This window comes from Mya arenaria, chromosome 7, assembly GCF_026914265.1.
Source record: "Mya arenaria isolate MELC-2E11 chromosome 7, ASM2691426v1".
Taxonomy (NCBI): domain Eukaryota; kingdom Metazoa; phylum Mollusca; class Bivalvia; order Myida; family Myidae; genus Mya; species Mya arenaria.
Genome location: NC_069128.1, coordinates 11,419 through 83,507, shown reverse-complemented (window position 1 = coordinate 83,507; position 72,089 = coordinate 11,419). Strand labels below are relative to the sequence as shown.

Here is a 72,089-nt window from a genome sequence, read left to right as displayed (position 1 = left end):
CCAAAAACAGACTAAGGTAACTACAAAATGGTAACAAGATTGCTATACAGAGATCATCGCTGTCAACAAAAAGATCATGGCTGTCAATAAAAAGAGCCAAAAACAGACTAAGGTAACTTCAAAATGGTTACAAGATTGCTATACAGAGATCATCGCTGTCAACAAAAAGAGCCAAAAACAGACTAAGGTAACTACAAAATGGTAACAAGATTGCTATACAGAGATCATCGCTGTCAACAAAAAGATCATGGCTGTCAATAAAAAGAGCCAAAAACAGACTAAGGTAACTTCAAAATGGTTACAAGATTGCTATACAGAGATCATGGCTGTCAACAAAAAGAGCCAAAAACAGACTAAGGTAACTACAAAATGGTTACAAGATTGCTATACAGAGATCATGGCTGTCAACAAAAAGAGTCATAAACAGACAAAGGTAACTACAAAATGGTTACAAGATTACCAACAGAGATCATGGCTGTCAACAAAAAGAGCCAAAAACAGACTAAGGTAACTTCAAAATGGTTACAAGATTGCTATACAGAGATCATGGCTGTCAACAAAAAGAGCCAAAAACAAACTAAGGTAACTTCAAAATGGTTGCAAGATTGCTATACAGAGATCATGGCTGTCAACAAAAAGAGCCAAAAACAGACTAAGGTAACTTCAAAATGGTAACAAGATTGCTATACAGAGATCATGGCTGTCAACCAAAAAGAGCCAAAAACAAACTAAGGTAACTTCAAAATGGTAACAAGATTGCTATACAGAGATCATGGCTGTCAACAAAAGAGCCAAAAACAGACTCAGGTAACTTCAAAATGGTAACAAGATTGCTAAACAGAGATCATGGCTGTCACAAAAAGAGCCAAAACAAACTAAGGTAACTTCAAATGGTTACAAGATTGCTATACAGAGATCATGGCTGTCAACAAAAAGAGCCAAAAACAGACTAAGGTAACTTCAAAATGTTGCAAGATTGCTATACAGAGATCATGGCTGTCAACAAAAAGAGCCAAAAACAGACTAAGGTAACTTCAAAATGGTTACAAGATTGCTATACAGAGATCATGGCTGTCAACCAAAAGAGCAAAAAACAACTAAGGTAACTTCAAAATGGTAACAAGATTGCTATACAGAGATCATGGCTGTCAACAAAAAGAGCCAAAAACAAACTAAGGTAACTTCAAAATGGTAACAAGATTGCTATAGAGAGATCATGGCTGTCAACAAAAGAGCCAAAAACAGACTAAGGTAACTTCAAAATGGTTACAAGATTGCTATACAGAGATCATGGCTGTCACCAAAAAGAGCCAAAACAAAACTAAGGTAACTTCAAAATGGTAACAAGATTGCTATACAGAGATCATGGCTGTCAACCAAAAGAGCCAAAAACAGACTAAGGTAACTTCAAAATGGTTACAAGATTGCTATACAGAGATCATGGCTGTCACCAAAAGAGCCAAAAACAAACTAAGGTAACTTCAAAATGGTACAAGATTGCTATACAGCGATCATGACTATCAACAAAAAGAGCCAAAAAACAGACTAAGGTAACTTCAAAATGGTAACAAGATTGCTATACAGAGATCATGGCTGTCAACAAAAAGAGCCAAAAACAGACTAAGATAACTTCAAAATGGTTACAAGATTGCTAAACAGAGATCATGACTATCAACAAAAAGAGCCAAAAACAGACTAAGGTAACTTCAAAATGGTTGCAAGATTGCTATACAGAGATCATGGCTGTCAACAAAAAGAGCAAAAACAAACTAAGGTAATTCAAAATGGTTACAAGATTGCTATACAGAGATCATGACTATCAACAAAAAGAGCAAAAAACAGACTAAGGTAACTTCAAAATGGTAACAAGATTGCTATACAGAGATCATAGCGGTCAACAAAAAGAGCCAAAAACAAACTAAGGTAACTTCAAAATGGTAACAAGATTGCTATACAGAGATCATAGCGGTCAACAAAAAGAGCCAAAAACAGACTAAGGTAACTTCAAAATGGTTACAAGATTGCTATACAGAGATCAGGCTGTCAACAAAAAAGAGCCAAAAACAAACTAAGGTAACTTCAAAATGGTTACAAGATTGCTATACAGAGATCATAGCTGTCAACAAAAAGAGCCAAAAACAAACTAAGGTAACGTCAAAATGGTACAAGATTGCTATACAGAGATCATGGCGTGTCAACAAAAAGAGCCAAAAACAAACTAAGGTAACGTCAAAATGGTTACAAGATTGCTATAGAGAGATCATGGCTGTCAACAAAAAGAGCCAAAAACAGACTAAGGTAACATCAAAATGGTTACAAGATTACTTACAGAGATCATGGCTGTCAACCAAAAGAGCAAAAAACAGACTAAGGTAACATCAAAATGGTTACAAGATTACTATACAGAGATCATGGCTGTCAACAAAAAGAGCCAAAAACAGACTAAGGTAACGTCAAAATGGTTACAAAATTGCTATACAGAGATCATGGCTGTCAACAAAAAGAGCCAAAAACAAACTAAGGTAACTTCAAAATGGTTACGTTACAAGATTGCTATACAGAGATCATAGCTGTCAACAAAAAGAGCCAAAAAACAACTAAGGTAACGTCAAAATGGTTACAAGATTGCTATTCAGAGATCATGGCTGTCAACAAAAAGAGCCAAAACAAAAACTAAGGTAACGTCAAAATGGTTACAAGATTGCTATACAGAGATCATGGCTGTCAACAAAAAGAGCCAAAAACAGACTAAGGTAACATCAAAATGGTTACAAGATTACTATACAGAGATCATGGCTGTCAACCAAAAGAGCAAAAAACAGACTAAGGTAACATCAAAATGGTTACAAGATTATATACAGAGATCATGGCTGTCAACAAAAAGAGCCAAAAACAGACAAGGTAACGTCAAAATGGTTACAAAATTGCTATACAGAGATCATGGCTGTCAACAAAAAGAGCCAAAAACAAACTAAGGTAACTTCAAAATGGTTACAAGATTACTATACAGAGGATCATAGCTGTCAACAAAAAGAGCCAAAAACAAACTAAGGTAACGTCAAAATGGTTACAAGATTGCTATTCAGAGATCATGGCTGTCAACAAAAAAGAGCCAAAACAAACTAAGGTAACGTCAAAATGGTTACAAGATTGCTATAGAGAGATCATGGCTGTCAACAAAAAGAGCCAAAAACAGACTAAGGTAACATCAAAATGGTTACAAGATTACTATACAGAGATCATGGCTGTCAACAAAAGAGCAAAAAACAGACTAAGGTAACATCAAAATGGTTACAAGATTACTATACAGAGATCATGGCTGTCAACAAAAAGAGCCAAAAACAGACTAAGGTAACGTCAAAATGGTTACAAAATTGCTATACAGAGATCATGGCTGTCAACAAAAAGAGCCAAAAAAACAAACTAAGGTAACTTCAAAATGGTTACAAGATTACTATACAGAGATCAGGCTGTCAACAAAAAAGAGCCAAAAACAGACTAAGGTAACATCAAAATGGTTACAAGATTACTATACAGAGATCATGGCTGTCAACAAAAAGAGCCAAAAACAGACTAAGGTAACTTCAAAATGGTTACAAGATTGCTATACAGAGATCATGGCTGTCACAAAAAGAGCCAAAAACAGACTAAGGTAACATCAAAATGGTTACAAGATTACTATACAGAGATCATGGCTGTCAACAAAAAGAGCCAAAAAACAGACTAAGGTAACTTCAAAATGGTTACAAGATTACTATAAGAGATCATGGCTGTCAACAAAAAGAGCCAAAAACAGACTAAGGTAACTTCAAAATGGTTACAAGAACTATACAGAGGTCATGGGTTTCAACAAAAAGAGCCAAAAACAGACTAAGGTAACTTCAAAATGGTTACAAGATTGCTATACAGAGGTCATGGCTGTCAACAAAAAGAGCCAAAAACAGACTAAGGTAACATCAAAATGGTTACAAGATTACTATACAGAGATCATGGCTGTCAACAAAAAGAGCCAAAAACAGACTAAGGTAACTTCAAAATGGTTACAAGATTGCTATACAGAGATCATGGCTGTCAACAAAAGAGCCAAAAAACAGACTAAGGTAACTTCAAAATGGTTACAAGATTGCTATAGAGAGATCATGGCTGTCAACAAAAGAGCCAAAAACAAAAACTAAGGTAACTTCAAAATGGTTACAAGATTGCTATACAGAGATCATGGCTGTCAACAAAAAGAGCCAAAAACAGACTAAGGTAACATCAAAATGGTAACAAGATTACTATACAGAGATCATGGCTGTCAACAAAAAGAGCCAAAAACAGACTAAGGTAACTTCAAAATGGTTACAAGATTACTATACAGAGATCCATGGCTGTCAACAAAAAGAGCCAAAAACAGACTAAGGTAACTTCAAAATGGTTACAAGATTACTATACAGAGGTCATGGGTTTCAACAAAAAGAGCCAAAAAACAGACTAAGGTAACTTCAAAATGGTTACAAGATTGCTATACAGAGGTCATGGGTTTCAACAAAAAGAGCCAAAAACAAACTAAGGTAGATTCAAAATGGTTACAAGATTGCTATACAGAGATCATGACTATCAACAAAAAGAGCCAAAAACAGACTAAGGTAACTTCAAAATGGTTACAAGATTACTATACAGAGATCATGGCTGACAACAAAAAGAGCCAAAAACAGACTAAGGTAACTTCAAATGGTTACAAGATTGCTATACGAGATCATGGCTGTCAACAAAAAGAGCCAAAAACAGACTAAGGTAACTCAAAATGGTTACAAGATTGCTATACAGAGATCATGGCTGTCAACAAAAAGAGCCAAAAAACAGACTAAGGTAACTTCAAAATGGTTACAAGATTACTATACAGAGATCATCGCTGTCAACAAAAAGAGCCAAAAAACAGACTAAGGTAACATCAAAATGGTTACAAGATTGCTATACAGAGATCATGGCTGTCAACAAAAAGAGCCAAAAAACAGACTAAGGTAACTCAAAATGGTTACAAGATTACTATACAGAGTCATGGGTTTCAACAAAAAGAGCCAAAAACAGACTAAGGTAACTTCAAAATGGTTACAAGATTGCTATACAGAGGTCATGGGTTTCAACAAAAAGAGCCAAAAAAACAAACTAAGGTAGATTCAAAATGGTTACAAGATTGCTATACAGAGATCATGACTATCAACAAAAAGAGCCAAAAACAGACTAAGGTACTTCAAAATGGTTACAAGATTACTATACAGAGATCATGGCTGTCAACAAAAAGATCCAAAAACAGACTAAGGTAACTTCAAAATGGTTACAAGATTGCTATACAGAGATCATGGCTGTCAACAAAAAGAGCCAAAAACAGACTAAGGTAACTTCAAAATGGTTACAAGCTGCTATACAGAGATCATGGCTGTCAACAAAAAGAGCCAAAAACAGACTAAGGTAACTTCAAAATGGTTACAAGATTACTATACAGAGATCATCGCTGTCAACAAAAAGAGCCAAAAAAGACTAAGGTAACATCAAAATGGTTACAAGATTGCTCTATACAGAGATCATGGCTGTCAAACAAAAAGAGCCAAAAAACAGACTAAGGTAACTTCAAAATGGTTACAAGATTGCTATACAGAGATCATCGCTCTGTCAACAAAAAAGAGCCAAAAAACAGACTAAGGTAACTACAAAATGGTAACAAGATTGCTATACAGAGATCATCGCTGTCAACAAAAAGATCATGGCTGTCAATAAAAAGAGCCAAAAACAGACTAAGGTAACTTCAAAATGGTTACAAGATTGCTATACAGAGATCATCGCTGTCAACAAAAAGAGCCAAAAACAGACTAAGGTAACTACAAAATGGTAACAAGATTGCTATACAGAGATCATCGCTGTCAACAAAAAAGATCATCGCTGTCAACAAAAAGAGCCAAAAACAGACTAAGGTAACTTCAAAATGGTTACAAGATTGCTATACAGAGATCATGGTCTGTCAACAAAAAGAGCCAAAAACAGACTAAGGTAACTACAAAATGGTTACAAGATTGCTATACAGAGATCATGGCTGTCAACAAAAAGAGTCATAACAGACAAAGGTAACTACAAAAGGTTACAAGATTACAACAGAGATCATGGCTGTCAACAAAAAGAGCCAAAAACAGACTAAGGTAACTTCAAAATGGTTACAAGATTGCTATACAGAGATCATGGCTGTCAACAAAAAGAGCCAAAAACAAACTAAGGTAACTTCAAAATGGTTGCAAGATTGCTATACAGAGATCATGGCTGTCAACAAAAAGAGCCAAAAACAGACTAAGGTAACTTCAAAATGGTAACAAGATTGCTATACAGAGATCATGGCTGTCAAACCAAAAAGAGCCAAAAACAAACTAACGGTAACTTCAAAATGTAACAAGATTGCTATACAGAGATCATGGCTGTCAACAAAAAGAGCCAAAAACAGACTCAGGTAACTTCAAAATGGTAACAAGATTGCTAAACAGAGATCTGGCTGTCACCAAAAAGAGCCAAAAACAAACTAAGGTAACTTCAAAATGGTTACAAGATTGCTATACAGAGATCATGGCTGTCAACAAAAAGAGCCAAAAACAGACTAAGGTAACTTCAAAATGGTTACAAGATTGCTATACAGAGATCATGGCTGTCAACAAAAAGAGCCAAAAACAGACTAAGGTAACTTCAAATGTACAAGATTGCTATACAGAGATCATGGCTGTCAACCAAAAAGAGCAAAAACAAACTAAGGTAACTTCAAAATGGTAACAAGATGCTATACAGAATTTATTCTAGCACACCGGATAGGCATTTCCGGTGAATTCAGCCGTGCTGGAAAACTCCATCTGGCATCCCCCCATGCCAGATGAGTCACGCGCTGTGACGTAATAATTTCAATTTCTTTTATAATACACTTTATGTAATCATAATTATGAGATTTAAACAGATGAGTTCCATTAACATCACCTTTACAAAAATAAACTTTAAAATACAAATAAATAACCCTTAAAAGACGTGATGTCGAAGGAACTTATTGACGTATGCAGTGAATACAAATTACTGCGCGTCATGACGTCAGTAAACATCATCGCACACGCTTATTGGTGATACGTACAAAAATGTGTGTCCGTTCCGGATCGAAAAATCCGACCCTCGGGCACGCTGCGTAGCCGGTAACTCGGCAAACCTCGTTACCTGGCAACGCAGGTGCCCTCGGGTCGGATTTTTCGATCCGGAACGAAAACACATGACAGATATTATAACTCCAGAAAGGAAAGGACATATTGACTTTCATTTCATACAGCTGCGTTGTAGCTGATATTTGTTCAAATGCTAGAATATTGTTTTATCTTTATTTCTAGTAGAACTTAATATTACTGTTCTCTTCTTTCTTACAGAAGGAGTTGCAGCGAGCATATTAGCAGTTTTATTTCCAATTGAACATAATCTGGTTCATATGTTTACGAAATGATTTTAAAATATATCTGAAAGCATTGATATGTGGGTTATTTTGTCTTCATTGTATGGTACAACTAGATTTAATTTGTTTTATCTAAGTATGACTTATATTCAACCAATATTAGAAACGCGGCGTAACTCTATTTGCACTGTACGTGTACGGGTGGACTTTATGTGCATCAGTTATATGAGTAATATTATACATACTGATTACTTAACTGGCGCCGAGAAGATAATAACCGCAGAAAGAGATTTCAGTAAACTAATAACAGTACATATAGATTTCAACTATTTACAGCACACACAGATAAACATATTCTTACACAGGAACACTAGAAGTGCTCATCTATTTTAATCAACATTTCACTATTATTAATTTTTAATGAATTATTTCCTGGAATAGCTGAATTGAATAAGTGCCCTTTCTATATACATGCATCCGTCATGGTTTTCAATTTAATGCAAAATGTTGGTGAAGCCCCTGTCCCACCTAGCCGCATTGCCACTGCGATTGCACGGCGTTGCTAAATTTCACGCGCGTTCTCTGCACTCAAACTGCGCTGTCAGCGTGTTATTTTGCACTGCCTTCAAAAACTATATCTCCATCAGTTCCCCATTCTTCCATTTGCTCTCGAACAATTTGAGACCATGATGCAACCGTCTGGCTTCGTCCAACCATGGTCGAACCAAACGCCTCATACGCCTTGGGGTCCTTCTCCATCCTCGTCTTAGAATGTGAATCAAAGCGTCTGCGTCGTCCTGGATCTGCCGGACCTGCATATAGGCAAGCTCCTGCTTGCCGTTGCACATCAGCCATGGTGAAATGAATGCTTTGTTTTACATATAACCGTTGTATGAGCGTGGTAAGAAAAATAAAACTCATTGTAAGCGCCGTAGACGCGCCGTAAAAGCGTGATAGGGACGCAGTGTCATCTCTGAGAACGCCGAACGATCACCGCGTAAGCGCCACTGAAACCCATTACATTCGAACTGCGTCCTCTGTGCGCGCCTGCGACGATCCTGTGGCGTTGTAGGAGACCTAATTGCGCTGCTACGGCGACCTCACGGCGATCCCACTGCCCTCTTATCAGAACGCCGAGCGACGGCGTTTGTTTTGGGCATGCGCCTTAATTCACCTTGAATAAATTAAAAAACAGAGAGAAGAAAAAAATCAAAAAAAATATTTAAATATTATATAGCTAAAATTCAGCTTTTCCCACTCGTGGTGGCATAAATCAGGGGAGATCAATGCGAAGGATATTGGTTATTTGATGGAACTTTCATTCTACTGTATGGAATTATTGTCGTTATATGACGGGCCTTTCATTTTCATTCTACTTTCGAATTTACTCTTCAATGTTGCCACAGTGTTCTTGACGCGCTATGCCAGACGCATATATGAAGGCACACAACTCTTGCTAAAAGAAAAATCAGTGTATTATAATACAACGATTTTCATCAAATGTAAGGATATCGGTCCAAGATCGTTTTTCGATATCAATATGATGATTGAAAATATGCCAGTCGAATTTTGAACGCAAATATTTTCTGATCGGCTTTAAAGCACTCAAAAAGTATTCAATTTATATCAAGATTGTTCTAGTTGTTCACATATAATTTACAATTTAGCTACAGTGTACCAATACACATACGGGGATTATTACGTAAATATCGGACCGTTATCGGGTCATCATTGGGCTTATCTGCCGACATTCCGACCAGATGCGATAGCTATCCGACATGGCCACGCTCACTGGAAATTTGTATTATTCAGACTATTACAAAATATAAACCTAAATATATTACTCAATCTTAAGATAGAGAGGGCATCCTGGACGTCATCCGAGCACTTCGCATTAAATTATAATGTCTCTATAATAATTTGCAGTCACTAAATTCAGACGTAAAGGATCAGCCTTAAACGTAATGTGACATCGTTATATAAATATGTTTATCATGCACTAGTTCTTTGTTGTTGCTTTTTAGCTCGACTATTCGAAGAATAAGGAGAGCTATACTATTCACCCAAGCGTCGGCGTCGGCGTTTGCGTCACACCTTGGTTAAGGTTTTGCGTGCAAGCACACATAGGTTAATATCTCAGCAACTACTTGAGGTATTGCATTGAGACTTTATACAATGGTACTCAACCATTCAACCTACTTAATAACCCAATTTAGATAACTCTAGTTTGCATTTAATGCAAATAATAGGCCTTTATTATTTGACTTAGAAATTCTGGTTAAGGTTTGGCGTGCAAGAACACATAGGTTAATATCTCAGCAACTACCTGAGGCATTGCATTAAGACTTGATACAATGATACTCAACCATCCAACCTACTTAATTAACCAAGTTAGATAACTCTAGTTTGCAATTAATGCAAATAATTGCCCTTTATTTTTCGACTTAGAAATTCTGGTTAAGGTTTTGCGCGTAAGCACACATAGGGTAATATCTCAGCAACTAATTGAGGTGTTGCATTGAGACTTTAGACAATGGTACTCAACCATCCAACCTACTTAATTAACCAAGTAAGATGACTCTACTTTGCATTTAATGCAAATAATTCCCTTTATCATTCGACTTAGAAATTCTGGTTAAGGTTTTGCATGTAACCACATTTAAGTCAATGCCTCAGGGAATACATCATGTATTGCATTGAAACTTTAGATATGTATTCCCAACTATATAACCTACTAAATCAATGAAGTGGGATAACTCTTTTTTGAATATAATGCAAATAATGGGTGTTTATTATTTGACTTAGAAATTCTGGTTAAGGTTTTGCATGCAAGCACACATAGGTTAATATCTCAGCAATTACTTGATGTATTGCATTGAAACTTTATACAATGGCACTCAACCATCCAATCTACTTAAATAACCAAGTAAGATAACTCTAGTTTGCATTAAATTAAAAAATAGCCCCTTTTTTATTCGACATAGAAATTCTGGTTAAGGTTTTGCATGTAACCACTTTTAAGTCAATACCTCAGCGAATACATCATGTATTGCATTGAAACTTTACACACAGGCTCCAAACCATTTAACCGTCTTATTTAATCAAGTAAGATCACTCTCCCTTTCATATTATATATTTTTTGCCCCCTTATTATGCGACTTAGAAATTCTAGTTAAGGTCTTGCATTTAAGCACACATAGGATAATATCTCAGCAACTACTTGATGTATTGCATTGAGACTTTATACAATGGTATTCAACCACCCAACCTAATTGAATAACCAAGTTAGATGACTGTATTTTGCAAATAATGGCCCTTTATTATTAGACTTCAAAAATTCTGGTTAAAATTTTGCATGTAACGATATTTATGTTAATATCTCAGCACATCATGTATTGCATTGAAATATAATGTAACAGCGATCCATGCATGTTTCGCCAAAACTTTTTAATCCTTACACTGAACAGCGATGGAATAGTCGAGCGCGCTGTCTCTGTGACAGCTCTTGTTTATTTTGCAAAAAAACTAAAGATTCTGAACTCGAGCGGAACGCAGCGCTTATATTTATTAGGAAATAAATAATGCTTGGTACACATGATTTCCAAGATCAGAAAATACACTTTCTAAAGGGATAAAGGACTCTAAATATGATGTTTCATCGAATGGATTAAGTCAATTTCCAAGATTCCAATTACTGACGTTAGGAATTAAATGCGATTGTATGTATTTTTAATTTTCTTCGATTCAATTAAGGACTTAGGAAGTTGCAAACACAAACGTACAAAATCAAAGAATCTAGTTAGATTGGAAGTCTTTGTTTCAATATTTTAAATCAACGAAGTTCCATTCACTGATATTCGGTTATTAATTAAAGAATTGTATAGTAGTTTAAGGCGTCCATCAGGTTGACGCCCTGTGTTGTTATGGTGACGATGGCAGGGTCCAGGCCGCATTCCTGAACCGCAATCTAAACAATAGCAAATATATTTGACTTTCAAACACCAATGCTCTAAAACAGGTGATTTTGCAATAATCTTATCAGATGGAGAGAATTGTAATTATTGCGTTTATAATAAAAGTAAATTATCTCTTATTTGTTGTATTTCCTAAACTGTAAATTCTTCACGTACCTCATTTTAATCATTGACAGTCCAATTATTGAAACTCAATATGGTATGGGCTTTGTTGCATTTACTCACTCTTCCTTGATTTCCATTCCAAATATTGATGAACTAATTTAAATTATGTCGGTTTCAAATTTATTTTAGTATATCGAAATATAATCTGAATTTGAAATATAACGAATCTAAACTGAATACATTTATTTCGAAAGGGTCAACATTGTCAAACTTATCCCGCATAAGCGTACCTTAATTTCATTGGTCGTGCATTCCATGAGGATTCCAGAGAGCCCTCTTTGGGAAACATATTGATTATTGTCAAAAGCAGCTTCGGCTGTGAATAGTGGGAGATTGTGGCAACTCGACATCACTTAGCACGTTAGAACAAAATCAGAGTATGTAAAAGGCTTGACTCAAATGATGAAACTATAAAAAAACGGCAAACTGATAGGTTCAAAATTCATGATTTTACAAAATATCCGAATGGACTTAAGGACAAATAAGTATAGAATACCGTGTTTTCAGAAAAATCGACCCATATATAATCCAAAGTGAAACACTAATCCTAGCATGAGCCTGAATACCAATAACAGAAATACAGAAACTACCAAGTTAAGTAAATCATTAACCTCAATATATTACATACTTGATACTTGGCAATGAAAGTATGAAAACGCTCTTAGTAATGTGCGTTAATGGCTGTCTCAAAGTCCAAATACATACACTCGCTATTTATTCTATATAGTTTTCCTATGGAAAGTGATCGGGACACTTCGAAGGATTGTTAATGAAACCAGCGCATTTGTCAGCCTTATATGTATATGTTATAGGACTTAATGAATACATTTAATAGTGTTAAAGCAAATCATACTTACTGAATATGAAACACGATATATTTATTACATGTATATTTTAACGAGTAAAATATATGTTTCTATGTTATAAAGAGGAAACACTGATGATCTATGTGAAAATTAAAAGTCAAATTTGTTTCTTCAAAGTATGTCATTAACCTGTTTTCCAAACCTCCATGCTGTGGTATTATTATTGACGTGAAGAAAGTTACTCAGCACGAGAGCCTCGTGGGATGTACGATTGGTTGAGCCGGGACGCACGAATGCTCCCGGGTGTGAGCTTGATACTTTGTTGAGGAGTTGCATTGACAGTAACTTGTGTTGGCATTTGTGGGTATCTGTAAATGTAGATGCATACATATTGATACAGTATATCGGTTGAGGAGTTGCATTGACCATAACTGATGCTGGCATTGGTGGATATCTGTAAACGTACATACATACATATTGATACAGATTATCGGGTGAGGAGTTGCATTGACAGTAGCTGGTGTTGGCATTGGTGGGTATCTGTAAACGTACATACATACATATTGATACAGTATATCGGTTGAGGAGTTGCATTGACAGTAACTGATGCTGGCATTGGTGGGTATCTGTAAACGTACATGCATACATATTGATACAGTATATCGGGTGAGGAGTTGCATTGACAGTAACTAATGCTGGCATTGGTGGGTATCTGTAAACGTACATATATACATACTGATACAGTTTATCGGGTGAGGAGTTGCATTGACAGTAACTGATGCTGGCATTGGTGGGTTTCTGTAAACGTACATATATACATATTGATACAGTATACCGGTCGAGGAGTTGTCTTGACGGTAACTGATGCTGGCATTGGTGGGTATCTGTAAACGTACATGCATACATATTGATACAGTATATCGGTTGAGGAATTGTATTGACAGTAACTGATGCTGGCATTGGTGGGTATCTGTAAACGTACATACATACATATTGATACAGTATATCGGTTGAGGAGTTGCATTGACAGTAACTGATGCTGGCATTGGTGGGTATCTTTAAACGTACATACATACATACATATTGATACAGAATATCGGTTGAGGAGTTGCATTGACAGTAGCTGGTGCTGGCATTGGTGGGTATATGTAAACGTACATACATACATATTGATACAGTATATCGGTTGAGGAGTTGCATTGACAGTAACTGATGCTGGCATTGGTGGGTATCTGTAAACGTACATACATACATGCATATTGATACAGTTTATCGGGTAAGGAGTTGCATTGACAGTAGCTGGTGCTGGTATTGGTGGATATCTGTAAACGTACATGTATACAAATTGATACTGTATATCGGTTGAGGAGTTGCATTGACAGTAACTGATGCTGGCATTGGTGGGTAACTTTAAACGTACATACATACATACATATTGATACAGTATATCGGGTGAGGAGTTGCATTGACAGTAACTGATGCTGGCATTGGTGGGTATCTTTAAACGTACATACATACATACATATTGATACAGAATATCGGTTGAGGAGTTGCATTGACAGTAGCTGATGCTGGCATTGGTAGGTATCTGTAAACGTACATACATACATATTGATACAGTATATCGGTTGAGGAATTGTATTGACGGTAACTGATGCTGGCATTGGTGGGTATCTTTAAACGTACATACATACATATTGATACTGTATATCGGGTGAGGAGTTGCCTTGACAGTAACTGGTGCTGGTATTGGTGGATATCTGTAAACGTACATGCATACATATTGATACAGTATATCGGTTGAGGAGTTGCATTGACAGTAACTGATGCTGGCATTGGTGGATATCTGTAAACGTACATGCATACATATTGATACAGTATATCGGGTGAGGAGTTGCATTGACAGTAACTGAAGCTGGCATTGGTAGATATCTGTAAACGTACATGCATATATATTGATACAGTATATCGGTTGAGGAGTTGCATTGACAGTAACTGATGCTGGCATTGGTGGGTATCTTTAAGCGTACATACATACATATTGATACGGTATATCGGTTGAGGAGTTGCATTGACAGTAACTGGTGCTGACATTGGTGTGTATCTGTAAACGTTCATACATAAATGTTGGTATAGTATACCGTCAACCACATACAAAATTGATAAATATAAGATGCTTTTATTACTGAGTTAAAGATTGATACGTTATACAGAACCTACACGGACACTGACTGATGTTAACATTTGAACATGGACACTGACTGATGTTGGCATTTGAATACGGACACTGACTGATGCTGGCATTTGAACATGGACACTGACTGATGTTGGCATTGAAACACGGAGACTGACTGATGTTGGCATTTGAACACGAACACTGACTGATGCTGACATTTGAACACGGACACTGACTGATGTTGGCATTTAACACGGACACTGACTGATGTTAGAATTGAAACACGGACACTGATTGATGTTGGCATTGAAACACGGACACTGACTGATGTTGGCATTTGAACACGAACACTGACTGATGCTGACATTTGAACACGGACACTGACTGATGTTGGCATTTAACACGGACACTGACTGATGTTGGCATTGAAACATGGACACTGACTGATGTTGGCATTTGAACACGGACACTGACTGATATTGGCATTTAAACACGAACACTGACTGATGTTGGCATTTTAACACGGACACTGACTGATGTTGGCATTGAAACACGAGTACTGACTGATGTTGGCATTGAAACACGGAGACTGATTGATGTTGACATTGAAACACGGACACTGACTGATGTTGGCATTTCAACACGGACACTGACTGATGTCGGCATTTCAACACGGACACTGACTGATGTTGGCATTTGAGACTAAGTAAACACAGATATAAGTGAAACTAAAAAAAAATCGAAAAAGAGGCAGATTATTTGAAAAAAAAGAAAAGTGGACATACAATGGAAATGGTATTGTAATTGTTGATAGTTCTTCAGACTTAGGTACAGTTTTCAGTTATACAGGAAATTTAATTTAAATTAACACTATTCAACTGGAAAAGGACTGAATGTGTTAAACGGTTTGTTAAAACGCTGTAAAATTTACACCAAAATCATTATGTCAAGTGTTTGTTGTTTTTGTGATTTCTATGTTATGTTACCCATCAGTAAAACAATATGAAGACAGATAATATCATATTACAGAAAGTTTATAACCTAGCTGTAGGAGATTTTAATAAACGAGTAAAGAACTGGGTATATAACTTTAAAATAAATATAAAATTTTGCTGTTTACAAATGGTTAAAGATATGCCTGGAAGAATCCATCTTGTTTTACTCCGCAGTACTTTGTTTGCATGTTTAAGAAGATACTAACTGATTGTTTTGTACAGGAGTGGACAGCAAATGTATATTTAAGCAATGTACAAGTGTAATGGTGTATCATAATTGTAAATCACATTTTGACTATGAACATTATGTAAACGTTCTTCCAGATTACCTGACTAATTAAGAATATCCGCACTTTCATTACGTACACATCCTGGTATATATGCACGTATTCAAATCCCCCATAAACAATATTATTCGCGCTTCAAATTTATTATCATTTCTACTGTATTGTTAAGGAAACCGGTTTGGTTACGGCGGAAAATGTTTTAGGTGAGAATGTCTCGTGCTCGGTGTTTTAAGCTCCGTATATAAGGAGCATATGGGCCGTGGACTGCCACTCGAGGTTTTCATGTCAGCGTGATAGTTGGTTGCAAAAAATTTAAACTTTGTCGGAAAACGAAAATGATTTTAAAGATAGTTGTTGATGAAATAAAAGGATATTTTGATGGTAAATTTGCTGCTTTAAAAGATAATTTTCAGGAGGAGTCGGAGTGGGCGGCGGTGAACGCGAGGAAAAGGGTCAGAACAGATATTTCGATTTCATTGAAGTCTATGTCAAACAGAAAACAATTTCTTTTCAATTCTGAGGTTTTAGACATTCTTGACAACGCCACTAAGGCTATTTCTTTAAGAATTGCTTCCATGGTTGAAAACTTTCTTAGCAAAGTATAAAAAATAAGCACTTCAAAAAGTTGATAAGAATAGCCGACGCTTCTTCAGTTGGATGGGCGATCATTCTTGAGTATGAGCAAAACAGCGATGTCGAAGACGATTAACGCATACGGCGGGTCGTGGACAGAGCCAGAGCTCGTTTGGAGAAGGCGAAGAGGTCAGAGACGCCGTCAAACCAAATCCGGTCTGAAGCCCCTTACAACCAGTTCAGGAATCCTCCGGCTCCTAATTTTAGAGAGGTATGGCTCAAAATTAAAGTTGATATAACTTTGAGACGGCCCTTGTTTATTCACTTAAGTTATTTATTTATAGTACTGATCCATTGTTTTACAAGTCGATGCAAAAATGCATTGAAGCATCATTTTAATCTCAATGTTACTAGCGAGCTACAATATTTACGACACTACATATTGGATTTTGAAGATTTCTACATGTATTCATCAACACGTGCGTTTTTTCAAAGCCTTTTTCGGAGAGCATAAAGACCAGTGACGGAACAGCAGTCTCAACGGGAAGTGGTCTGTATCGAATCTGGTGGCACGGGACATTTCGCCAGCGGCTTTGTAGCATACTTGCAGCAGCATTCATAGTTGAAACAATAGTATTTACTGAATTAAAAGGTATTTATGTTGAGGGTATAAGATGGGGAGAATTTTTGGTTCTGATAAGTTTGCAGGCAAAGTGTTCATTGGCCGAAGCGATTGTCGCCTGAGCTGAATTTCTGTTTGATATGTAATACACATTTTGAGACAGTCCCTGGTTTACTAGTATGTTATCATCCGTGGAAATTTCGGTCTAGCTCATTATTGCGAGTAAGGGCATTAGAAAAGGATTCAATAATAATTTTACGTTAATTTGCCTAATTGTTTACTGCTTATAACTCTAATCGACTAGAAAGTTGCTCTATTAGTATTATCTACGCGAAAAGTCGTTTTACTTAATTAACAGTTTACGGGTTCAAACTATGTATTGTTTATTTTACCTTTCTACGAGTGTAATTAAACTTGTAAAGATAATTGTATTGCTATGTATACAAACATATAGCACGAGTTAAGCTAAGACAATTTCACAATTGTCTTTTTTGTTAATGTTTAAAAAATAATGGCGGTATACAATGCAGTGCATTCAAATATTTGGGAAATATTAATGTCCCAGAAGGCAAAACGCTATGTTTTCACTGTTGTGGAAGGGCAAGCGAGAACATGTTTCGCTACCCTCAGTTAAAAATCAACAACTTGACGATAATCCAACCATTAGTTGTGGTATGCAAGTGGCTAATTAAGTTTCATGTTGTGTTAAATACAAAGACTGGAATACCCATCACAGTGCCATTATTTTGTGATCTGCAATTGGTGGAATACCAACCACTTTTGTGCCCTGCAAGTGGTGGAATACCAACCACAGTGGTGGAATATCAATCACTTTTTGTGCTCTGCATGTGTTGGAATACCAACCACGTTTTATGCTCTGCATGTTGCAGCTGACGTAATAAACGACTTTCAAGCAGATGGCAGTGTTCGATGGTTATTGGGGTCTGGTGACGGTTTGTAAAGGGAATATAGGTTTACTTGTCTTCCACGTAGACGAATATGTTTGGGAGATATTTTTGTACACCATCAACTTATATTAAGCATTTTCAAGACCAAAATAGTGCTATAACGGATAACTCGCACGTTTCATATGACGTAATAGGATATTTTAGATATATTCTATCCCTAAATTGTTCTTTCTTTGTTAACTCCGAAATTGCTGCAAAAATAGTTTTATTACGTTGGAAAATATTTTTGATAAGTGAATAATTGCTTTACTCACGAAAACAGAGGGAGTAAAGGAGGTTATTGTCAATGCTGTGATTTAGAAGCTGAATACCTGTTCATAATTTTTTCCCATGGTTCAATGAATATTGAGCAAGATATATTTAGAGGCAGCATAGGGTTAGACCAAGTATGTTGAAATTTATGGAGATGATGAAGACTGAAAATAAGACCATGTTAAGAAACCTTAGTCTGTATTGTAAACGAGCATTGGAATGTAGAAATACTATCTTAAACAATTTTATTACAATATAAATTAATTTAATACTGGTAGAGAAATTTTAATAATCATAGATATGTTAACAATTTTTGTGTCAAAGACATGTTCTGTTGTATTTGGAATAATCACGGGACAGTAGAACCGGTCACTGGCACTGAAACATATAATATTCTACAACGTATTGCTTGCAAATCGATGTCAACAATAGTTAAATGGGTTGTAATACATGTATATGTATGGTTTGTTGACGTATGCACTCTGTTGAAAAGAGATAGAATGATTGGAGTTTAATTAAATGAACCATTCATGACTATTATCAAATATGTCGATTTTTGTAGATACAAACTCATTGACTCGATATAGCACCGTATGTACGATAACTATGTCTAAAAATACTTTTGTTTTGCGGAGATAACGCAGCAAATAACAATGGAGGTAAACAATACTTTTTTAACGTATCAAAGAAAAATGCACATTCAGTAAGCAATCCTGCTTGGCTCGATATTCTCGAGGTTCGAAGTATTTTGGAAGGTCTCTGGAATATCGAGCCAACGGGTTTCGACTGTATTTATATTGTATGAATATTTCAGCAAGGTTTACTAATCTGACGTGAAAGTTGGTATCTGCGTTTTCGATGATGTTTTGAAATAGTTAATCCTTGTGTTTAATTGTCATAACATAGTATACACATAGATATCATCGGAATACACACACACATACTTACAACAAAACGACATGTATTACACATTACTTCTTATAAACAAGCTTATTTTGTATTTTGATAATCATGAGTGTTTTCCGATAAACCAAAGGTCCGGAATGACATGTATATCAAATCACGTGAGCGTATGCGACTGCAGTCCGCTTACTGGTTTCCCAGGAAAACTATCGCTAAATTTGAATATCTTAATATGTTAATAAAACATGTTTAAAGATACGCTATATTGTACAATATGTTATGATAAACTATTTTATCTCTTTCGGTTTTTCGTTAACATTAGCATTTCAAATTGTTTTAAGGATTTTAATATAAAAACAATTTGGCAAGATATTTTGAATGCTACATCCTCGTTACCATATAACTAACAAACCATTAGTAGTCTATGTTTTTGTTTTCCTTTCTGTGTTTTTATTTGTGTGTTCTTTTGTGTTTTTGGTTGTTGTTTTTACCTGACACGTAAATGTTTACTATATTTTATATATACATAATATCATAGTCTTGATGAATGTTATTTGTATATTTCATGATATATGTATATGTTTATTTACAATGTTCTATGCACACGTCGTAATACATATTTCTGTTTCTTTTTCTGTAAAAACATCTTGAACATGTACTTGTAGACACGCTGTTAATTCATAAATCACTTTACATCACTGTGCTCTCTATATGTAATTCTAAACTGGAACAACATCGAAATGCCTGAATGACGTTATGTACATACAATTCACCCGTACACTTTCAGTGCAAATAGCGTTACGCCACCGTTCTATTATTGGTTGAAAAGTCATTATCTAATTTAAAAAAAAACTCAAGTAGTAACACACAACGTAGATACAAACACACAAATTAATGCTTTTAGGTATATTATGAAATAATTTCGTGAACAGATCAATCAGATAATGTTCTATCGGAAATACAAAATCTGCTATTATTCTCACTGCAACTCGTTCTGTAGGAAGAGAAAATTCATGTTATGTTCTATAAGAAATAAAAATAAAACTAATTAAGTAATAGCCTAAATATTATCTACAACACAGTGATACATATGATTTTTGTCATTGTGATCTTGATCACCAATCACTTATTAATGTTCTAGTATAGTAATTTCCGCTTACAACATAAAGCTTTTCCCACGTTAATATGATCATATTATAGCCGATGAAATCAGTTTAAAAACGTTGACAATGAAAGTCAATATGTTATATAAATGTTCTATCCATTCTTGAGTTTATTATCAAAATAAACATCAAACAGTGTTACGAAAATTTAAAAACTTACAACAGATATTGCATGTTTTAGGGCAAGCAAATTTTGCATATGTATGCTCTTGGCATCTACTTATGTCGCTCTGACACGCAATGACATCAAGGTCGGCACATGCTTGTGTTCCTCCATTGTTGCTGATAGTGGTTTCGATAGCAATGGTTGATGCGACAGCAGCTGTTGGTTTTGTGACAGTGGTTACCACATCTATAACAGAGAGGTTTGAAATACTTCTTGTACAAGTGCGTGAACCTTGTGTGTTGACATATGGCGGCATAATGTACGCACACAGAAATATTAACATATATGTTGACATAAGGCGGCATAATGTACACACACAGAAATACTAACTTATATGTTGACTTATAGCGGCATAATGTACGCACACAGAAATACTTACATATATGTTGACATATAGTGGCATAATGTACGCACACAGAGATACTAACATATATGTTGACATATGGTGGCATAATGTACGCACACAGAAATTCCTACATATATGTTGACATATGAAGGCTTTATGTAGTAGTTCGTAGTTCACGAGGTGATCTTTTTTGCTATCCTACACTAAAACATTTTTTTTTATTATATACGTTCAATGGTTATCAAATAACATTCAATTGTGATTTTTTAGAAAACCGCACCTGATTATATGCGATCGTAGCGTTTTATATAAAAAACGACATTGTTGAAATGTGTCCCATTTCTTTGCGCGCATATTTTTTATTTAAACGTGAAAGCGAGCTTAAAGTTTAAAAGTGATAATATCCTACTGATAATTTCACTGTTTGAAATTGTGAAATATCATTTGAAAAAAAATCAATCACAATAATTAATTGGAAAGAATATCAAAACACGTATGATATAATAGGGGGCTTACCCTAGTTTCACGCTAATGAAACAGTACTAGACACAAATGTATGTATTTAAGTTATGTAACAATTGTTGGTTTTGCAGATCAAGACGAATATGTCGAATGTTGGAAGAGTACAATACAGATGCTGGAGGTGTGACAAGGTTTGGCGTCGCTACCAAGTTGCGGCCCACTTCCAAACAGCCCATGTTTGAGAGGGGTGCCTTCTTTTGTACGCCGTGTTACTTTCGGTGCCAGGACCGGGACACCCTATGGAACCATACGGAGAGGGACATGGGACACTTAAATAGGGTCAAGTAGAATGGACCAATGAGATAGTTAAAGGATATTTTAAGAGGATCGGCGAATCCTTGTTATGTATGAGGTGCTCTCACCACATGTTGCAAGTTGCGATGAGGACCCATTCATTTAAACGAATAACAGAACCAGTTGACATGACTTTTTCTACATCAACGGGGACTGGCGTTTACCCCACCCCATCACCGCCGAAAGTGTCTTTTGTGACTGCATTCAGGCCTCCACTGAAGCCGGTTGGGAAAGTGCCGAACTTTTGGGCAGTCCACTTGAATGAGTATTTAGCTCGAAAACAGCCAGTCCAGGGGAGGCCGACTATCCACTTCCAGTCAGGACAAACACGAATATCAGTCCCTGCGTTCGGTGTAGCAAATGCCGATGTCCAACACCCTTACGGTATCGAAGGGCGTGACATGACATATACTGGTTCCGAGAACGTCTCAATGTTCCATATTGGGCATACCCTAACCGATAAAGGGAGCTGATTCAGACAGAGATGGATGACTTCATGGAAAATTCATTGCCAGCTTTTGAAACCGCTGAGGACATTTAAATCCAATCTCGGTGCAGCCAGAAGTGCCGCTGATGGTAACACTGACCCTCTCAAACCAACGAAAACGAACGGCAGTTGACTAGAAACCCATCCCTTGCATTGATGAGAGGCCTACGAAGCGGGGAAGTGTCGGCCTTGCATGACTTGAAGGAACTTTGTTCCTAGGGAAATCACTAACATGCGAAGAAAACCCAGCAGCAGCCAAAAGAAGCCGACACAACTGCACGAGGCTATGGCCTCTATGGCATTATTGCAGCCTTAGCGGCACAAACAGCAGCGTTCCTGTCAGGGTTTGGGAGGATGTGTACAGCGTTGGATGAAACTAACAAGGAGCTATGCCGAATCGAACGCATCTAAATTAATCATCTGGACCAACGCATAGCCGAGAAGGAAAAATCTAGACAGTTGAAGAACCAGGTCAGCAGAAAAATATAAAGGTTGCATGAGTACCCCCTTTATTAGAGTGTGTGTGTGTGGGAGGATGTATGGGCTTACCCTAGTTTCACGCTAGTGAAACAGTACTTAACACAACTGCCAGATATAACACTATATTCCTTTTCAACTTATTGTGAGCCGTGCTAAAAAGCTCCGCTTAGTTCTCAGGTGACCGAATCAACTGTAATATTGAGCAGACAATTTTAGAGTCCGTACCAATTCTCACCATGTTTTGAAAATAGTTTGTAAGTTTAAACAGTTTTATTATGTTAGGTGAAACACCATGAGTACAATTGTTCATACAGTATCATTATGTTCTTTTATCATAATATTTATCAAGGGTCACTATGTTTTCGCTGGTGCGCACGTTCGGTAAAAAACGTATTATATTATTTATAATATTACATATTTGTTACATTAACCAACAACTTGTTGGTAGTGTTTTTTTCAACAGCCCCAATACTTGCAACAGTTGCCGAAGAGGAATCTGTTTACGAACTTTTAACTTTTTTTTCTTCAGAAAACACGAAAGTGTCTATAAAATGGAAACAAGAAGCCTGTAGACGTCCTATATTAGTCAGATTCACGTTGTATAAAATTAGCGATACCCCATGAAAAACATTGTTAACACAGTGATATTTGTTGCCATTTGTAGTGCTATTTGTATGCTGTCATGTATGTATAATGCTATTTTTATGTGGCTATGTTTTTGTTATGTTATTTGTATTTTGCTATGTATTTCACGAACATTTTGTATCTTGCCATATATTTGCAATGTTGTTTGTATGAAGCCATGTATATGTAATGCCATTTGTACGTTGTCGTGTATCTGTTATGCTATTTTTATGCTGCCATGTACTTGTAATGCTATTTTTGTTGCCATATATCTGTAATGCTTTTTGTTTATTGCCAATTATTGTAATGCAATTTGTTTGTTGTAATGTAATTATTATGCTTTGTGTATGTTGCCATATATTTCGATCGCCATGTAGTTTAGTGCTATGTTCATGGTGTCATCTAATTGTAATGCTATGTGTTTGCTGTTATCTATTGTAATGCTAGTTGTACATGTTCATCTATTACCTGAACATGTTGGCCCGGCCCAGTTCGGATCGCATATGCAATACCCTCCTAAATGTAATCCGTGAAAACTGCAGAGGGAAGCAGGATCAGGCGTCGTTGTACCTACAAGCGGGCTACATGATTGAACCATTGTATTCACTGGGGGAAGACAATGTCTTAAAATGTGGCAGGAATAAGTTTAAGTACTTTGTAAAACTATGAGTAACTATGACGTTATTGGTCAATTTATAAACGGACAAAATAACGCATGCTTACAACAAAAAAATACAGAACAATACTTTTTGTTATGATTTCTATCTATATTGCGAAGAACAAGGCAATTCAAAACAATTGTGTTTTAAATGTGATTTCATCTATCTACACGGGGACTAGCTGTTTGTTTTAGTATAACACGATATGTGATATTTATTATCATTTAAGTAGAACAGCATTGTAAATATAGCCTAGAAAAACGGTGTTTGTTTATAACTTTCATTGACATGGTACGATCTCTAATTAAATATATTGAATTGAAAATCACATTTTTTATATAAATGATGCGATCCTTCAATTACGTATTAAACAGATTGTAGTACCAAACGAAATATTACAAGGTGGTCCCATTTATTATGATAACTTCCAACAATTCAACTATACTTACTTTCTTGATCTTGACAATGGGAACCAGTCCAAGGATAACTGCAGACACAATGATAATGGCCACCGGAAGTATGGACATAGGCTCCGCCATGACCGCATATTTCATGGTCACAAAAATGTCCAGACCAGCCCTGGTGACACTGGCACACAGCATCCCGTTTCCTGTCACTCAAGTAGTGCCCATGGTCGCCGCAAATAGGGATTTCACAACGTTCTCCATGCCAACCGTTATCACACGTACAATGGCCGCTGGACTGTCGTTTACCAGCCAGGCCGGAGTGATATGTCCCTTGGTTGGAGCAATATTCGCGTCGATTTACTGGAAAGATACAAGGAGAAATATAGCTTTGTGTTTACGAGTGCACAATTGACCACAACTAAAGTATTAAGCACATACCTGGGGCAGACAATAATATAACAACCCCTTTCAAATTGAAAAACATGAACATTTACAAACTTAAATAGGTTTGCGTGGATAAACCGACTGGTTGGCTCATAATATAATAGTCAACGTATTTGATATAAATCCATGCGAACAACTTGTTGGTAGTTTTTCTTCCAACATTCGTCAATATTTGCAATAGTTGCCGAAGAGAAAACTTAAAACTATTTCTTTTTCAGAGAACACGATATTGTCTATTAATTGAAAAAAAGAAGCACTGAAGAGGTCCTATATTCGCTATTCGGTCAGATTCACGGTGTTTAAAAATCGCGAAACTCTTTGAAATACCATCGCTCAATTATATTTTGCTGACATTGAAATCACGTCATGATTAATTTGCCAAAAAGAGAATTGCAGAAAAGTTTAACATGCTACGGCATCTTACTTTCACAGTGGGTTCCCATCCATTTGTCGTCACAATGGCAGGTGTCAGTATGATGGTCGTACTCTCCGTGTCCATGGCAATCATGCTGGCCATGCTGGACATATCCACTTTGTTGAGCTGTGAGGAGTTAAAATACTAAAAAACATGGTCATGTATTGAGTATTTGTTTTATTTGTTATTATTTCATGTCATCTAACTGACTTAGAATACAAACTTATTGGCTGACACATTGTCAATGCAAAATCTGACGCTGGAATTGTATATCGGATGAGTGAAAGTGGGCGGACCCCACTTACAACTTTAAACAACCGCGAAGTTGAAATTCTTATTGAGTATGCCAAGTATCTGTATTTAATGATTGCAATTTTACCGGCTGTAAATGTAGGTTGTGTTTTAAGTATACTTGTGGTGTGTGCATGTTTTTTTTTCTTGTTTAGATAAGCTCCGGGGCCCATGCCTACGAACAGTCTCAAATCCGAGTCGAGACTTAGACTAAAAAAAACACTTTTATTAAAAACAAAGAATAATCCAAATCGTTTTGGCAAGCATAAAATAGTGTTCGTTATTGTACAATTTCGAGAAGTAATAAGATTTCGCAAATGTCATCATCAAAACTCAACCAGAAAGAAAGTTAAAATGAAGTGAAAACTTGCAGTTTTTTTCCACTTGAGTCAGACTTGAGAGTGTTCGTAATCATGGCCCTGGCCTTTATGCCATTAAGCAGGGTTAAGACTTAATGTTGAGACTACTGGCCCGGCTTTTCAGTGTAGGTTTCGTAGTGGTATTAGTGTAATACAAAACAGACCCTATAAAAAGTGATAAGAAATAGTTAGATGACATGAAGTAAATTCGTAATGATTAAGAATTAGCGGAGTGTGCGTAGCGAACGAGTCCTTCTTAATCATTGAGATATTACTTCAGGTCATCTAAATATACATCTGCATTGCCTTATACATTGTCAACGCAAAATCCGACACAGGGAGTGTGTATCGGATGAGTGGCAGTAGGCTGACCTTTAAACCTTTGAAACTCTTAATGATTAAGTCTGCTATATAATACTTGCCTATCTGACATAGGGAGTGTGTATCGGATGAGTGGCAGTAGGCTGACCTTTACACTTTTGAAACTCTAAATGATTAAGTCTACTATATAATACTTGCCTATCTGACATAGGGAGTGTGTATCGGATGAGTGGCAGTAGGCTGACCTTTAAACCTTTGAAACTCTTAATAATTAAGTCTGCTATATAATACTTGCCTATCTGATATAGGGAGTGTGTATCGGATGAGTGGCAGTAGGCTGACATTTAAACCTTTGAAACTCCTAATAATTAAGTCTGCTATATAATACTTGCCTATATGACATAGGGAGTGTGTATCGGATGAGTGACAGTAGGCTGACCTTTAAACCTTTGAAACTCCAAATGATTAAGTCTGCTATATAATACTTGCCTATCTGACATAGGGAGTGTGTATCGGATGAGTGGCAGTAGGCTGATCTTTAAACCTTTGAAACTCTAAATGATTACGTCTGCTATATAATACTTGCCTATCTGACATAGGGAGTGTGCATCGGATGAGTGACAGTAGGCTGACATTTAAACCTTTGAAACTCCTAATGATTAAGTCTGCTATATAATACTTGCCTATCTGACATAGGGAGTGTGTATCGGATGAGTGGCAGTAGACTGACATTTAAACCTTTGAAACTCTTAATAATTAAGTCTGCTATATAATACTTGCCTATCTGACATAGGGAGTGTGTATCGGATGAGTGGCAGTAGGCTGACATTTAAACCTTTGAAACTCCTAATGATTAAGTCTGCTATATAATACTTGCCTATCTGACATAGGGAGTGTGTATCGGATGAGTGGCAGTAGACTGACCTTTAAACCTTTGAAACTCCAAATGATTAAGTCTGCTATATAATACTTGCCTATCTGACATAGGGAGTGTGTATCGGATGAGTGGCAGTAGGCTGACATTTAAACCTTTGAAACTCTAAATGATTAAGTCTGCTATATAATACTTGCCTATCTGACATAGGGAGTGTGTATCGGATGAGTGACAGTAGGCTGACATTTAAACCTTTGAAACTCCTAATGATTAAGTCTGCTATATAATACTTGCCTATCTGACATAGGGAGTGTGTATCGGATGAGTGGCAGTAGACTGACATTTAAACCTTTGAAACTCGTAATGATTAAGTCTGCTATATAATACTTGCCTATCTGACATAGGGAGTGTGTATCGGATGAGTGGCAGTAGGCTGATCTTTAAACCTTTGAAACTCTAAATGATTACGTCTGCTATATAATACTTGCCTATCTGACATAGGGAGTGTGTATCGGATGAGTGGCAGTAGGCTGACATTTAAACCTTTGAAACTCCTAATGATTAAGTCTGCTATATAATACTTGCCTATCTGACATAGGGAGTGTGTATCGGATGAGTGGCAGTAGGCTGACATTTAAACCTTTGAAACTCTTAATAATTAAGTCTGCTATATAATACTTGCCTATCTGACATAGGGAGTGTGTATCGGATGAGTGGCAGTAGGCTGACATTTAAACCTTTGAAACTCCTAATGATTAAGTCTGCTATATAATACTTGCCTATCTGACATAGGGAGTGTGTATCGGATGAGTGGCAGTAGACTGACCTTTAAACCTTTGAAACTCCAAATGATTAAGTCTGCTATATAATACTTGCCTATCTGACATAGGGAGTGTGTATCGGATGAGTGGCAGTAGGCTGACATTTAAACCTTTGAAACTCTAAATGATTAAGTCTGCTATATAATACTTGCCTATCTGACATAGGGAGTGTGTATCGGATGAGTGACAGTAGGCTGACATTTAAACCTTTGAAACTCCTAATGATTAAGTCTGCTATATAATACTTGCCTATCTGACATAGGGAGTGTGTATCGGATGAGTGGCAGTAGACTGACATTTAAACCTTTGAAACTCGTAATGATTAAGTCTGCTATATAATACTTGCCTATCTGACACAGAGAGTGTGTATCGGATGAGTGACAGTAGGCGGACCTTTAAACCTTTGAAACTCTTAATGATTAAGTCTACTATATAATACTTGCCTATCTGACATAGGGAGTGTGTATCGGATGAGTGACAGTAGGCTGACATTTAAACCTTTGAAACTCCTAATGATTAAGTCTGCTATATAATACTTGCCTATCTGACATAGGGAGTGTGTATCGGATGAGTGGCAGTAGGCTGACATTTAAACCTTTGAAACTCTTAAAGATTAAGTCTGCTATATAATACTTGCCTATCTGACATAGAGAGTGTGTATCGGATGAGTGGCAGTAGGCTGACATTTAAACCTTTGAAACTCTTAATGATTAAGTCTGCTACATAATACTTGCCTATCTGACACAGAGAGTGTGTATCGGATGAGTGGCAGTAGGCTGACATTTAAAGCTTTGAAACTCTAAATGATTAATTCTGCTATATAATACTTGCCTATCTGACATAGGGAGTGTGTATCGGATGAGTGGCAGTAGGCTGACATTTAAACCTTTGAAACTCTTAAAGATTAAGTCTGCTATATAATACTTGCCTATCTGACATAGAGAGTGTGTATCGGATGAGTGGCAGTAGGCTGACATTTAAACCTTTGAAACTCTTAATGATTAAGTCTGCTACATAATACTTGCCTATCTGACATAGGGAGTGTGTATCGGATGAGTGGCAGTAGGCTGACATTTAAAGCTTTGAAACTCTAAATGATTAATTCTGCTATATAATACTTGCCTATCTGACATAGGGAGTGTGTATCGGATGAGTGGCAGTAGGCTGACATTTAAACCTTTGAAACTCCTAATGATTAAGTCTACTATATAATACTTGCCTATCTGACATAGGGAGTGTGTATCGGATGAGTGACAGTAGGCTGACATTTAAACCTTTGAAACTCTTAATGATTAAGTCTGCTATATAATACTTGCCTATCTGACATAGGGAGTGTGTATCGGATGAGTGACAGTAGGCTGACATTTAAACCTTTGAAACTCTTAATGATTAAGTCTGCTATATAATACTTGCCTATCTGACATAGGGAGTGTGTATCGGATGAGTGACAGTAGGCTGACATTTAAACCTTTGAAACTCGTAATGATTAAATCTGCTATATAATACTTGCCTATCTGCAATTTCATTGACTGAAAATGTAGGCTGTATTCTTAACCTTGCCATTATTTTTATTTATTTTTATAAACCCTTTGAATAATCACTTAAATTAGATGTTGTTGTTTGTTACCATAAATCATTGCCAGTCCCGCCAACAACATCAGGCACGTGAGCCGTGGTCCTTGAAATAGAAAATAGTTTATTCAAGCAAAACCATGACGTCACTCTGACATCCGGCTTTAATATCAAGAAAATACTTAAGTCAGTTCTCAATCACAATATCAACTAAATTAAATTCTATCGAAAAAAATGCACTAGACCAATAGCTCAAAAGTAGCAAATTGTACTGATTCTCATTTTAAATAAAAATATAAAACAGAAATTAAAAAATAATCAGAATATATTCCCCTTTCTATATCATTGGTTTGTAGATATTTACGCAAAAATTTGCTCTTACTAAGACAAAAAATAAAAAAAGATGTAAAAATGGTAAATCTGTGAGAGTGCAGCTTTAAGCGTGGTTGGCATATCGTTATTTGGTATATGTAAAAAGGGACCGTGGTGTCATTTTACATTTAGGTAAAACTGACAGCGTGCATCATTAGTTTTGATTTTTCTTATTTAAATATTGTTTTTTACATTACACATAGAACTATCTTGATGATATCTGACTTTATAAGCAAAGCGTCAATACTGTTTTATTTCATTTACATGTTTTAACTGTAACCACGCCCCCCCCGTCCGGTGATAGACTGGGGATAGCCGAGAAAATTGGCGATGTTTTTACCTACCAAAGGGCCCCGTTGTTCCGTTGTTCCGAGTGAATGCGGTAGTTTTGTCTTCGCGCCAAAAATATCGGGGAATGGGCCTTACCTGGGAGCATTTGGCGGGGATTTTACCAGCAGTTCGTCCCCGAAGGGCGGGGATTTTACCCGGCTTGGCTGGACTGAAATGGTGGGGATTTTACCCGGATTGGCTGCAACGAAAGCCAAAGTCCACGCTTATCCCCGGGCCTGGGGGAGGGGGGGGGCGTGGTTACAATTGACTGGTGCATAAGGTTTGAACTAATGTCTGATTTTATATAAAATGCTATCACATTTTCAAATTAAACGAAAGCATTACCATCTTAACTTGAAATGCTTAAGGTTATTTTTCGGTTATAAATACTCAAGATAAATGGTTCTAAAGGAGTTTTATTTAATCAATGAATTGCAAAAATATACAAACCGATATGAATGTCCATCCTTGACAGCGTTCACGATCTGCCAATTTAAGTTAAGAATTAAGGAATGATTCCTTTCAGATAAGAAGGTCGCCATACATGTAATAATATTTAATCTATGCTTCCAATTTTAGAAGACATTTTATTTATGCGTGGACATGCATTAATTAAATTATGTCATAACTGTAAATGTAAGATAATATCTAGCCTCATCTTAGCTTAACAGGTTTGAGAAGCTTAATTCAATAAGCCAAAAGCATAATTCGATTTTGATAATTGAAAAATGGTATATTGAGATTATCATAAAAATATTCATACTTAACGTTTAAACATTCTTAAATATTATGCAAATTAAACAAAAGAAAAACAAACATTATGCTGCACCTGAATCCTGTTATAAGGGTTTAATATGTTTTGTGAAGTTGGGGCCAGATGTGCAGCAATTCTAACGCAAACCTCTTAACAATAATTTAATGTGGCGTTTTAAAGGGTCTCGTTCAAAGATTTTTGCTCTTTTCAGCAAAATAAGAAAACTTTTGCCACAGTCTTTAATAACTATTAACAAAAAGCTAATTTGCTGATCACTGTAGTTTATTCACATTTCAAAGGAAATAAAAGAGTCTATAATGTTCTGAGTCTATAAAACGTGAACAAGCCACTTTATAACTTTATAACTCAACATAAACTACTAGTACACGATCAAGCCAATAAGCAATGTATCAGGACCGAACGCCTAGTATCAGGCCCTGTATTCACATATAAAACCAAGTGTGCCAAAATACAGACCCAGTAGCCAAATATCAGACCCAGTTGTCAAAAATCTGACCCAGTAGCCAAATATCAGACCTGGTAGCCAAATGTCAGACCCAGTAGACAAATATCAGACCCAGTAGCCAAATATCAGACACAATAGACAAATATCAGACCCAGTAACCAAATGTCAAATCCAGTAGCCAAATATCAGACCCGGTAGTCAAATATTAGACCCAGTAGTCAAATTTAATAGTACAATGCCATACCCACTAGCGAAATAATAGACCCAGTAGTCAAATATCAGACCAAGTAGTCAAACATCAGACCCAGTAGCCAAATATCAGACCCAGTAGTCAAATATCAGACCCAGTAGACAAATATCAGACCCAGTAGCCAAATATTACACCCAGTAGTCAAATATTACACCCGGAGGCCAAATATCAGACCCAGTTGCCAAATGTCAGACCCAGTAGACAAATATCAGACCCAGTAGCCAAATATTACACCCAGTAGTCAAATATTACACCCGGAGGCCAAATATCAGACCCAGTAGCCAAATATAAGACCCAGTAGTCAAACATCAGACCCAGTAGCCAAATATCAGACCCAGTAGTCAAATATCAGACCCAGTAGACAAATATCAGACCCAGTAGCCAAATATTACCCCAAGTAGTCAAATATAACACCCGGAGGCCAAATATCAGACCCAGTAGTCAAATATCAGACCAAGTAGTCAAACATCAGACCAAGTAGCCAAATATCAGACCCAGTAGTCAAATATCAGACCCAGTAGACAAATATCAGACCCAGTAGCCAAATATTACACCCAGTAGTCAAATATTACACCCGGAGGCCAAATATCAGACCCAGTAGCCAAATATCAGACCCAGTTGCCAAATGTCAGACCCAGTAGACAAATATCAGACCCAGTAGCCAAATATTACACCCAGTAGTCAAATATTACACCCGGAGGCCAAATATCAGACCCAGTAGCCAAATATAAGACCCAGTAGACAAATATCAGACCCAGTAGTCAAATGTCAGACCCAGTAGACAAATATCAGACCCAGTAGACAAATATCAGACCCAGTAGCCAAATATTACACCAAGTAGTCAAATATAACACCCGGAGGCCAAATATCAGACCCAGTAGCCAAATATAAGACCCAGTAGCCAAATATAACACCCGGTAGCCAAATATTACACCCGGTAGCCAAATATAACACCCGGTGGCCAAATATCAGACCCAGTAGCCAAATATGAGACCTAGTAGCCAAATATAACACCCAGTAGCCAAATATTACACCCGGTAGCCAAATATAACACCCGGAGGCCAAATATCAGACCCAGTAGCCAAATATGAGACCCAGTAGCCAAATATAACACCCGGTAGCCAAATATTACACCCGGTAGCCAAATATAACACCCGGAGGCCAAATATCAGACCCAGTAGCCAAATATGAGACCCAGTAGCCAAATATAACACCCGGTAGCCAAATATTACACCCGGTAGCCAAATATAACACCCGGAGGCCAAATATCAGACCCAGTAGCCAAATATAAGACCCAGTAGCCAAATATAACACCCGGTGGCCAAATATAACACCCGGTAGCCAAATATAACACCCGGTGGCCAAATATCAGACCCAGTAGCCAAATATAACACCCAGTAGCCAAATATAACACCCGGTAGCCAAATATTACACCCGGTAGCCAAATATAACACCCAGTGGCAAAATATCAGACCCAGTAACCAAATATAAGACCTAGTAGCCAAATATAACACCCAGTAGCCAAATATAACACCCAGTAGCCAAATATTACACCCGGTAGCCAAATATAACACCCGGTGGCCAAATATCAGACCCAGCAACCAAATATAAGACCTAGTAGCCAAATATAACACCCGGTGGCCAAATATCAGACCCAGTAACCAAATATAAGACCCAGTAGCCAAATATTACACCCGGTAGCCAAATATAACACCCGGTGGCCAAATATCAGACCCAGTAGCCAAATATAACACCCGGTGGCCAAATATCAGACCCAGTAACCAAATATTACACCCGGTGGCCAAATATAACATCCGGTGGCCAAATATAACACCCGGTGGCCAAATATAACACCCGGTGGCCAAATATTACACCCAGTAGCCAAATATAACACCCGGTGGCCAAATATAACATCCGGTGGCCAAATATAACACCCGGTGGCCAAATATAAGACCCAGTAGCCAAATATTACACCCGGTGGCCAAATATAACACTCGGTGGCCAAATATCAGACCCAGTAACCAAATATTACACCCGGTGGCCAAATATAACACCCGGTGGCCAAATATTACACCCAGTAGCCAAATATAACACCCGGTGGCCAAATATAACATCCGGTGGCCAAATATAACACCCGGTGGCCAAATATAAGACCCAGTAGCCAAATATTACACCCGGTGGCCAAATATAACACTCGGTGGCCAAATATAACACCCGGTGGCCAAATATCAGACCCAGTAGCCAAATATTACACCCAGTAGCCAAATATAACACCCAGTAGCCAAATATTACACCCGGTAGCCAAATATAACACCCGGTGGCCAAATATCAGACCCAGTAACCATATATAAGACCCAGTAGCCAAATATAACACCCGTTGGCCAAATATCAGACCCAGTAGCCAAATATCAGTAGTCAAATATCAGTAGTCAAATATCAGACCAAGTAGCCAAATATTACACCAAGTAGTCAAATACCAGACCCAGTTGTCAAATACCAGACCCAATAGCCAAATATCAGACCCAGTAGCCAAATATAACACCCAGAAGTCAAATATCAGTAGTCAAATATAAGTAGTCAAATATCAGACCCAGTAGTCAAAAATCAGACCCAGTTGCCAAATGTCAGACCCAGTAGACAAATATCAGACCCAGTAGCCAAATATTACACCCAGTAGTCAAATATTAGACCAAGTAGTCAAATATAACACCTGGAGGCCAAATATTAGACCCGGAGGCCAAATATAAGGCCCAGTAGCCAAATATAACACCCGGTAGCCAAATAATACACCCGGTAGCCAAATATAACACCTGGTGGCCAGTTATCTGACCCAGTAACCAAATATAAGACCTAGTAGCCAAATATAACACCCAGTAGCCAAATATTACACCCAGTAGTCAAATATCAGTAGTCAAATATCAGTAGTCAAATATCAGACCCAGTTGCCAAATGTCAGACCCAGTAGACAAATATCAGACCCAGTAGCCAAATATTACACCCAGTAGTCAAATATTAGACCAAGTAGTCAAATATAACACCCGGAGGCCAAATATCAGACCCAGTAGCCAAATATAAGACCCAGTAGCCAAATATAACACCCGGTAGCCAGATATTACACCCGGTAGCCAAATATAACACCCGGTGGCCAAATATCAGACCCAGTAACCAAATATAAGACCTAGTAGCCAAATATAAGACCCGGTAGCCAAATATCAGACCCAGTAGCCAAATATAAGACCCAGTAGCCAAATATTACACCCGGTAGCCAAATATAACACCCGGTGGCCAAATATTAGACCCAGTAACCAAATATAAGACCCAGTAGCCAAACATAACACCCGGTGGCCAAATATCAGACCCAGTAGCCAAATATAACACCCAGTAGCCAAATATTACACCCGGTAGCCAAATATAACACCCGGTGGCCAAATATCAGACCCAGTAACCAAATATAAGACCTAGTAGCCAAATATAACACCCGGTGGCCAAATATCAGACCCAGTAACCAAATATCAGACCCAGTAGCCAAATATTACACCCGGTAGCCAAATATAACACCCAGTAGCCAAATATTACACCCGGTAGCCAAATATAACACCCGGTGGCCAAATATCAGACCCAGTAACCATATAAAAGACCCAGTAGCCAAATATAACACCCGGTGGCCAAATATCAGACCCAGTAGCCAAATATAACACCCAGTAGCCAAATATTACACCCGGTAGCCAAATATAACACGCGGTGGCCAAATATCAGACCCAGTAACCAAATATAAGACCTAGTAGCCAAATATAACACCCGGTAGTCAAATATTACACCCGGTAGCCAAATATAACACCCGGTGGCCAAATATCAGACCCAGTAACCAAATATAAGACCTAGTAGCCAAATATAACACCCAGTAGCCAAATATCTGTCCCAGTAGCCAAATATAACACCCGTTGGCCAAATATCAGACCCAGTAGTCAAATATAAGACCTAGTAACCAAATATAAGACCTAGTAGCCAAATATAACACCCAGTAGCCAAATATCTGACCCAGTAGCCAAATATAACATCCGGTGGCCAAATATCTGACCCAGTAGCCAAATATAAGACCTAGTAACCAAATATAAGACCTAGTAGCCAAATTAAACACCCAGTAGTCAAATATAACACCCGGTGGCCAAATATCAGACCCAGTAGCCAAATATAACACCCAGTAGTCAAATATAACACCCAGTAGCCAAATATTACACCCAGTAGCCAAATATAATTCCCGGTGGCCAAATATCAGACCCAGTAGCCAAATATAAGACCTAGTAACCAAATATAAGACCTAGTAGCCAAATATTACACCCAGTAGCCAAATATAACACCCGGTGGCCAAATATCAGACCCAGTAGCCAAATATAAGACCTAGTAACAAAATATAAGACCTAGTAGCCAAATATAACACCCAGTAGTCAAATATCAGTACTTAGTCAAATATCAGTAGTCAAATATCAGACCCAGTAGTCAAAAATTAGACCCAGTAGTCAAATATCAGACCCAGTAGTCAAATATTAGACCCACTAGCCAAATATCAGACCCAGTAGCCATATATCAGACCCAGTAGTCACATATTAGACCCAGTAGTCGAATATGAGACCCAGTAGTCAAATATTAGACCCAGTAGCCGAATTTCAGACCCAGTAGCCGAATATCAGACCCAGTAGCCGAATATCAGACCCAGTAGTCAAAAATCAGACCCAGTAGTCAAATATCAGACCAAGTAGCCAAATATTACACCAAGTAGTCAAATACCAGACCCAGTTGTCAAATACCAGACCCAGTAGCCAAATATCAGACCCAGTAGCCTAACATGTGTATGAGACTATGTAGCCAAATGTCATTTCCTGTAGTCAAACATCAGGCCCAGCTGCCAAACTTCAGTCCCAGTAGCAACACATAAGGCCCAGCTGCCAAACTTCAGTCCCAGTAGCAACACATCAGGCCCAGCTGCCAAACTTCAGTCCCAGTAGCACCACATCAGGCCCAGCTGCCAAACTTTAGTCCCAGTAGCAACACATCAGGCCCAGCTGCCAAACGTCAGACCCAGTAGCATCACATCAGGCCCAGCTGCCATACTTCAGTACCAGTGCAACATATCAGGCCCAGCTGCCAAACTTCAGACCCAGTAAACAAATGACAGGCCCAGTAGCCAAATATCATTGAAGTAGTCAAACCAAGATTCAAACTACCTGGCCGCCCAGTAGCCGAACATCAGGACCAGAAGCAAACAACCAAATATCAACTATCAGTACCAATATCAATTTCATTTAAGAAAATTGTTAAAGTGCTCGTGTTGTCATGAATATAGCTATGACCGAACCCGGTTAAAATATGCCACCCGGTGGCCAAATATCAGACCCAGTAGCCAAATATAACACCCGGTGGCCAAATATCAGACCCAGTAACCAAATATTACACCCGGTGGCCAAATATAACACCCGGTGGCCAAATATAACACCCGGTGGCCAAATATAACACCCGCAGCCAATTGTATAAAAGTTGGTTAAATTTAACCGCTGGTTAAAGTTGTCCAGCGGTTAACTTTAACCAAGTTGGCCATTTTATCCAAACCGTTTATCCGTTTGTATAAAGGCAGAAAATGCGGCGGCTAAGTTAACCAACTTGGACAACTTTAACCTAACCAAAACTTCATAAAAATACCCACAATGCACTGGTAAACAAGGTTCCGGTCAGTGCGTGTTTACCGCATTTTTCTGTTAACATCATAGACTTGTTTGGCATATACAACGACAGTACGAAAAGGTTGTTGAATTTTAATGAAAAAAAATACCCATCAAATCCATTACACATCCAATATCCATTAAGTAGCGTAAACATGTACCTATTATTTTAATATACACCAATATATAGGGCTTATGGTGTACCTTTGAAAATGAAAATGACAAATGAAAATATAATATATCATGGTACAGTAGTACCAATTTAATAAAATCGTACTTACCTGTTTCAAGTGCATATTTCCTCTTTATAAAAATTTGTGCATTGGCAGATTTAATGACAAACTTCATTAAATCTGCCCAGCATATTAAAATGGTAAATATTCAACCATATACCTGAAAAAACTGTCAACAATGTATACGCTCCTTCTGTCAAAAATAGTTTGATAAATATTACACATGCAACATCTCAACGGATAAGCTCATTCCGGAAACAGGGGTATTTAACTTTTAATGTGCACAATATTGTTGATATTGCATCAAATAAAAATGCATGAGCATGCAAACATCATTCATATAAGCTTCTTTAATATACCGTAACAAGTTTTAAGTGAATACCAGTTGCCAATAAATTGTATTTGCTAACCCGAAATAAAAAGTGTCACTTTCATTAAAATGCAATGGCTTCATCCATTTAAGTGTGTGTTTTTTGTAGAAGATGCCATCTAAGGAATGTATATAGTCAGTTTCAACTTTGTCCTGGAAAAAATCAAATGAGTTTTGTATGGGGCCATTCCTTTTGATACTAATTTAATATATTTATCTTGTTTTTTATATGTTGACATTAAAACGTTTAGTTTTATATGTTATTCAAATTAGTATTATTATTCAAATTTAAACTCATTTATATTATAAGTGACTTTTGGTATCAGTATCAGTACAGAGAAATTATTAGTTTACAATTTAACCCTCTCAGCATAATACAATGTATTATTAATAACTTATTCTCTATATGACCTTAGATAAACCATTGCGTGAATCCATTTCCACTTACCAGGACCACAAAAACAACAGATATGAAATATAATTTCTTTTCTTTATTTTCATAAAACTATGTAAATAAATTCAAAGTCAGTGTGTAACAACACACACATGTATTTAAGATTTATAAAATCTTTAATGTTAGTGTTGAAGAGACATGCAAATTTATTTTACAAACAACAAGTCAATAAAACCACACTCTAGCAATAATGTATTTATTTTATCATACTTGTTATAAGATTTTTTTAAACCAACCATTCATCATTTATACAAAATGTTCTTTACTATCCCCCCTTCGAAGAAGAGGGGTATATTGCTTTGCACATGTCGGTCGGTCGGTCCGTCGGTAGACCAAAGCTTGTCCAAGTGGTAACTCAACAATATCTGGACGTATGGTCATCAAACTTGACATGAAGGTTGGGCCTGACCAGTAGATGACCCCTATTGACTTTGGGGGTCATCTGGTCAAGGTCAAGGTCACAGTAACCTTTAACGCATAAAAGTTAACAAATCTTCTCCCAGTGAAATCTCAACAATGCCTGAATCTATGATCATCAAACTTGACATGGAAGCTGGGCCTGACCAGGAGATAACCCTTATTGATCTTAGGAGTCATTGGGTCAAAGATCAAGTTCACAGTGACTTTGAATGCGAAAATGTTTCAAATGATAATTCGACAATGCCTGCACCCATGGCCCTCAAACTTGTCTTGGAGTTGTGTCTGACCTGTAGATGACCCCTTATGATTTTAGGGGTCATCGGGTTAAAGGTCAAGGTTACAGTGACCATGAACGAAAAAAGCTTGTCTGTGTGATAACTTGTCAATGCCTGCACCCATGGTCCTTAAACTTGACATTTATATTTTTGGTGACCAGCTGATGACTCCTATGGATTTTGCGGTCGTAGAGGCAAAGGTCATGGTCAAAACACACTCTATCCTCAAACATTGAATGGTCATAATCTTAAAACTGCCTCAACGGCATCCAATGTCAGTGACAAATCAGCTGTCATTTCGGTCCATGCATATTTCATACAATTGTCCATATAATACTGACAACATGGCGCTCGGGGGGGGGGGGGTTGTAAAAACTATTTTTACAGTAAATGCAGTCCTGTGTCAATATAATTAATGTCAAATACTGTTGTTTATTTTCCAATCCAGCCATTAACTGTCAAATGAATAGTTTACAAAGAAAATCATTTAGAGTGAAATTTAAATATAAAATGACTATTTTGGTACATGCCAATTAAAAACAATAATCAAACTAAACATTGTTTCAATATGACAAGTGGTATTTATTATTTCTTTTATATAACACTCCCCATTAGTATGATAATTTTAATTGCAAGAAAAAGATCTAAGATATCAAATTTGATGGATAATATAATAATTAACAATAATCATTTTTTATTTAACCCTATCAATACAAGATAGGACGTTGACAATTAAGCCCTCTGGGAGCAGCAATTTGAAACGTTTTCTATTCCTCTCATGAACTTTTAAGTTCCTGTTTGTGGTGTTTTCTAAAACAGGAGTCTGTCAGATGAACTTGGTCATCAAGTGGCTAGTACCGCTACACTCTGAAGAATAGTAAAATGAATACTTTAAATCATAACAATCGTGTATGTGCGTTTAAATAGGCATTTGAACATATTTTAAAGGTAGATGAATGATATTTTTGCCAATGAAGGGAACGCCCCTTTAAACACCATGAAAACTAAACTATATAAGTTACAAAAACTGGAATGTCAAAACATGATTTTAATGCAACAGAATGCAATTTGGTCTCTATAGTACTCAAATGTTCAAATTTAAACTATTTAATAAGCAATAAAGCAGAAGTATAAAAATCCATGCTTTACATTTGAATGTTCCTGTAAAACTTTCCCTTAAGTGGAGTATTCAAGACAATTTGACATCAGGCAGTCAAACAGACTTACAAACAGATATTCAACATGTTACCCATAACATGTGATAGGGTAGGCATTCTTAATAATTCCTATTAACTATTGCTCTCACTTTATTTTATGATATTTATGTTCATTGTTATTAATGAAGGTTGAATTATGAAGAAGCCAATTATTATATATAAATATAAATGTATTTTCTTTTATTCAAATGACTGTACTGAGTATACTGCTATATTTTTTGAAATATGTTTTCAATTTCACAATATAGTTTTGTTAACAATCTAACCTGAAAATGCTATGTATATCCTTACTGCTCGTGAAGTATTAGATCTGGAGTTGGTTCCATTCCCTGCTGTAGCAGACATGTGTAGAACTTATCAACACTGGTTCTTCTGACTTTGGATGGTAAAACCACTCAACTGAAACATACATTTATTATATACAATAAGAGATAAATAATGTATCTGTCTTTTTATCTATAACATGTTATTTGCAGGATACAGTTAGGTCTCAAATCACAATTATGCTTACATTTAGTCATTTATATCACGCACGCAAGCACGCACGCACGCACGCATCCACACACACACACACACACTTCTTTATGTGTTTTCAATAATATAATAACATACTACTGAACAGTAGCAATTATCCTCCTGTGTGCCTCAACCAGGGTGTATTGAAAGAAAGTTGGAGAAATAGACTTTAGAATGGGTAAGATTCCTTGAAAATGACGTCATAGCTGTCAACTTTTCTCAATGTTTACATGCGGTTTAGTTTGATTGTAAATATGTGGAAATGAAACAAAATATGTTTAAAGCGAGGGTATATCTATACACAGTAAGGGCGAGACCTGCAAGCAATTGTTGGTCTCGACCCAGAGTCGTGACTAGTGTAAGATTATGGAATAATATGCACACAATAACAAGGTAAATATCGTTTTCAAAATGCTTGTTGTCACTGTTTTTGTTTCAAAATTCCTTGGATAAGTTTTATGCATAAATTGGGTCACAAATTAGAAATTGTTTTTTTCTTACCTCTAAATTCATCACTGTCATGGATATCGATGTTATACCATTTGTTTTTTTTATTTAGGCAGAGTCCATGTGTCTGTAAAATCGTTGAAATAAGTTTGGAATCGAGCTTGTTTATGTCTGGTCCGCCATCTTTGTTTTGGATAAGTCAGTTAACCATACTCCCAGTGGTCGGTTAAATATTGTCCAAAAGTTAGCCGAATCACGCGCTGGTTAGGATAACTTATTTTTTATACAATCGGTTTACGGATAACTTGACCAAACCAGGGAGATAACCAAAAGATAACCGCTGGTTAGGACTTATCCACGTTTATACAATTGGCTGCAGGTGGCCAAATATTACACCCAGTAGCCAAATATAACACCCGTTGGCCAAATATAACATCCGGTGGCCAAATATAACACCCGGTGGCCAAATATAAGACCCAGTAGCCAAATATTACACCCGGTGGCCAAATATAACACCCGGTGGCCAAATATAACACCCGGTGGCCAAATATCAGACCCAGTAGCCAAATATTACACCCAGTAGCGAAATATAACACCCAGTAGCCAAATATTACACCCGGTAGCCAAATATAACACCCGGTGGCCAAATATCAGACCCAGTAACCATATAAAAGACCCAGTAGCCAAATATAACACCCGGTGGCCAAATATCAGACCCAGTAGCCAAATATAACACCCAGTAGCCAAATATTACACCCGGTAGCCAAATATAACACCCGGTGGCCAAATATCAGACCCAGTAACCAAATATAAGACCTAGTAGCCAAATATAACACCCGATATTCAAATATTACACCCGGTAGCCAAATATAACACCCGGTGGCCAAATATCAGACCCAGTAACCAAATATAAGACCTAGTAGCCAAATATAACACCCAGTAGCCAAATATCTGTCCCAGTAGCCAAATATAACACCCGTTGGCCAAATATCAGACCCAGTAGTCAAATATAAGACCTAGTAACCAAATATAAGACCTAGTAGCCAAATATAACACCCAGTAGCCAAATATCTGACCCAGTAGCCAAATATAACATCCGGTGGCCAAATATTACACCCAGTAGCCAAATATAAGACCTAGTAACCAAATATAAGACCTAGTAGCCAAATTAAACACCCAGTAGTCAAATATAACACCCGGTGGCCAAATATCAGACCCAGTAGCCAAATATAACACCCAGTAGCCAAATATAACACCCAGTAGCCAAATATTACACCCAGTAGCCAAATATAACACCCGGTGGCCAAATATCAGACCCAGTAGCCAAATATAAGACCTAGTAACCAAATATAAGACCTAGTAGCCAAATATAACACCCAGTAGCCAAATATAACACCCGGTGGCCAAATATCAGACCCAGTAGCCAAATATAAGACCTAGTAACAAAATATAAGACCTAGTAGCCAAATATAACACCCAGTAGTCAAATATCAGTACTTAGTCAAATATCAGTAGTCAAATATCAGACCCAGTAGTCAAAAATTAGACCCAGTAGTCAAATATCAGACCCAGTAGTCAAATATTAGACCCACTAGCCAAATATCAGACCCAGTAGCCATATATCAGACCCAGTAGTCACATATTAGACCCAGTAGTCGAATATGAGACCCAGTAGTCAAATATTAGACCCAGTAGCCGAATTTCAGACCCAGTAGCCGAATATCAGACCCAGTAGCCGAATATCAGACCCAGTAGTCAAAAATCAGACCCAGTAGTCAAATATCAGACCAAGTAGCCAAATATTACACCAAGTAGTCAAATACCAGACCCAGTTGTCAAATACCAGACCCAGTAGCCAAATATCAGACCCAGTAGCCTAACATGTGTATGAGACTATGTAGCCAAATGTCATTTCCTGTAGTCAAACATCAGGCCCAGCTGCCAAACTTCAGTCCCAGTAGCAACACATAAGGCCCAGCTGCCAAACTTCAGTCCCAGTAGCAACACATCAGGCCCAGCTGCCAAACTTCAGTCCCAGTAGCACCACATCAGGCCCAGCTGCCAAACTTTAGTCCCAGTAGCAACACATCAGGCCCAACTGCCAAACTTCAGACCCAGTAGCATCACATCAGGCCCAGCTGCCATACTTCAGTACCAGTGCAACACATCAGGCCCAGCTGCCAAACTTCAGACCCAGTAAACAAATGACAGGCCCAGTAGCCAAATATCATTGAAGTAGTCAAACCAAGATTCAAACTACCTGGCCGCCCAGTAGCCGAACATCAGGACCAGAAGCAAACAACCAAATATCAACTATCAGTACCAATATCAATTTCATTTAAGAAAATTGTTAAAGTGCTCGTGTTGTCATGAATATAGCTATGACCGAACCCGGTTAAAATATGCTAAAACGTAGGAAACAGCGGCTTTTTAGAAGACACAAATGAATGGCTGGTCTAACAACTATGGCAAATCCCTTAAACGCGTCAAATTTATCCTACCATCGCGATACAACCCTATATAACGCCTCCAACATAAATTACACAACGCCATTGGCCAAGGACCTGTCACGCGACCAATATTTTTCCATATTGGGTCACCAAATTTATATCGTACAATAATGGCGTCTATTTACCGAATCCGATGAATATTCCGATGAAGGTTCGCTCTCACTCGATATGGTTTCCTTTGCCCCGTATATTCTATATCGGGCCACCTACTAACCCCGTAACTTATAATAACATCCACACAGCCGTGGTCAAAAGTGAATTCATTATTATTTTTATGAGTTCATGTGATGAACGCGGTCCAACCAAGGCGGCATTGGTTTACTAAAAAAGGGTAAAGCTACAATCAAAAGCATATAAAGCGTTTTAGTTGTTTTGTGGTATCAGGACATGATTTTGAGGCGATTGGCCTCAAACTTTGTCAGCACTGATATTTCAGAAACATTATATATAACTCAGACCCGACATATTCTTACCGATTTAAATCAACAATTATTTCTTAATATGAGCTTCAAGTCGAACGCTTGCACTCGATGTCAAAATTCCGGATACGGCCCACATGAAAGGGACTACTTCATTTTCTTGAGGAGTGATGGCATTTTTTGGTTGACCACTAAGCCATAAAATGGGAACCAGCATTGTTGTTGTTGTTGTGTTTATAAAGGTCTGCCCGCGCCCTATAGTGGCTGCATTATGGCTTGACCCCGTCACATCCCCTAGTGTGACTGAAACATATTTTTGATGCCAAAGGGGGAGTTTCATTCCCACCTTTTTGTAGAATAATCGCCAAATTAGTAATTTTGAACCCCAAATGCCACAGGCCCTACGATAAATGACATCTAAAGTGGTCCCACAGCTCTGTCTATTGGATATGGTTTTATTTCTTTTGGTCTTAACTTGTTGTAATTTCGAGATGTATAGCACTCGTGTTTTAAAATTTTGAACTATTGTAAGTTTGGGATTTTCAAAAGGATGAGGAAGACTTACGGACAGTTCTTTGGCACGAATGTGTTTTGAGAATAGGACGTTTTGTCCAGTCTGCATACGTATATAATAATAAGAACCGACCTCTTTGTTGTCGAATCCTGAGTTGCCTCACTTTTTAAATTCTAAAACTTATTTAAGACCAAAGGTTGCGTACATACATATGTTTTTGTGTGTGTGTGTGTGTTTTGTTTTTTTTTTTTATCCCACCGTCCCACGCCCGTTCTTTTTTCCTTTGAAATGTGCATACGTGTGCGGGATAGTTATCATCCATACTGGATTATCAAGACATCTATATACATATGTAGCCCCTGGTCCAGAAATGCTATATTTCCGTATGCATAATTTATTTTCTCAACTTTAACATATTGTATTAAATGAATAGGGCGTGGGTCAAAAACCGTTTTTCATATAATGTACCTGGACCAGAAGCGTTATTAAAACAACACCATCACCTTGCATAGCATATAATATATATCATCCTGGACTTCTACTGGTACTACGGTTGTGTACGAGTTTTAAGGGTCCAGATAGTGGTTCTCGGCGTATACAATGATCGTGCTCGTTATTTAAAGTTAACTTTGAATTCTTTGATCGTGCCTTTTTTTCCTTCTTTTTTAATTTTATTAATGTTTTTTACTATTTTTTTTTTTTTTAAATATTTGTATTCAGAGAGCAGTCATTGTATTACCACCCTTTTGAAAAGGGTCCAGATAGTGGTTCTCGGCGTATACAATGATCGTGCTCTTTATTTTAAGTTTACGTTGAATTAATTGATTGTGCCTTTTTTAATTTTAGTTTATTTCTGTTTTTTATTATTATTTTTTTTTAATTTTATTTTGATTTGTGTTATGAACCTTCTCAGATAAGGCAGTCATTGTATTACCACCCTTTGATAAGGGTCCAGATAGTGGTTGTCGGCGTATACAATGATCGTTCCTTTTGTTGCTCTTTTAAATTTAGTTTGATAAGTGTTATGAACCTATTCAGAAATATATTTATATTTAAAGCAATCATTGTATTACCACCCTTTGGGTACCAGCAACACTTGTTTTTGTCATTTAAGTTGACAAGTTCACAAAATATTGCTGAAATAAAGCATTTCGCGCTACAATGAACGTGACTTCATGTTGTATCGATCTTTGCGTTCCAATCAGGACCCTGAGAGCGAGGTACATGTACGTGTTTTCTCTAAATTAGGGATACTTTGTGCCACTATAATATCGAACCAGGATACTGTACTTCGAACCAAGAATGTATATTAGTAGTAGGGAATTAAAGTGGTATGAAGTCTATGACACTCGTGAAAATATTTCTCCAGTGACCACTCGTGAAATAAAATACGATCTTAAACTGAATTTAACAAATATCCTTTATTTATTATTGTACAGGTATCTGTACATATAATATCGATTTTGTTAAATGAAATATGGTTTATTGTGATTATTATATAGATGATTATATTAACCGTCTAAAAACTCTTAATAAAGTAAATATTACGCATATTATAGAAAAACAAAAATAGTGAGCTTAGCTTAATCCTGTTTTAAGGGACATAAGAAGTTTCGAGAAATTGGGGCCAGCTACTTGTTATTTGAAAATGAGATGAAAGACTTTCAAGTTGCTTTAACATACGGCAAACGTTCCTTTCACTCGTAATATGTTTTACTAAGTAATTGAGTTAACTTTAACTATAACGTTTCTGGTAATAATACTTTAAGCCCGTAGAGGCAGCGCCTTAGTTCAAATGTTACGTCATTACTGACCGTATCAGGCTACTGGGTGTGTCCCTGTAATTGCTATGTAAGGTTCACAATGAATTATTGAGGTCGGTGTTAGGGGATGTTAACAGTGTTGCCATTATTACTAATGAACATGAACGCTCTCAAATACGAAGACTTCCATTTTCAAACATTTTTTCGAGTGCGTTTTAAGCTTTCAAAAGAATAATCTTCAGAGCAAGCTTTTATATAGGACCAAATGATAACGCTTTCACGTTTCACACAAATAATCAATTATGAAATCAGAATGTTTGGATTTCTGCCATTGTTACTTAAGTCTTTGTCTGTGATGCAAATTGGTTGTCTGTGAAATTTGGGGACGTCCCTCGTATATACATAGGTTGTTACAAACGTTTATATACAACGATACTTGTTCAAACCGGGACTCTCTTTTCAGTTTTGCGAGAGAAGGTGATGAACTATGATCTTGTGTCCAGTTTACGGTATTGTACATTTTTCTTTTACTTGATTATTACTTTGCCTGTGTTTAATTCAATTAGCCTTTTAGTTATATTAGCCTACGTTTCGATACCACAATCAACCCATGTAATTATCTCGATGTTATTTGTTGTGAAATGTATTCTAATATGCGGTAGTTCATGTTTCACACGGTATCATTGGTGTGGCATTCCTCGTCATACTGGCTACAAGTGTGACATCACAAGCACCCCCATGCGATGACCTCGACTCTAACGGTTGCGCTAACAATCGCCATCTCTGCGAAGATCCGACATTAGCGGAAGTGACATGCCCCCGGATGTGTAACAAATGCCGTAAGTCAATGTAAACCAGACATATGATGTTTGTTCACACTTATACATTTTCTTAAACAGAATCAAGAATTAGTAACTAATCAATCGATTAATCATATAGAAATGAGGGCATTATCGTCCTGCTTCGCCTGTCGTCTTGAAGAACGAAATAAATAGTAGATATTTGTTTATTTCAGTGTAAGATCGTATTTTATATCACGAGTGTTATATGATCACGAGTGAAATGAAATAAGATCTTACACTGAAATAAACAAATTTTCTGTTTCTTTTATGCTTGTTTTCGGAGTTTTATTAGTTTTTTTTATTTATTTCTTAATTACCCCCTTTTTTGAAAAGGGTGTTATTTACGCCGCTACCCGTGGGGCGCAAAATTATAGCTGTCAACTTTTCTATTTCCGGTTTGTTGAGAAAAAGTTCTCTGCTATTCATTCTTATAGCTTATTATTCGCTTGTTTTTTAGGGCAAAGCTTTTATGAACAGTAATCAATGAAGTTTTATAAGTGCACATATGTTCCAAAGAATAACGAAAACACTTTTATTTTAAGCAGGGCATGAATACATAACCAAATTATTACGCCGCGATTTAATGAATGAAAATTTAGAAGGTCAAATATGTTAGGAAAATAAATGCGGATAATCATTGGATTTTAAACATTTTTCTTAGTTTTAGACAGTGTTTCATGATACATGGATATTCAGTCATCTTACTGTCAGTTTTGCTTGAAGACAGGTCGTTTTCAATGTAGTGCTGAGGACCACCGTAGTTTGTTGACATATTTTGAGGCGTAGGGGGGGGGGGGGGGGGGATAAAACATATCTGATTATCTGTAAATTGTTGTGTGAACTTTCCGGGAAGCTCGTTTTATGTATAACAACGACAAACAGTTCAAAATACATTTGAACGATGGTATAGCATTCCTTTTTATGTTCGAACAGTTGTTTTCGTCTGTAATTTGTTTGGTATGAAAGCAAATGTTCGAATATTCAGCTTCAAGATCAAGAAAACGTTTGAAAGACGGGATAACCAGTAATAAACGGTATGTTGTTAATTTCCAAATATATATTTATTTAAATTCATTAAACATTTCTTTAAATTTGCCAACATTTTCTGGTTCAAAGTGAAGTGTTCTGTTTTGATCAATGGGGAAGTAACTACAAAGGATTTTAAAAGTAGTTCTGAAAGTTGATATTTTAACTCCTTATTTTGCAATCAATTTGATATTTTCACTGTTGTTATTTCGCTGATAAAACCCCATATTTCATCGAAAAGGGTGAAAGAAATTTAATAAAGTCCATCGCTAATTTTATGATATGTTGATGTTTAATTGTGAATATCGTCATTGCCTCAGGACATCGGGGTTATTTGGTATTTTATTAGTTCTCTTGTAGCCATGTATAACAAGATGTGCTTTATCTTTTCATTAGAACTGTAGACATAATAAATGACTGTCAATGCTTATATATATGAGCTATAGTAAAAACTTGATTTATTTTCATCTGACACAGTGGTCCTCATGATCATTTATTTATCACTTTAATTATATTAAAATGAACATTCGGCACATTAAGTGTTTGATGTATATTCAGTATCAACAGAGAACAAATTATTGTTGAAATGTTCGCAGCTCAAATTCATTTCTTTAAGATCATGTGCATACCACGACTGATCAAAGTTTTTTTTATCGAAATGGACAAATTCCTTCCCGAACAGTAGTCCTGATCATATAATAAAACCCTCCAAAATCTGTACGAGGAGTTATACGTATACCCTTTTACGAAGTGTCTGACATTTTTAAGTTAACTAACAACACAAATGTTAACGTTCCCGTAAAAAACGAAAATAATACCATAATTACAGGAATACATTTTAATCTCATTCGAAACTCTTCGGCCTTTTTCCACCAAAACAACCTCGGATGAATGTCGGTATATCAGTTAAAGTAGCTCGTAATATGAACTAAGGCGCTGCCTCTACGGGCTTATAGTGTTATTGCCGGAATCGTAGTTCTTTTTATGAAACACGTGTTCTACAATACATGGCGGCCGGCATATTTGGCCTCTCGGGCCATCAAGAACAACTAGCTGTTTTATATAGACAAGTCGAAAAACTTTTCAGTACATGTTCTTTTAAGTTAAGCACAGAGCCTTAATTTATGAATATTCATATGGCAAGGACAAAGAGGCTTTTTTGAGTGTGCATTTCAGCTGTATAATTATTTTGATACAGTCCAGTTACCAGAAAACCAATTTTTGAAGAAGTAAAAGATACAGACCATTATTTGTCCATGATTTAATGAATACTAGTATGATAATACAGGCATATCTCCATTGTTTGCCATCTTCCTTGCCACATTCTTTGCATGATCTCTCAGTATTTTGATTAGTAATTAAGACCATAGTGAAAGAAATCGGCTAAGTAGTGTGAAGGAAATCGTTCCTATTACCAGATGTAAATCCTTATAAATATTGGTCTTTTACACCTTCCATAAAGCAAGCAGTAAGTATTTCACAGTAATTTATGAGTCCTTAATTTACATAGATACACTATATACATGAACTAAAGCTATATAATATGAGATAGATATGCACATGGCCATTGTAAATGAGTAATGTGATATTCATACAGTTATGTTGCAATAGACAAATTATTAATTATTATAAACAAGAACTAGGTAGCATATAATTATAATGAGGATATAACATGAGCATTCAGCTGATACTGAAGACATTTAAAAAAAAGATGAGTATATGGTCATCTTAGTGCAAGAACTCAACATCTGTGTCTATATCTATATGCAGTTATTGAGTTATTGCACTAAGGTGACGTAATAATTTATTATCATATTCTTGTAACAATAACATTCAATACTCATATTTAAAGATTTAACTTCAACACTATCCATTTCTAAAATATGTCGATTGAACTGCAACATCAGTAAAACATTCCTTTGACCAAATGCATGAGTATAATCCTTGATTAACAGTAAATAAAACAATTATTTTTAATATCAAATGTCAAAAGCATTATCACATTTGAAAAAACTATATTGTTTACACAGAAAAAATAAAAATAAAATAATAGTTAAGGAAAAATATGAATGCAATAAATTGCACATTGAGGGAAGGGTCAAACATAAGAACATTACTCAACTTTTATAAACCAAAATATTTAAGGGGTTTACTTCCATTTTCAAAAAAAACTAGTAACTAATATATTTTTTAAAGCACATTTCAATATCTGCAATATATTTCCATCACATAAGTGTTTTGTTTATAGTAAGTATAATTGAAGAATAAGTAATTAGAAAATAAATATATTAAAAAAGTTACAGAAAAAATGCATGGATTTTTTTTAATTGAAAATGAAAGCAGTGTAATGTGCATGTTTGTCAAGTTTAGAAGTTGTTAATAACTTTCCTGTTTGTACATGAACTAAAGCAAGTTGCTTTTGATTGTTTTCCTTTAAAGCATTGATATATAATGAAGAAAAATCCACTAATTTCAGGTTGTCATTTCTGCACACACTTGATTATGGAGGGAAATATCAAAATGCCATAAACGTTTTGCTGTAACTTAAAGCTGCTCTCTCACAGATTTACTGTTTTGACAACTTTTTTTATTCTTTGTCTTGGAATTACATTTTGTTTTTGTAAATATTTGCTTACCAGTGATGAAAGACTGCTGACAAAAGATCAGATCGCAGATTTTCATATTTCCATTCCAAATTTAATGTTTTATGACTTAAACCGTTACTAACGGTTTAATAAATATCCATAAAACATCGTTTTTTGGGACGGAAATATGAAAAGCTGCGATCTGATCTTTTGTCAGAAGTCTTTTATCATTGGTTTGCAGATATTTATGCAAAAACTTGTTCGTTCAAAGACAAAAAATAAAAAAGTTGTCAAAGCGTTAATCTGTGAGAATGCAGATATCACAATAAATGGAAAAAAAAACAGGCATCACACATGTCAGAAAATAAATTACATAAAAGGCTGTTTAGTTTCTGATAATAATAGTATAGAAACTCTATCGCTAAACTATAACAAAAACAGTGCTATTACTTTGATATAAAGTCTTCTTAATGTTTTTTGTTCTGAGTAATATCCCAAAATATGACATTATATAAATATTGCATGGCTTCCAGTGTGACAGTACATATTGTCAACATGAGGGAAATACTGTTACCCGAGGCAAATAGCACTGTTTTTCATACTGGAAGCCATGCAATATTTATTTTATTATACCGAACACAGATACATTTATATACATATATAAGATTTTTACCATAACACAACTTTCAAGTTTAATCAATTCATTCTGTAATTATTGTTTGTTTACATTAGCTGTCATTTTGTTGGAAATGTCGTTTAGAAATAAGGCAAACACCGGTTGTAACCAGATTCACAATGCATTTTAATACGTGTAAGCGCTTACCACCTCAGACTTTGGAAACCAAACAATGCCTATTTTTAGACGTGCATGCTATGTGGCGTGAGACCACAGTTATTTTTACTATATGTTTCATATAGACACTAACCTGGCTTCTCACTTTTAAACAGTCCCAATTGAAAAACAAGTAACTGGCTGCTGTAGAACATTTCAAGACACAAAATTTAATCACAAGAACACTTAGGGTTGACCATTGCGTTTTCTCACAAAATTGAGTAGAAATACACGACCCTGAGGTCAAGACGGAATAAGGCTACAAACAACCAATTTTCATAGTTCCACAGGCAATGATTTTTCCAATTTTTACACTGCAAATACAGTGTCAAATTATGTTAAGCTCTATGCAACAGGACCACCTGTTTCTTCTCTTTCATTCAACTTTAATAAAATATTGATACTTGAACAAAGGCACTCTTTTTTCTGTATTCACATCCGGATCTTGGTCAACGGGGGGCAGATAACTGTGGTATTGAGCCTATTTAAGCAACATTTTTTTCAGAAACATGCTTCACAACTCATATAGTTCAACTTCAGGCTATATGCAACACATACTGAAAAGTTTAACAATGATATATTAAACACTAAATGAATGAGACAAGTATTAGCACTGTGGTATTTTCATAAATAAGCAGAAACAGCCATTTCCCTCAAATGGTAAGCCGCAAACCTTTGAAGAGCCATTATTTCCTTATGCATTGGAATCATTTGACCAAGTAAAGTTTTCCTTGTAGCTTTCAATAGTGTCTATAGAACAGACCACCAAAAATGGCCTGCTTACTCTTTTAAGATTTTTTTTCCAAGCAAAATAAGGTTTTTCCACTTCATCGGCTTAGTGTTTTATATAAAAAAGACAAAGAGCCAAACTGAAATGCTTCAACTTGTCAAAATTTTGCTTTTCTAGTCCACTTATATACAAAGGTAACAGAACTGTTCAGTTTAACCAAAGAAATTTAGTGATTATGTGTTTATAGACAGTCTAAACACCACTATTTGCCAAATTGTATGCTTCTGGGACAAATGGCGCAACAAAGGAAATGGCAAAAAAACACCAAAACTGAAAGATTCATGACAACTGCTAGTGTTTTTATGTATGAGGTGGCTACATGATGTAGAAAATGCAGAGATAGCATTATTATGCCCATTTAAAAAAAAAAAAACTTTAAGTATCTGTTTTTAAGGCTAGATCTGGCATTATTAATTCAGAGAACAGCACTTCACCATTGTCAATAAGTTGCTTATTTATACCTGGTTTGCTATAAATCTCACTCTTTGGAATCATTTACACACAAACAAGTACTACATTAATGACTAACATCTTCATTCTTCTGAAATATTGGATTCAGAGCTGCATCTCCTGGATTCAGATTACAGGACTATCGCCGGGGGGAAAAAGCCGCAGCTAACTGGAGCTTATTTGCACATCATGATCTGCAAGCAAGACACAAACACAATGTTTTACACTAATAAAACTATCTGCCACTACTGTTAAAGTTTGAAAAAGGCCTGTAAACACTCATTTGAGGCATGCACAATCTTTTATGTAGTCATAAATGTGATAAATATGCAGAAAAGTTCATGAATTCAAGGATTTTCAGGACAAATTTTATGAAATATATAGTCTTTTGGACATTTTGCAATCAGTTATTAACAACTCAAAGGTTAATCTCATCTTATTGAGTACCCAGATGCATTTTGAAAGCATTAAAACCAGACATGCTTAGAATTTCTTCTTATTAACCATTCCCCACACTTTATGTGCACGTGTAAGGCAGGGTACACAGGACAGTACTGCAGCACACAGGGTAAGAACAAACGATGTAGCTCACTTTTCTGCCAATACATTAACCATTCCCCACACTTTTTGTGCACATGTAACGCGGGGTACGCGGGATAGTACTGCGGCACACAGGGTAAGAACAAACGGTGTAAGTGGCCAGTACTAAGTTTTACAGGGTAAGGTCATCTAATATAGCTCACATATATCTAACTACATAAACCTCTGTACACTCGTTGTATGAACATGTGACGCAGTTGCAATGTCCAGTACTAAGGCAAACAGGATAAGGTCATCTAATGTAGCTCACATAGATCTAACTATATACACCTGTGTACACTCGTTGTATGAGCATGTGACGCAGGTGCAGTTGCCAGTTCTGCAGTTTACAGGTAAGAACCAATGATTTAGCATAGGGAACAAAAGAAATGTCCAAATGTTGAAAAAGTTCCCTAAAGACGCTTTATTGCGGCTAACTTAATATCATCGTACACTGCTGAAATTTCATTTATCGATGTGTATCATTTTTAACTTATTCTACTTCAAGAATGGAAACCAGCAGAGGTACCCTTCTTCGTTCGTGGTCAGCTAGATTAAATAATAACCTACTCCCAACTTTTGTCATTGAAATTATCGTGCATTCATTATCAAACCCGGACGGAAACTAGTGGTACGTTTACTGCAGTAAAATGCGGAGCAATGCAAATAGTTATAATGTACACTCCTTACTTATTGCATGAAAAACCTGCCACTACAGTAACAACACTCACGCCTCGTTATAATACATGAATCGCTCTTCGCACTCGTTGTATATACTTTCAATAACTGGGTGCAGTTATTATATTAACTCCAACAGGCATTAAAACAAATTTCCAGAACATTTTTGGGTTAAACGGTTGCTCATTTGGGTCAAACATGTTTTCGAATTATATTCACATTCCTTCTATAAGCAGGGGAATCACGTGACTTAAAGGGGTATATTTCAATGATGCAGTCGTCAGCAAAAAGTTTATCATGACGGAAATGTGTAGAACGATACAACGCTGAAATTTTGGCCAAGGATCATTAAAATACAAGCAAAACTAAAATAGTTCCCACGCGTTAAAGCAGAAAATAAAACAGTATTTAAAAGGCAGAGAAATACTTTTATATATATTTGTCAGAAATTTTTTTTTTTATAAATTAAACTCATTTATTTGTTTGTTTACATCGGTAATGACGCGTGGGAACCCATGTGAGAACCCCTTTAAGTCACGTAATTTCTCATCCTGCTAACGCATTTTAAAATTCATTTAGTCGACGTTTATAGAGTTTATCAAAGTCACCAACCCTTTTTCCTTTCAATCTCAACATAAAGTTGGCAATTTACCCCTTCTTCCTCTACATATTAATGACAATTCAATCTTTCTTTCTCAACATACAGTTGGCAATTCATTCTTTCTTTATCTACATATAGCTTGCAATTCATGCTTTCTTTATTTACAAACAGTTGGCAATTTATCCTTTCTTTCTTTACATATAGTTGGCAATTTATCCTTTCTTTCTTTACAAATAGTTGGCAATTCATCCTTTCTTTCTTTACATAAAGTTGGCAATTCATCCTTTCTTTCTTTACATATAGTTGGCAATTCATCCTTTCTTTCATTGCATATAGTTGGCAATTCTTGCTTCTTTCTTTACATATAGTTGCCAATTCATCCTTTCTTTCTTTACATATAGTTGGCAATTCATCCTTTCTTTCTTAACATATAGTTGGCAATTCATCCTTTCTTTCTCTAAGTGTTGTTGGCAATTCATCCTTTCTATCGCTATATATAATTGGCAATTTATCCTTTATATCTATAGATATTGTTAGCAATTCATCCTTTCTACCTCTACATATAGTTGGCAATTTATCCTTTCTATCTCTACTTATATGTGGCAATTCATCATTACGTTCTCTACTAATTGTTGGCAACTCATCCTTTCTTTCTCTACATATAGTTAGCAATTTATGCTTTCTTCCTCTACATTTAGTTGGCAATTTATCCTTTCTTCCTCTACATTTAGTTGGCAATTCAAACTTTTTTTCTATACGTGTTGTTGGCAAATTATCCTTTCTTTCGCTATATATAGTTGGCAATTCATCCTTTCTATCTCTACATATAGTTGGCAATTTATCGTTTCTATCTGTATATATATGTGGCAATTCATCATTTCTTTCACTACAAATTGTTGGCTATTCATCCTTTCTTTCTCTACATATAGTTGGCAATTTATGCTTTCTTTCTCTACAAATTGTTGGAAATTCATCCTTCCGTTCTCTACAAATAGTTGGCAGTTCATGCTTTCTTTTTCTTTATAAATTCTGCAATTTATCCTTTCTTTATTAACATATAGTTGGAAATTTACCCCTTTTTTCCCTACATATTAATGACAATTCAATCTTTCTTTATCTACATATAGTTGGCAATTCATCATTTCTTCCTCAACATATCGTTGGCAATTAATCCCTTCTTTTTCTACATATAGTTGGTAATTCATCCTTTCTTCCTCAACATATAGTTGGCAATTAACACCTTCTTTTTCTACATATAGTTGGCTATTCATCATTTCTACCTCAACATATAGTTGGCAATTAACACCTTCTTTTTCTACATATAGTTGGCAATTCATCCTTTCTTCCTCAACATATATTTGTCAATTCATCCTTTCCTCCTCAAGCTATTATTGGCAATTTATCCTTCCTTTCTCAAGATATAATTGGCAATTCATCCTTTCTTTCTCTACATATTGTTGGCAATTCATGCTTTCTTTTTCTATATAAACTTTGCAATTTATCCTTTCTTTATCAACATATAGTTTGCAATCCATCCTTATTATCTCTAAATATTGTTGTCAATTCATCTTTTCTTTGTCTATTTAAAGTTTGCAATTCATTCTTTCTTTTTTACATATGTTTGGCAATTCATCCTTCTTTCTCTGCATATAGTGGGCAGCTCATCCTTTCTTTTTCTAAATAAAGTTAAAAATCCTTCTTTCTCTCGTCACATATATTTCGCTATTCATTCTCTCTACCTCTACATGTATTTGGAAATTCATTTTTTCTCTCAATATATATTTTGCAATTTATCTTGTCTTTCTCTCCATAAAGTTGGCAATTCATTCTGTCTTCCTCAACATATAGTTGGCAATTCATCCTTTCTTTGTCTACATATAGTTGGCAATTCATCCTTTCTTTGTCTACATTTTGTTGGCAATTCATCCTTTCTTTTTCGACATACAGCTGGCAATTCTGCAGGACACAAGGTAATAGCAGACATAAATCATTAGTTATACCTTTATACTTAATGCCAAATAACCAACTACAGAACATGCCATCCTCTGAAACATTGAGTAAGAATTCTATTTGTTCATAAATAAACCATTAAACTTCATATATAGCGCTATAAGAAGTCATTGAGTGCAGCTATTATCACGGTGTCAGAATTGAACGCACTCAAAATGTGAGTCATGTGTTCATCCAAACACGCTTGACATATGCTACGCATGCTAAGTACAATTAGTTGAATCCTTGACTAAAAGACCTTTGTTCTACTCTACTAAATACGTGCCAGTTCACACACAAATGTAAAATCACAAACTCAAGACTATGCGATTTTTGTTCAATGGCACCAGAAACACAAAAACATCTCTTCTGGGAATGTCCAATAACTCAAAACTTTTGGTCAAATTTACAAAATTTTATTAATACAAAACATATTCAAACAAGCATAATGCAATACAGAGTAATATCATTAGGAGTTAAAAAGAACAATAATAATACAAACATTAATTTGATAAACTTTCTTCTGATATTAGCAAAGTACTACATAAGTTATTGTAAATATGACAGAAAAATACCAGAAATAGCATCATTTAAAAACTATTTGTTGAGGCGCATCTTAATAGAAAAAATAATCGCAACACAAAAAGACAAACTAGATGTATTTGAAGCAAAATGGAATGAATTTTTGCAACTGTGTTAATATATCTGCATGTGATCAAACACCTTACTTATGAAATTACACTTCCAACTAAACAATAGAATTATCTCCCTTAGAGTACCCTTTTAAAAATATATCTGCTTGTGATCTAACAACTCACTTATGAAAGTACACTATCAACTAAATTATAGAATTATCTCCCTTATAGTATTTTTTTCTTTATTATTTATTGGCTCCCCCTATCTCCTCTCTCTTTGTTCTCTACAAAAAACTTAAAAATTCAAGAATAGGAAAAACATACTTTATATTGATGAATAAACTTTGCTCGATATAAACTATATAAATGTATATACTTCTTACTTAGTTGTTATAGATTATGTCAACATGTTAATTTATATTGACTGAACTTTTTAAATTCTTTATATTGACTGTCTGTGTATGTATATGTATATTTGTATATGTTTATATTGTTCCAAAATCTTGAATAAAAATAATTGAAAAAAAAATAATAATAAAATAAATAAATAAATAAATACGTGCCAGTTCATGTCTGTTCCCCGGCTGGAGGGTGTGCCGGTACAATGCCCGACCCGATGTTCTCATATGTGCTCAATCGGGTTTAAAGCTGCACTCTCACAGATTGAACGTTTTGACAACTTTTTTTATTGTTTTGTCTTCGAACGAGCTAATTTATATGAAAGTGCGTAGAAACCAGTTATTATAAGACTACTGACAAAAAATCAGATCCAGTGTTTCATATTTAATTTGAAAGACTGATGTTTTATGCATTTTCCTTAAACCGGTAGTAACGTTTTAGCCATAAGACATTAATTTTCGAACGAAATATGAAACTCTGCGATCTGATCTTAAGTCAGCAGCCTTATATCACTAGTTTGCAGATATTTACGCAGCAATTGGCTCATTCCAAGACAAAAAATAAATAAAAAAGTAGTTAAAACGGTAAATCTGTGAGAGTGCAGCTTTATATTTGACGAATACGTTGGACAAGACGAAACGACAAACTTGTGTTTACATAATATTTTTAATCAGTCTTACGGATTGCGGGCGTGCATTATCTTGCTGAAACAAGTTTGCCTTTCTTCGAAGAAACGGTAGAAGGTAAGTTGCAAACGCCTCACTGACATAACGCCGTCATATCGTAACCCTTACCAGACTCGCCCAGTGGTGTCACTAAATATTGGTTCCTACCATAACACTAGGTCTGCGATTTGCATGACGGATTTTGAACTCTGCATAACGTACCCAAACCCGTCGTACAGTCGGCGTGCTTAATCGCGGGACACGTGTACCCGGTGTCCCCATGTTGTGATAGTTACAGTCCTAAGGACATCTATGTTGCGAATATTTAGCAATACAACGTAATATTTACACCTCAACTTCCATTTCTTAAATGAACTGCCTATCGGCAATTGCGTTTATCAATCAATGGAAGCAACATCTTCGGATATGTTCGGATCGCAATTCATTGCATAACAATATACATTAAAAATATTGATCTTGTTATTGGTTTAACAGTATTTATTCTATATAAGTACATTTAGCAAATACGTACATTACATACATAATAATTAAGGATTGGGGAGATAGCTTAGAGCTAATATTAATACCTCTCTCCTTATCTGTCAGTTTATAGAAGCAAACGTGTCAACAACATTTTACCAAAATTAAATACAATGCAGTTGTTCAAAGGTTGTAATAGTTGCGTCTGTTGTAAAAGAAAACACTATGTTTGATGCACTAATAAATGCAAGCATCTGAGGCAGGAAAAAGATATTTTCAGTAACATTCTCCTTTTTTAAATTGGCACAAAGGTATTAGAAACGAATTAGATAAGTTGATTGGAAGAAGAGGAAGAAGAGGAAGAAAGAATCAAGTTTAGACTGGTCATGTCCGAATTTAGGGGGAAATCCCGAGTAGGCCTTTTGTATCTAAGAAAATCTTTTCGTGTCGGAGATAAATTTATGAACATGTTTGAATATGGTTCTATTTGAATTTTCGTTTAATTGAGAGTTCCCAAATAGAAGAGTCTGGATAGTTATATGTTCAGTGGGCTGAAAACTTTGAAAAAAGGACTAGTCTCTGCTGGTGGTAGAGTTGACAATGAAAGAAATAATGTTCTGTTGATTCGATTTGGCCACATTGACAAGTTGGATCTGGAACAATATTCTTTGAGAACAGATGCTCTCGAAGGTTGCTACAGTGATTCCTAATGCGTGAATGATTAATTGTGTCCTTGTGAGTGCCTTCGTAATAAAATGACGGAGCATCTGGTCTGTTATAAAGAGAAGAAAGTTTATGTTTGAAAGTGGGAAGTGTATCGGCCTCCCTGACGTGAACAGAAAGCTCGTTCCAACGAGCAATTGTTGAAGGGATAAAAGAGGATGCAAATAGGTGTGTATTGCAAAAATAGTTCCTTGTAGAAGAAGAGTTCCGAAGGTTATAGGAAGTAACATTACGTACTTGTTCTGGGACAAGAGCTGAAAGATATGTAGGTGTCAATGATATTACCATCTTGTAAAACAATGTAAGTCTATGCTGTTCTCGTCGTAACTTAAGTGATTCATAATAAGTGACTCTGTTTTTTGGGGATTGAAAGAAACTAACCATTTTTCTGCCCATTGGGATATTTTGAGAATGTCCATATCTAGAGATGCCGAGGCGGTAACAGGATCGTCGACTATGACATATAAACTTGTATCGTCCGCGAAGAGACGTATTGCTGACTGAATCTGTTTAACAATGTCGTTAATAAAAACAATAAATAGCAGTGGACCGAGGATGGATCCTTGTTGAACACCTGCTTCGGGTTCCAATAGAGTTGATTCTGAGCCATTTATAACAACTCGTTGGGAGCGATCATATAAGTAATTTGAAAACCAACGAAGTAGAGAACCAGAAATGCCCTTTGATTCGAGTTTATGTAAAAGTCCCTTGTGCCATACTCTGTCAAAAGCCTTTGAAATGTCACACAATATTACTCTAACCTCTTTTCCTTCGTCGAGAGCTTGACAGAAGGTATGGTAGAGAAAAGACAGCTGATTGACTGTGGAGTCGTTAGGTACAAAACCGGATTGGAGAGAGGTAATCCCGTTTGTAGAAATAAGTAAGTTGAACAAGTATTTGTGAATAATCTTTTCAAGGGACTTACTGATAACGGAAAGCAATGAGATTGGTCGATAATTACTAGCCTCATGCGGATCGTTATTTTTAAAGATTGCACATACGTTAGCAATCTTCCATTGTGTCGGAATTTGACATGTAGAGAGTGAATAATTGAACAATTTGAAAGTGGGCCACTTATTTCAGTCGAGATTTCCTTCAGAATCCTACTATTTACCTTGTCAGGTCCTGTCGCTTTGCCTGTAGCTAATGACTTAAGAACTGTATGGACACCATCTTGGGTTATGTTAATTGTGGATACGTGGTGTGAAATACTGGTATGGTCTATTGGAGGAAGTATCTGTCGGCATTGTCGAGATGGGTTTGGGACTGGAAGAAATTGTTTACGAGGTTAGCCTTCATAGTATCATCGGCTATGTAGGTATTATTTTGTTTGAGGGGCGGTATAGTGTTTGATGCAGTATTTGTGGTGCTAAATTTCTTAAATAATTTCAAAAAGTCAGTACTTGTGATGTTTGGCTCTTTGAGTTTATTTGCAAGCTTTTCTGTGTGTTGTGAACGTGCTGCTCGAATTGTCTGTAATACTTGGTTTCTAAGATGTCTGTATGAGTTCCAGTCAGTTTGGGTGTTTGTTACTTTTGCTTTATCGTATGCACGTTTGCGTCTGCGGATGAGTGTTCTGATGTTGTTATGCATCCATGAAGGCTGAGACTTTCTAATGGTTACAATTTTATTTGGTATAGTTTCCTTGCTTAAAGACAAAAGTTGCGATGTGAAATTAGCTGCATATATGTCTATATTATCATCTCGTAGCGACGACCAGTCAAAATTTCTAACTTTTAGTCGAAGAAGTACATAGTTACCACGGTCAAATTTCCAAATTTCTAAATGATGGTTGAATAGGTTTTGATAGATTAAGGGAGCAAAACACAGGGCAATGGTAGCGAATTGGTTGATCTAGGATGGATTCACCAACACCACATACTGTGACAAGATTACTATTTGAGGTTAGGAAAAGATCTATGATGGACGATGACGTTTCAGTGAAGTGAGTTGGTTGTGAGATAAGTTGCTCCAGTCCGTACTGGGAAGCTATATGTGAAATCTTTGCCCCAAGATGAGGTTTTTGTACATCAAGATTCAAATCTCCAGTTATAAGTATGTCTGTAATTCCAGTGTCAAAGGCTAATCCAATAGATGTCTCAATGTCCGAAGTAATTGAGGCTGCTGACTTTGGCTGCCTATAAAACGTTCCAAAGAGAATTTTTCGACCTTTGACATGCAGTTCAATCCATATACTTTCAACAGAGGGAACTTCAAGGTCCATTCTGCGTATTGCTGGGATGCTACTAGAGACATAAACCATAATGCCTCCGTGATTATCCATCCTGTCTTTTCTAAAAGGAACAGAAAAATCATGAAAAAGGAGGTCTTCGTTCTCTACCTGGGGACCTAACCAAGTTTCAGTAAAGGAAAGAACATCATATGCATTTAGCTCTGCATAAAGGGTGTCTTTTTATTGAGAAAGCTCTGTACATTATAATGCAGGAGAGAAAGGTTACTAAAAATGATCCCGTGACGTCAGTGTTTAATGAAGATGATCTTGTTATTATTTGTATTGTGTCAGCAGGTCCCGCAAAATACAATTCAACATTTAAGAAAGTATTTTTTATTTTATTTTAAATAAATTGTTGCCATAATTGTTTGAATTTTACGTTCTTAAGTGCTTTCAAGTGGCTGATCTTTTCCGCGTTATTGTAACGTCATTTGAAAAAATGCTTCCGGTAACAGTCGGGTCCTTCTATTTACAGAATGGGTAGGAAAGAGTTAATTAAAGGTATTCTTAAATGGAATGAAGTATTTTTTTATCAATCATTGAATGAAATAATGAACTATTGGTGTTAATATAAGTAATGAATTGAGGGGTTAATATCATTATTGGGGATATGAATGCAATTGGGCTGGTCCAGCCCAATTGCGTTCATACCCCGATAATGACATCAAGCCCACAATTTATTCCTTAAATGGTATGGCTGGCGTTAAGTTACACAACTCATGATAATACATATCTGTATTTTTTGTTTAAGATTCCGGATCTATATAATTTTAAATAGCATATAACTTCATCTATTTAAGTTCACATGGACATCCAAATACTACATGTGATAGTCAATATTGTAATCACCATGGCGACTGTTCCGAAGTTAACGGACAACAGACATGTCACTGTCCCTCTGGATATTCAGGACATCAGTGTCAGCATACAAGTAAGGGCGCTTCTTTTATTTACGTATATCTTTTCTTTATTAAGATGTAAATCCACTTTGTTTAATTAATTAGTAACAAACAAATGCCAAGTATTGCACAATATAATAATCCCAGTAAATTTACATTTTACTGACCGTTCCAAGGCGGTACCTAACAATCCTTGATAAACATACCTAGTTTTTTATATACAGTTTGTATGCACTGTGCTGCTTGTGGTGTTTTGTGCTGTTCTCTCATGATTCTTGTTTGTGATTTTATGTTATATATGTCTTTGGTGTTTACCCAGGGCCATTAAACCGGGTTTATATTTAAACTATTTGCTACTGAGCTTGTTTCTATAGCTTTTCGCATAAATATTATCAGAACAGGTCGAGGTCCTTACCACGATGGGTTTACGTGTGTCAAGAGAGAATAACTTTACGTTTAAACTCATTCTATTTTTTAAGTACACTCATTTGCTTTGATAAAACATACAGAAAATAAATCTTAATGTCTTTGCCATAAGTTGCAGTATCGGTCCAGTATGGTGAAACTCTACACCTCTTATGTAAATCATTATATTAAAAACATCGTCATCATTTACCGATACCGCCGCTTGTGGTTTTTGCGTGGTAAGCAGATTGGAAAATAATATGAATGCATTATAACAAGTTTTGTTAATGAAATTAATGAACCTGTTTTTATCAAAACGAAGAAGTACTTCAATCATATATTTACAAATTGTTTGTCTTGTTATTGTTTGTATTGTTTCAGCAGTTCCCGTGAAATATAAATCAACATTTTAAAAAGTGTTAACGTACGACAGTACTGCAGCACACAGGGTAAGAACAAACGATGTAGCTCAATTTTCTGCCAATACATTAACCATTCCCCACACTTTATGTGCACATGTGCCACAGGGTACACAGGACAGTACTGCAACACACAGGGTAAGAACAAACGATGTAGCTCACTTTTCTGTCAATATATTAACCATTCCCCACACTTTCTATGCACAATTGCCACAGGGTACACAGGACAGTACTGCAACACACAGGGTAAGAACAAACGATGTAGCTCACTTTTCTGCCAATACATTAACCATTCCCCACACTTTATGTGCACATGTGCCACAGGGTACACAGGACAGTACTGCAACACACAGGGTAAGAACAAACGATGTAGCTCACTTTTCTGTCAATATATTAACCATTCCCCACACTTTCTATGCACATGTGCCACAGGGTACACAGGACAGTACTGCAACACACAGGGTAAGAACAAACGATGTAGCTCACTTTTCTGCCAATACATTAACCATTCCCCACACTTTATGTGCACATGTGCCACAGGGTACACAGGACAGTACTGCAACACACAGGGTAAGAACAAACGATGTAGCTCACTTTTCTGTCAATATATTAACCATTCCCCACACTTTCTATGCACAATTGCCACAGGGTACACAGGACAGTACTGCAACACACAGGGTAAGAACAAACGATGTAGCTCACTTTTCTGCCAATACATTAACCATTCCCCACACTTTATGTGCACATGTGCCACAGGGTACACAGGACAGTACTGCAACACACAGGGTAAGAACAAACGATGTAGCTCACTTTTCTGTCAATATATTAACCATTCCCCACACTTTCTATGCACATGTGCCACAGGGTACACAGGACAGTACTGCAACACACAGGGTAAGAACAAACGATGTAGCTCACTTTTCTGCCAATACATTAACCATTCCCCACACTTTATGTGCACATGTAACGCTGGGTACACTGGACAGTACTGCAGCACACAGGGTAAGAACAAACGATGTAGCTCACTTTTCTGCCAATACATTAACCATTCCCCACACTTTCTATACACATGTGCCACAGGGTACACAGGACAGTACTGCAGCACACAGGGTAAGAGCAAAACATGTAGCAATACATTAACCACCATCCACACCTTCTGTTTACATGTGAAACAGGGTACAATGGACAATACTGCGACACACAGGGTAAAAACACATATCTATGCATCAACCGCTTTCTCGATTTTCAATGCACACTAAACAATTACGCAGTTGCAGTGGCCAGTACTAGAGCATACAGAGTAAGGACATCTAATGTACAAATGCAAATACATAAACCTCTGTACACACGTTCTATGAGTATGTGACGCAGGTGCAGTGGCCAGTACTAAGGCATACAGGGTAAGGTCATCTTATGTAGCTCACATAGATCTAACTACATAAACCTCTGTACACTCGCTGTATGTGCATGTGACGCAGGTGCAGTTGCTTGTTCTGCAGTACACAGGGTAAGAGCCAATGATGTAGCTCAGTGAACAAAATGAATGTCCAAATGTTCAAAATGTTCCCTAAACTCGCATTATTGTGGGTAACTAAATATCATCGTACAGAACTGGAATTCCGTTTATTGATGTGTATCATTTTTCACTTATTCTAATATAAGAATGGCTACAAGCACTGGTGCCCTACTTCTTTCGTCATCAGCTAGATTCTATAATAAGCAATAGTAACTACACCCAATTCACGTGGTTGAAATTGTCGATTTACCATGTTAAAGGGTGTTTCTTTTTTGTTAACGTTCATGCGTTCATAATCTCATCTGATAACTAGTGGTACATTTCCTGCAGTTAAATGCGGAGCAATGCAGATACTTCAAGGTACGCATCTTACTTAGTGCATGAAAAACCTGTCAATACAGTAACAGCACTCATGCCTCGTGATAATACATGAATCGCGTTTCATTGTATATACTTTAAATAACTGGGTGCAGTTATCATAACTCAAACAAGCATTAAAATTAACTACCAGAACATAATTGGGTTTAACGGAAGTTCACTTGGGTCAAACATGTTTTCAAATTATATTCACATTCCTTCTATAAGCAGGGTGAGGAATCATGTGACTTAAAGGATTGTATTTCAATCATGCAATCGTTGGCCAAAATTTTATCTTGACTAAAATGTGTAGAACAATGCAACGCTGAAATTTTGGCCAAGGATTCCATCATTAAAATACAAGCAAAATTAAAATAGTTCACGCGTGTAGAAGCGGAATATAAAACAGTATTTAATAAGCAAAGACTTACAACAAATGAATATACTTTTATATGATTTTTGTCAGGAAAAGTTTTATTTAGAATTTAAACTCACTTACTTGCTTGTTTACATCGGTAGTGACCCATTTTGACTCATGTGAGAACCCCTTTATGTCACGTAATTCATCTCCCTGATAAGGTATTTTAAAATTAATTTAGTCAGTGTTTATAGATTTTATCCAAGTCACCACCACTTATACTTTCTATCTCAACATAAAGTTGGCAATTCATTCTTTCTTCCTCAACATAAAAAGACAATTCATCCTTTCTTTCTCTATACAAAGATGGCAATTCATTCTTTCTTTCTCTATACAAAGATGGCAATTCATTCTTTCTTTCTCTATACAAAGATGGCAATTCATTCTTTCTTTCTCTATACAAAGATGGCAATTCATTCTTTCTTTCTCTATACAAAGAAGGCAATTCATTCTTTCTTCCTCAACATATAAAGACAATTCATCCTTTCTTTCTCTATACAAAGATGGCAATTCATTCTTTCTTTCTCTATACAAAGATGGCAATTCATTCTTTCTTTCTCTATACAAAGATGGCAATTCATTCTTTCTTTCTCTATACAAAGATGGCAATTCATTCTTTCTTCCTCAACATATAAAGACAATTCATCCTTTCTTTCTCTATACAAAGATGGCAATTCATTCTTTCTTTCTCTATACAAAGATGGCAATTCATTCTTTCTTTCTCTATACAAAGATGGCAATTCATTCTTTCTTTCTCTATACAAAGATGGCAATTCATTCTTTCTTCCTCAACATATAAAGGCAATTCATCCTTTCTTTCTCTATACAAAGATGGCAATTCATTCTTTCTTTCTCTATACAAAGATGGCAATTCATTCTTTCTTTCTCTATACAAAGATGGCAATTCATTCTTTCTTTCTCTATACAAAGATGGCAATTCATTCTTTCTTTCTCTATACAAAGATGGCAATTCATTCTTTCTTTCTCTATACAAAGATGGCAATTCATTCTTTCTTCCTCAACATATAAAGGCAATTCATCCTTTCTTTCTCTATACAAAGATGGCAATTCATTCTTTCTTTCTCTATACAAAGATGGCAATTCATTCTTTCTTTCTCTATACAAAGATGGCAATTCATTCTTTCTTTCTCTATACAAAGATGGCAATTCATTCTTTCTTCCTCAACATATAAAGGCAATTCATCCTTTCTTTCTCTATACAAAGATGGCAATTCATTCTTTCTTTCTCTATACAAAGATGGCAATTCATTCTTTCTTTCTCTATACAAAGATGGCAATTCATTCTTTCTTTCTCTATACAAAGATGGCAATTCATTCTTTCTTCCTCAACATATAAAGGCAATTCATCCTTTCTTTCTCTATACAAAGATGGCAATTCATTCTTTCTTTCTCTATACAAAGATGGCAATTCATTCTTTCTTTCTCTATACAAAGATGGCAATTCATCCTTTCTTTCTCTATACAAAGATGGCAATTCATTCTTTCTTTCTCTATACAAAGATGGCAATTCATTCTTTCTTTCTCTATACAAAGATGGCAATTCATTCTTTCTTTCTCTATACCAAGATGGAAATTCATTCTTTCTTTCTCTATACAAAGATGGCAATTCATCCTTTCTTTCTCTATACAAAGATGGCAATTCATTCTTTTTTCTCTATACAAAGATACCAATTAATCCTTTTCTTTCTCAACATATAGTTGACAATTCATCCTTTCTTCCTATATATAGTTGGTAATTTATCCTTTCTTTATTTATACAAAGATGGCAATTAATCCTTTTTTTCTCCACAAATAGTTGGCAATTCATCCTCTATTTCTCTACATTTAGTTGGCAATCCATCCTTTCTTTCTCAACATTTAGTTGACAATTCATCCTTTCTTTCTTTAAATACAGTTGGCAATCCATCATTTCTGTCTCAACATGTAGTTGGCAATTCATCCTTCTTTTCTCAAAAAAAGTTGCCAATCCATTTCTTTTCTTTATCTACATATAGTTGGCAATTTATCCTTTCTTTCTCTGCATATAGTTGGCAATCCATCCTTTCTTTCTCAACATATAGTTCGCAATTCATCCTTTCTTTCTTTACAAATCATTGGTAATCCATCCGTTCTTTCTTAACATATAGCTGGCAACTCATCCTTCTTTCTCTACATATAGTTCCCGATTCATCCTTTCTATCTCTACATATCGTTGGCAATTCATCTTTTCTATCTGTTAATATAGTTGATAATGTATCATTTCTATCTCTACATATAGTTGGCAATTCATTCTTTCTATCTCTACACATAGTTGGCAATATATCCTGTCTTTCTCAACATTGGCAATTCATGCTTTCTTTCTCTATTTAAAGTTTGCAATTCATAAAAGACTGTTGACATATAGTCGGTAATTCATATTTTCTTCCTCGACATATAGTTGGCGATTCATTCTCTCTATCTTTACATATAGTTGGCAATTTATCCTTTTTTCCTCAAGATATAGTTTGCGATTCATTCTCTCTATCTCTACATATAGTTGGCAATTTATCCCTTCTATCTCTGCATATAGTTGGCTATTCATCATTTCTATCTCTACATATAGTTGGTAATTCATCCTTTGTATCTCTACATATAGTTGACAATTCATCATTTCTATCTCTACATATAGTTGGTAATTCATCCTTTGTATCTCTACATATAGTTGGCAATTTATCCTTTCCCCTCAACATATAGTGTGCGATTCATTCTCTCTATCTCTACATATTGTTGGCAATTTATCCTGTACATCTTTACATATTGTTGGCAATTCATCCAGTCTTTCTCAACATATTGTTGGCAATTCATGCTTTCTTTATTTACATATAGTTGGCAATTCATCCTTTCTATCTCTACATATTGTTGGCAATTCATCCTTTTTTCTCTACAGATAATTGGCAAACCATTCTTTCTATTTTTGCATTATATCTCTGCATAAAGATAGCAATTCATCCTTTCTTTGTCTACATATAGTTAGCAATTCATCCTTTCTAGCTCTACATATAGTTAGCAATTTATCTTGTCTGTCTTTACATTTAGTTGGCAATACATCCTATCTTTATCTACATATAGTTGGGAATTCATCCTGTCTTTATCTACATATAATTGGCAATCCATCCTTTCTTTCTCTGCATATAGTTGGCAATTCATCCTTTCTTCATTAGGTATACCTTTATACTCAATGTTAGCTAACCAATTACAGAACAAGGGCCGAATTCAGACCAATCACTCTCACTCACACTCATTGAGTTAATCCTTTGTAATCACATAACGGTTGAGATATTTTCGAGTGAAAGGTGAATCCGTATTCACAGGTGTGAGTGAGACTTAATTGTTTTGCGTGAGTGGGACATTTGTGAGTGCTCGGCTAGGCCACTTGAACCGCCCTCGAGAATTGGTTGTGAATACGAATTGAATGAGTGTGAGTGAAAAAAGTACATGACCAGATGAAATTTATTAAATATTTGAAACAAATAAGGGACATCCTCGTTCCCAGACAATATTTAAGAGACCAAGTTAATCCATTGAAGTACATGTTCCTTCAATAACGTGGCCATCAAAAGGATGTGCTAATTATATATTTCTTTAGTTTCACAATGATCTTGAGCGCCCAGCAAAGTTGATAGTTGCAATTCAACAATGACTGCAAAGACATGCAGCTAAATGTACGCGAAGTTAGCAGCCTAGCGGCATGAAGTTAGCGGCCTAGCGGCATAAAGTTGGCCTAGCGGCCTAGATTTGTTCTCTATTTCAAGGTTATTGTTCATGCGTTTAATAGGGAAATATGATAAATGTTTTGAGTCGTACATTAACATTAACATAGCGGCCTTAAATTGTTTTCTACTTCAAAGCATTTTTATATGAGTTTTGTTTTAAAACTATGCTAAAATATTTGTTTTCCTATGCAAAATCACGCTGGAGCGATTTCTTTTCAAAAAGTCGATCAAGCAGTTCAGCGGCCTAGCGGCGAGAAGTTAGCGGCCTGATGGCCTAGCGGCCTAAAAATATCCCCAAAACCCAATCCAGCAGCCCAGGAAAAGGGGGAAATGCTGGTATTCGCTAAAGGATGTTGATTTATGAATAGAAATATTTAATTTATCATTGTTTTAGAAAAGAACGCATATTAAATGCTTTGGAATAGGAGACAATTTTAGGCCGCTAGTCACATGAGGCAGCTAGGCCGCCAGGCCGCTAACTTTACGCCTCTAGGCCATTTCGGAGCGTGGTCAAGGAATTGATATGTATTTTCCAGCCTACATTCAGTTGGATTATTTTTACTATAATTATTATTACTCTTATTATCATTATTATTATTATTATTATTATTATTATTATTATTATTATTATTATTATTATTATTATTATTATTATTATTATTATTATCGTATTCTTCATCCATTTCCTCCTACATTTTTTTAGTTGTTTTTCACTCCGAGCTGTAATTTCCCCATGAGAAGTAGATTCATTCGCTAGTTTTATCCAGCTGCTATTTTTTAGTAGTTGTTTTCAACTTTCATATTTTATTTTCAAACGCCCAAGACCGCTTTATGCAGAATACAAAAGCAAGATTATATATGAATACATATTTAAATCACGTGATATAATGGCAAACGGCTACATATTTTAAACAACAACAACAACAAAAACACATGCATTTAAACCCATTTTGCAACAGTTATTTACAATCAAAAACGTTTAAATGTAAATTTTAGAATAACAATTATTATCAATTGTTTATCGCCATATCTAACTATAAGGTATTTAATCTCAAATAAACATATGTTTACAATGTATAGTGTAAACATCACCATAGTCAAACAGATAATCCGATTGGATCATGTAAACATACATGTATAGCTCACTTGATGAAGTGAAGTGTTAGCGAGGCGTGTGAATACGAACAGATCACTTGAGTGTCACTCCCCTTATTTCACTCAAGTGATCACTTGAGAGTCCCTTGCGGGAATGTGGTTGGAGTGTGAGCAAGAGTGGATGTTCTGAATTCGGCCCTGTGATTTCATGTGCATATTCATATTACTTGATGGTTGATGTTTTTTTTATTTTGTTATAAAAAAGCTAGTATATGAGCAAAGACGGTCATGACTAAACGTGTTATGTTATAGATATTTCAGAACATTTAAGAATTCGGTTTTTTAGCCTGAGTCTCACACTCAGACTCCATACAGTATTGATACTGCTACAGTTAATTTGTTTATTTGTCTCATGTAATTTGTGTAAGTCAGTTCAATTTAACATGGCAGCATTTGATCCATGCTTATAGTTCTAAATATGTATTTCATCCATCATAATACAAGCAGTGCAATTGATAGGTTACAATACTTCTTGTTATCTCCTGTTCCCATGTTGGCCACGAGTACAAGTATAACAAGCGCGTAGATGCATTTACGCTAGTATGCCAAATCTGGCTTTTTTATTTGGTAAAAATGAATATTAAGATGAATATGAATAAAGATTCAAGATTCAAGATTCAACACATTTATTAAGGAATTTGAACACAATCATTGACGTATTTTGCCCCACTAATATTAACAATTGTGTCGTCTTAACAAGTCAGTGTATTAAGATCATTCGAGAATGAAGTAGTTGTAAGGGTCTCTCAGATTGATTCCACCTTCCACGATCTCGATAATAGCCGGGGGAAGACCGCACTCCTGAACAGCAAGCTGAAATAAACAACGCTTCATGGGTACGGTTAAGTAACTATATACATTATGCCGCCATTTGGGATACAAAACCCAGGGCCATATTCACTTACGACCTAAATATTAATTGAGACTCAGGCTCGGTTAAGTTAATTTTAAAATGTATTCTTAGGTGAAATATTGTTATTTTTACAGGAAATTAGTAAATAATTGTTTAACATGGTATTTACAACACATTTTGCCAGTTTAACCATAATTACTTATCTATTACAACTCTAAAGTGAAGATTTGCAGTCCAGTGTCTCCAACTCAGACTTAAGTATTTAGTGAATACGGACACAGGGTTGAATTCACTTGAGTCTGAACTTAAAGCTGCCACACTCACAGATTGAACGTTTTGACAACTTTTTTATAGTTTGTCTTGGAACGAGCCATTTT

The 72,089-nt window shown here is 36.1% G+C and overlaps 1 long non-coding RNA gene across 1 annotated transcript; it reads right to left on the bottom strand.

The window, feature by feature from the left end:
* Positions 1–39,850: 39,850 nt before the first annotated feature.
* Positions 39,851–41,596, bottom strand: LOC128239870 (uncharacterized). The gene is made up of 3 exons (XR_008261951.1): positions 41,280–41,596; positions 40,529–40,661; positions 39,851–39,912 (listed from the first exon to the last, which is right to left on the bottom strand). It is a non-coding gene; the product is annotated as an uncharacterized LOC128239870 (long non-coding RNA).
* Positions 41,597–72,089: the final 30,493 nt, after the last annotated feature.